Source organism: Tympanuchus pallidicinctus, unplaced genomic scaffold (genome assembly GCF_026119805.1).
Source record: "Tympanuchus pallidicinctus isolate F22 unplaced genomic scaffold, pur_lepc_1.0 scaffold11, whole genome shotgun sequence".
NCBI lineage: Eukaryota > Metazoa > Chordata > Aves > Galliformes > Phasianidae > Tympanuchus > Tympanuchus pallidicinctus.
In genome coordinates, this window is record NW_026294627.1 from 21,898,465 (window position 1) to 21,970,553 (window position 72,089).

At 37.7% G+C, this 72,089-nt stretch overlaps 1 protein-coding gene across 8 annotated transcripts; it reads right to left on the reverse strand.

Annotated features, from left to right (window-relative positions):
- Window positions 1-12,126: 12,126 nt before the first annotated feature.
- On the reverse strand, window positions 12,127-44,366 carry POSTN (periostin). Of its 8 annotated transcripts, XM_052671341.1 has the most exons (24): window positions 44,148-44,365; window positions 42,607-42,705; window positions 37,332-37,396; window positions 35,895-36,052; window positions 35,019-35,183; window positions 33,798-33,944; window positions 33,159-33,300; window positions 31,691-31,903; window positions 31,383-31,517; window positions 30,426-30,574; window positions 29,739-29,875; window positions 28,944-29,074; window positions 26,819-26,949; window positions 26,562-26,664; window positions 26,136-26,203; window positions 25,538-25,583; window positions 23,755-23,802; window positions 21,223-21,318; window positions 20,532-20,621; window positions 19,014-19,091; window positions 18,571-18,651; window positions 16,417-16,503; window positions 14,469-14,510; window positions 12,127-13,374 (listed from the first exon to the last, which is right to left on the reverse strand). In XM_052671341.1, exons 1-24 carry the CDS (start codon window positions 44,267-44,269, stop codon window positions 13,334-13,336), a joined length of 2,574 nt encoding a protein of 857 aa, XP_052527301.1. In that variant the 5' UTR covers window positions 44,270-44,365; the 3' UTR covers window positions 12,127-13,333. The 8 variants fall into 8 exon arrangements, with proteins under 8 accessions (XP_052527301.1, XP_052527302.1, XP_052527304.1 ...); XM_052671342.1 differs by lacking the exon at window positions 23,755-23,802; XM_052671344.1 differs by lacking the exon at window positions 16,417-16,503 and having other exon boundaries at window positions 44,148-44,363.
- Window positions 44,367-72,089: the final 27,723 nt, after the last annotated feature.

Sequence of the window (72,089 nt, forward strand, 5' to 3'; positions counted from 1 at the left end):
GCAAAAGGAGATCTGTGCTGGAATGGTAGCTGGGATGTTCTTACTGGTAGAGGAAGGGAAAATCTCAATTAGGTTTACTATACCTGCCCTGGAGACAACAATTCTGTTGGCAGAAGGAATAAATGAAATAAAGGAAAGCAACATCAAAAAGGCTATCTCAGAGTAATTAGTGTGAAAAATGAAGTATAGCTCTTGGTATGGCAAGAATATCTGCAAAACGAGATGTGTCTCTATTTAAGAAAAATTGTGTCATGTCAGCACTGAGACAGACAAAAGCAGTAACATGAGAATAAAGTGTATTTACAAAACCTATCTATAGACTGAGTCCTGCAAAAAACCTTGTAGACGGAAGAGAACAGATTGATGCAATAATGGAAAATGAGGCAGTCTGCTGGCTCCCAGCATAAGCATTAGACTCAAACAGGTTTCTTAGAAAATAAATGGGAACTAACCTATACAGATATGCCACATTTGGACTATGAGGATTTGTTGCTAAGGTAGTATAATAAGATGCAGATTTTAAGGGAAAAAAAACCAGCACATTTTTGAAACCAGTAGGTTTTTAAATCTCACAGCTGGCAGAAGGCTATTGGGAGGTAATTATCACATTAGACAGTTGATATTTCTATTAATGTGACTGCACAACTCATCTGAAGAAAGCACAGGGATAGGGGTGCTTTATGGAATGGTACACGTGGGGAATGGAAAAGGCAGGGAACATGAAAGAGGAGATGAGTGTCACTTGAATAATGGATTGTACAAACGAAACCTTACATTAGAAATTCTATATGTTAGTACATATTTGAGGACTGTGGTTCTCTGTGAAGTTTCCTAATTCTAAAGGTTAAAAAGAAAAGCATATGTTTATTATATGAAAAGAAACCTTTAGGCAGAAATGTTCTATCAAATCACAAGAGTAAAACTGCAAGAAATGTAGCGACAAAGTCTTTGTCTAAAATGCAGGACAAAAATAAAGCTGCAAAAAACCATTTTCTGTCAAATTTTTAATTTTATTTTTATTTTCCCCAGGGAAATAATGAAATAATCTTTTGGTTGAGAAACTCCCATGTTGGTCTCCCCTGGAAACTTAGTATAGATACCTAACACAACTGTCCTTCTGAGCCAAACAAAGTCAGGAACCATCACAATGCATCACAACAGGACTCAACTGTCCGTTAGCATATTTTACTACTGCTTGCTGCTTCCTCAACTGAGAAACTCATTGTTACAGGAATACTTTATGTAGCTAATTCTGCCTGCTGCAGAATTTACTATTTTCTGCGCTGCTTGGGTCAGGGCAATCACAAGCACAAATACAGGTTGATTGAAGAATGGACTGAAAACAGGCCTGAGGAGAAGGACTTGAGGTTGTCGATTAATGAGAAACTCATTATGAGCTGACAGTGTATGTTTACAAGACAGAAAGTCAACCATATCCTGAGCTGCATCAAAAGAAGAGGGGAATAATTATTTCTCTTTACTGTACTGTCCTAACACCCCACCTCCAGTCCTGTGTTCAGCTCTGGGACCCCAGCATAAAAAGGATATAGACCTGATGGAATGGATCCAGAGAAGGCCATGAAGATGATCAGAGGGCTGAAATACCTCTCCTATGAAGACAGACTGACACAGCTGGGGCTGTTCAGCCTTAAAAAGAGAAGACTTCCAGAAGACCTCATTATGGCCTTCCAGTACTTTAAGGGGACCTACAGGAAAGATGCAAAGGAATTCTTTACCAGGGAGTTTGATGATAGGACAAGGGACAATAATTTTAAATGGAGAGTAGACTTAGATTATACAGTCAGAAAAACTCTTTCCTCAGAGGGTGATAAGGTGCTGGCACAGGCTGCTTAGAGAGGTTGTGGATGTCCTATCCCTGGAGATGTTCAAGGCCAGTTTGAATGGGGCTCTGAGTAACTTGTTCTAGTGAGAAGAGTCCCAGCCCACTGCAGGGGGTTTTAAGGTACCTTTTAGCTCAAGCCATTCTATGGTTCTATGATTCCATGATGCCATGATCCTGTGATTCCACTTAAAGGAAGTGTGTCTTTGGAATCACCAGATATCTTCGCATCAGTCCTATCCAGTCCTTCAGTTATATTCAAGTGGCCTTTTGTCCCTTGGAAACTTCTATGATTCTATGATTTTTATCCATTATGTGCAGATAATGCAGTTTTATCAATGACTTCCACAGTCTATGAGGCCATAAGTATTTATTATATTTCTTTTCTCTTAATTATTACATTGAAGACAGTAGTTCTTACCAGAAACAATCCTTTCTCCAGTATTACTTATGTGTATAGGATTTGCTGACTAGTTTTTCTTTATGTAATTTCAGATTGTGAACACCCCTTCAAACATTTTTACAGCAAGATAAAAACTGAGCCTAAATGTTTTAGAAATGAAGTCTAAATACTAGAGATTAAATCTGTCATTAGATACCTTAAAAGACTTGAAGAAGATATCTGAATACTGCACACTTTGTGCATCATACTTACGTTCATTACAATGTCTCTTCCTTTTTGGGTGAAGGACACTCACTCAAGCCAAGTGAGAGAAAACAAATTCCCAATTTAGAAACATGAAATATCATCTGGATAACTCAAGAGTTTTTGTTTACTGGAAAGGAGACTGAATTCATTATAGAGTGCCTCACACTCATGCAGACTTACCCATGGCAGAAAGCCCTACTAGCAAAGGTTAGTGAGGCAAAGTTTTCCTTCTGGGCCAGGCTGCCTGAATGTGCAGGCAGAGTACACATATGGTGATTACACTCACAGCTGCACTTTTGGTTCAGGCCCTGATCAATTAATTTCTCCAGCTCAGGCCATTCCTTCCCTGCCTTTGTGAGTAGAGATGGATTTTGACTGTGAGTGTTTCTCATACTCCTGATCCTCTAGTTGTTCAAGCTGGATTACCTGATACTGGACTTCCTTGCTTTCTTCATGCATACATTCCTGGCTTTCCTTTTACTGAAAAATTTGTGCATGTGAGGTGATGGTGTGTATTCAAGTTTTGCCCCAGTTTCAGTAACAGCATCCCAAATGTGCAATCGATTCTGGAAGTAGAAAATGGTCCCAAGGTTCTGCAATTCAGGTATATTTATGATATTATCTGAACCAAAATATTGCTTAATTTTAGCAGTATACAGAAGATCTAAAATAAGAGAAAAATATTAAAAATTAGCTGGATAAATGTCTATTGTATTGAAAGATGTAGTAAATAGCTTAGCCACTGTGAAAACAGTCTGTGGCTTCCTGTGACTGCCCAAACAGGCTTGTGCTGTTTTCTTATCAAGTCTGACCACATGTGTTCCCTTAGCCCGTAGCCTTCCTGACTATGTTGTTACCTACTATGAATGAATCAGCTTCAGAGAGTGATTCCTCAATGCCATGCTATAAGAGGGCAGTCTTTGTGCCCATGCTCTTCAGAGACTAATTCCTTTACAATGTTTTATTCATACAGTGCACAAAGCTTAGCCTCCTCTCAATACTGCAATTATTTGGCTTGTGTCTCTCAGTCCAGAGTGTCAAAAACAAAGTAAAATCTGTATTGCAACACAGCAGAATGACGTCATGAAACTGAGGGCAGGTGTGAAATGTTTTGGGACAACATATGAGTCCATGTAAGAGGGTCTGAGAACGGAAAGGCTACTGCCTTGTACAGCTGTCTTAAGAGTACCCATGAATTGAGGCCACAGAGTGAGCTATCTACTGGCTGTTGATAACCAATTTCCGTTCTACAGGGAGCTTCAGAGAAACTCAAGTAGACAAGCACTTCTATATAATGGACAACCAAGCAAACCAGAGGGATCTGCTAAGTCTTTGATGGCACAGACTTACAAAGTGATCAGTCCATAGTCTCCTAACCAGTGGCTCTACAATTGTTCTGTATATGTCTTACACATATATTTGCTGGAGAATGGTTTATCCTGAAGTACTTGCTTTCTTATTTGTTTTCAGTTATAGTATAACCCACATAACTCTAACATAAAAAACCCTTAATTGGGTTGCACCCAATATTCCACATCTGTCACGTCACGTGACTGAAATCTGATAATATCATCTTAACCTCTTAAGAGTACTTTTGAAAACATAGAAGTGGCATACTGCCAAGCTTCTAAGCATATCAGTTGTGATGAAAAGAATTATTTGACTAGGGACTAGGGGACTAGAAAATAAACCCCAAGAGTGAATTATCTGGGTCTGTTTCAGGGAACTCTGGAATGCATTTATTCAAAATGGAGATTTTTTCTTCCTTGGAAGCAACATCAACAAGTCAGTATATCAGATTTCCCAGTTTTAGCGCTCTTTTAGGAAATTCAGAAACTTGTTCCTTTGAAAAAGAACCAAATATGAGAAATTTACATTGAGCTGTGTTTTGACTAACCATACCTTAGGCCATAACCCAGGTTCTCATGCTAGCACTATAACATCAGTCACTTCTGTGACTTCATGTAGGTGATAGTCATAAGTGCAGACCTTACTTTTTCCTGGATTCTATGAGACTGAAGATCCATAATCTGTATACTATAGGACACAAGATAGTCTTAGATATCTGTCAGTTTGTAAGACCGAGAGAATTATATGGATACAAACTACCCACCTTTCAGGATCTCCCACTCACAACCCATATGTTGCAGTTAGCAAGTACTGGCATCAAGACTATCAGATATTTCAACCAACTGACACCATGTGTTTAAAAGCTTCATTCAGATTCAGAATCACAGTTAGCGAGGTTTGCCTCCTCCTTAGGAAGCGCAATAAATTAAGATTTGAGAGAGTGTTAAAAGAAAGGAAAAATACTGTGATGTAATCCAGCCTCCACTAATTAATGACAAAACTCCCACTGATGTCTGTAGAGATAGGGTTTCTCCACTCAGATGTTACCCACCTACTGTAAGGAAACAGCTGGTAAAATCTTTGTCCCAGGCACATACTTCCTATCTTCCAAATTAAGCTCATGAAGTGACTTATCTTTCTAGAGCTGTGTGACTCAGTTAATAAATACTTCCACTTCAATCCTGACAAATGTTTACTGTATCCGAAATTTTGTCTGTTAATTGTAGTTATAGCCTTTGCTCAAACAAAAATCTCTTGCTTTCTTGTAGATCCTTGAATGTGACAACTAAAATAGATTATCAAAGCAATAATGGTATCACAGTGGGAAACCTAAATAATGAAATTACAGAAAGAAAGTTTACTACATTGAATTCTGCAGAGAAATGAATATAGGTGAATATCTGTTGTATTTAGGAAGGAAATCTGTTAACTTGATCACAATATTCTACACATGAGTACTTATGAAGAGCTGAGGTTGTGTATACCATGACATCATCCCTACACTGGGGTGAGCTTGTGTCATACAGGGATTTCCCCTTCATGCTGAGGTTTCCCTGCAGGGGATGTAGTGACCAGCAGAAAGACAGAGCCAGGTCAGCTTCTGGTAGTGCCTCATCACCCATGAATGAATAAAAGAACATCCAAGAATAGACGAGATGTAAAAATCTGGCTTCCATCTTCAACATGGTAATTTTCCAGTGAAAATATACTTTTAATAGCATTCACACAGAAACCGCAGAGTTAGATCATAACCTCACAATCTCATTAGATGGCAGTGTGTCAGCAGGACTGGAAGGAGAGTCACCAGCATCACCAGCTGAGCCCTATCTTGATCCCTTGTTTTAGCTTAGGATTTTGATTAGAGAGAGAAAAAAAAAAGAAAAAGAAAAAAAAAGATCCAAAGAAATGTTTAGCTCTGTTTCTAAGTGCTGAGGTTACATTATTGTCAGTGTAGTGTATTTTAATGTATAAAGCAGAACCTAACATTCAGAACTAGATGATCATTGAACAGAGGGTGGACAATACAAGACAAATGGCTTAGTTGGGCTTTCCAGCATTTCTAATCCATGATCACATTGGCAAAGACAGGCATTGCTTTTTTAATATAAAATTTAGAGGAGTCTTAACACTTAAGAGTAACTGGCTGTTGTCAGGCTCATTTGAGATAGACTGCAGAGCTGCGCTGTAAATTCTGATATTTGCAGAACACACAGTTATAAAATGCATTAAAAATGTTTACGTGTCTTTATATATAGTCTGTATGGACTGATGAGATAAATTTTTTTGGTGAAAAATCAATAGATGCATTTACTTTGTATGCAGATATACTTTGTAAGTGTCACATGAAATCAGTAACACTTTTCAGCAACTGTAGAATTTAAGGAAGAGAAACAGTCCACTCCATCTATGCAAATCCAGATACAAAAGAAACTTAAAGTTCCTGTCTGTGACTTTCCCTACACAAGGGCTAGTTCATGCTGAAGAGTTTTGGACATCTATGTTTGCTCTGAAATATCTCCACATATTCCTCTTCCATAAAGAGTTATCTATATTGTGTAGCAAAGTAAGTGGACAATCTCTAAATGTTCATTACAAAATGCTTAGAGAACTTCTAAATGACATCTACATAAAGGAAACTTTCCCTTCAGAAAAAGCAGTGATAGAACTGCTGACTTGATTTAATTGTCTAGTGATTAGAGGTCTTGTCCAGGAATGGAAAATCTGAGGCTTTGCCTCAATCTGAAGTATTTCAGTCTCTGTTATGCAGCTGTTGCTACAGGGACAGATCTGAGCAAGGATTGGAAGGGGTTCTTCCTCTGTCAAATGTCAGACAGTGAATATTCAAAAAGATGCACAGAAAAGAGGATACTATCAGCTATGGCTGGTGTAAACACACAGAATTTTTGTCACAGAGTTAACTAGATCAATCTATGCCTGTGACAGGGGGGCAGTAGACCCCTTGCCCCCCCCCTCTCCCCCCCTTTTGTTCCCCCCCCCAGCCCCACAAAATGGCAAGGAAAAGGGAAAAGGGGTAGGGAGATTGGAGCTGGGCTCAAGGGAGGAAAAGAACAGCGGCAACAATATCCTGAGATGGAGTCAAACCTGAAAAGCTTGGTACGGCTAGGAAAGCACCCTCCAACACCCACTGCAAGGCAGTAAGAGACCACCCCACCCAGAAGGGCCAGATCCCATGACTTCCACAATGTACAGGGACATGTACTTGGAATTGGAGCATTAACACTTTAACTCCTAGTGTATTACATGATGTTATGAAACCAAAAACCAAAAATCACAAAACCATGACAATTTTTTAATTTTAGATTCTACTTGTGGCAGATTGTAGTAAATGGATTCAAAGAGTAGCAATTGTGTAGAAAGTAGTCATTGGTGACAAAGCTCTGCTTCCTGTTCTAGCAAGCACTAATCATTATAACTCTGGAAAACTGTTCTTTGTTTCTACAGCTCCTCATCCTTGTGTGTGAAGAGCAGACAACTTCATTTTCTCTTACTTTCCACTTTACAAAATTAATTACGTTAAGATCTTGCTCTTTTTATCACAAAACAGGTTTTTCACTCCTTCAATCATTCAATCAATCCTGCACCTGCAGAGATGTAAACTCTGTGCGCTTGGGTAGCCAGATTTGCATGTTTTATCAGTGTTCTCAACAGTGGCATTAGTACCCCATTCTCTTGAGCACATCCTAAGACAGCAAATACACTTTATTGTCTCTCTGCGATCAGCAAATCCATCTTGATTTTCTTTTTATTTTGATTAGCTGAGCTTCTCTTCACAGGCAGTTCTGATTGTGAAATCAGGAGTTTAGGGGCTTTCTAGTCTTCGTGTCCCAGTGTCATGATGCCAAGAGCCAGATGACTTTGAAATGGGATTTTGGTTGCCAGATTCTCAGGGCAGCTCTGGTGTCCTTGCTGCCAGAGGATGAGGACTCCAGGACTTTCAGACAAGTGCATTTTTCAATGATGAAACTAATAATGCTGAATTTTATAGTCTGCCACACTTCTACTGCCATAATTCTACTTGATTTATGGGGAGCTCAAATGATTGCATGGAATAACTTCTCATTGCACTGGTATTTGAAAAGTACTTTTTATTATAGGAGAAGGAAAAATATTACATAGGGGCATTTCCAACTCTAACTCTAAGCATTTTTCAAGACTGTAGGTGGCCCAGCTTGAGTGGAGGGATTGGACCAGATGAACTCCAGAGATCCCTTTTGATCGCAACTATTCTGTGATACAGTGATATTGTGAACAATATATCCTAAATTTTTATGGCACATCTGAAACAAAAAAACAAGTCAAACCTATGAGGCCAAACAAACAAGTCAAACCTATGAGGCCATCCACAAATTAAAGTCATAGATTGTTCAGCACTATGATGGGTCTCAAATTGTGCAGATGTTTCAGGAAAGTATGAGCAAGTTTGTTACTGGAGTGAACAGGGATGCTCACACTTTTTATGGCTAAAACAGCTGTCCTTTCTAATGAAGGCATACTTAATGGAATATGTGTGCGTAGTCTGATGGCAGCTAAGCCAGGAAGGAGAGCAGAATATGGGAAAGTGACTCTGAGATGACTGTCAGAGAAAGACTGTGAGAGAGTACCACTTGTCTGGGCAAAACATTACTGACTGTAACAGTGGGGAACAATCCAGTCTTGGCTAGGAGATCGATAACGTGATCTTAATAATAAGACTTTTCCATCTGTAATGTCTCTGATCTACATCTGGAGAAATTATAAATACACATTAGATGTAAAGCTGTTTTCTTCCAGACTTGCTCCTGTTTGTATTTTGGCTCGACGTTTCTCTGGCTCATGTTTTCAGAGCCCTTGATGAGGACTGGAGATGTTACACAGTAAACACTCAAGTACTGTCTGTGTAGAGTTTGGGCATCATCGGGGCATACACCAGGACACGCAATCTTGGAAATGTTCCTGGGGCTTCTGCAGATTTACACAGTAGGAATGTGCCTTTCAGTGGTCCCATGATCTTTTTCCAAGGGCTCAGCACACTGCAGAATAAGCCTTCCCAGAGCCGTTGCAATCTTAGCTATACCTAAGTGAAAATGTGAAAGAAAAAAAGACACTAATATACACTTTATTTTCAAATACTCGTTTGCCAGGATTCCTGTTTAAAATTTGCACTCGTTGTATTTCCTACGTCTATCTGGCCAAGATCAAGAAATTAGTTGTCCTTCTGCCCTTTCTCGAACTAATGGTCTTCCCAGTTAAATCATAGCTGCTTCCTTCTAGGGCAGAGCACAGAGACTCAGCAGTCTCACTTGCCTGTATGTCTGCATCTTCCACTGCAATATGGGTTCTCTAATGAAAGCCTTCACAAAAGAGTGCTGCTAAATTCTTCAGAGGAATGGATTTATGTGTCTATCAAGGTGGATCTCTACTTGCTGCTGAGAATGAAGGATCTGGATTTGCCAAACTGTAATAGACCAATAGTGTCAGGCTGACAATGACAGGCGCCTGAGCTCTGGGAATTGCGAAATGGTGAGAACCTTAGGATGTCTCTTAGATATCATTTGCATTACAGTCAGCAGCTGCAAGGGCCAGGGATAAATTGCAAATCAGACCTTAATTCACTGCTGCCTGTATCCCTGAAAATTTCCCTATCTTTTGCCAGTAGTTTTTGCATTGATGTATTTTTCACACTTAATAAACATGCTGTTTTAATTTTGTTTAGTATGGCTTCATTGTGGCCCTGACTCAGGGCACATGTTTCGCTATGGAAAATAAAGCTGTTGAAAAAACTGTCAGATATTTTGCTGAGAGAAAAAAAAACAACAACAGCAACAAAACAGTGAGATAATTGGACTAGAAATTAAAGGGCTAACTGCCTGTGATTCAACCAGGCACGACTGAAACAATCCTGAAAAGTCGGCAGGAGTTATTATGAAGTGCATGATTATAAAGCAGGCATGGATTAAACAGCATTCCTCATACCTTAAACATCTGTCACACTATGATCAGGAGCATCTTTTGTTTAACAGTGAGTACCCCAACAGTCATTGTGGGGCCCAATATTATTTAGCAGCTACATTAACAGCTTGGGCAATGGAACAGAGTGCACCCTCCACCCTACAAGTTTGCAAAGATTACAAAACAAGCAGTGAATCATCATAGAGTTGTTCAGAAGAAAAATTGTCTGACGTAAACCTCATGAAGTTCAGCTAAGGGTAAAGCCATCCTGCCACAGGGGAAGAATTATCCTGTACAGGCTGTAGGCTAACTGGTTAACAGTTAACACAGGCAGCTCTGCAGAGAAGGACATTGGGTCCCAATGGGCAGAGCCAGGCTGTCCTAGGCTGCGTTGGGAAAAGCACTGACAGTGCATCAGCAAAGGGCCATAAAGATTGCGAAGGGACAGAAACATGTAGCAAATGAGGAGAGATAAAGAAGGAAACACAAAGTTTTTTGTCTTTTTTTTTTTGGTCGTCTTTTCTTTTTAATGAAAAACCTGAATAGTGTGGTTTTTTTTAGCTAAATATGATCACTTCTCATTCCTCACATGTGAGCCTCGTGGATTTCTTTCCACAGATGAGTTAATTATTGGAAATTAAAAGGAAAAAGAGCACTTGGTAGAAATGTGTCTGAAATTAGTAATTATTCATTTCTTTCCTTCCTTCTTTCCTTCTCTCTTCTTTCTTTATTTAGAATCATAGAATCATAAAGGTTGGAAAAGACCTCTAAGATCATCTAGTCCAATCATCTAGCTACCATCAATATTGTGCAGTACACCACATCACTTAATGCCACATCTACATGAACATCTCCAGGGACAGTGGCCCCACCACCTCCCTGGCCAGGCAGCCTGTGCCAGTGCTCAACCAGTCTTTTGGAGAAGTTTTTCCTAATATCCAACCTGAACCTTTCCTAGCACAACCTGAAGCCATTACCTCTCATCCTATAGCTAGTTACCTGGTAGAAGAGGGTGAAACCTGTCTCTCCACAACCTTCTTACAATTTGTCTTCCTTTCTTTCTTTCATTCTCTTTTTTTAAATCTCCTTCCCTCCTTCCTTTCTCCCTTCCTCCCTCCCTCCTTCCTTCCCTCCTTCCCCCTTCCTCCCTTCCTTCCTATATTATAGCACCTGATTTAGACCAGCTCAGCTGGAGTTAAATATTAGGTACATTATATAGAAGTGTGTCATAAAACACAATTTCAAGTACCCTAGTCCATACTTACATCTAAACTTTAAATAGGATATGAAAATTAAGTGAAGTATTGGACACATTAGTTTGCTGTTAAAGCGCTCCATAGCAAGATTTTGGCCCATACTTTTGTGCACATTTTGAGCCAATCCCATGCATTAAATTATGAAGAACATGTTCCAGAAAATGTTCCAACGGCATAGACAAGACTGCACAGATGTAGCTTTCTATCTTCCTCCAATCCTACCTCAGCTGGCTTTTCACTCTTGGTTAATTCCTGTACACTTTACCACAGTGCATACAATAGAAAAACTTCACTGTCAGGTAAAGACAGCATCCTCAAAGCATCATCTTATTTCACATACTCTATAACAGCAGGAAAATAAAGCCCCCCTCCCTCATGAAAATTAAATCACAGCAGACCAGGTGGTAAAAGAATCTGAAAATGCTGTGTAGGATGGATACAGAGTGCATGTGCCACTGTCCATAAGCATAAACCAAGTTTCTATATCTGTTTTTGTTGAGCATATCAGTTGGTATGAAATATCATATTGGTCTTTCATACACAATGAAAAAGAAGAAAAGCCAACACTGAAAATGCAGGGCTGAAATATGTCTTGATTTCAGGAAAAGATTGCGGAGAAGGGTGACAGTTTCAGTTCAACCTCTGAGCAGTACTGTGAGGTTTCAGTCTCACCTAAAAGCTCTAACACGGATTAGCAGCCATCCTTCCATTCTTCCTTTTGGAAGCAGCACTGATTGCAAAGCACTGTAACACCTTATAGACGTTTTATTGGTCACCGCATTAAAATACTCTATTAGCTCAATAGGTCTACAAAACATAACAGTACAATATTTAGGCAGATTTACCCCCTTGAAAAGAAATTAAGGGAGTAATGCTCGTGGTACATGATTATGGAATTAAGGGAGAAGTTAATTCTGTCTAAGGAGAGTCATGCAGTTAAAGGGCATTAATTTGTGCTAAATGAGGAAGTAAAGCATCTGCTTGTTTCTGTGAAGGCATGTTTTTATCTACAACTACACTGATAGCTTATGAATATATACAGTTTGCTTTATCATTAAAAAAAAATTATAAATACAACGAAATTTAGCCAAATTCTTTATTGAGTATTTCTTTCAAGACAGAAATATAAAAGCACATCAGATGTTTCCTCTTAAACTTTGGTTTGCAGAATTAAGGCACTTTGAAGGCATGTTTTTTCTTAGTCCATGAGTAATTGTTTTCCAGCTTTCATTAACAAAGTAAACAATTTTTATGAGTACAAAATTAGTTATGGAAATGATATAATTTACAGACAAGTCCACATTAATACCAGACATTAGCAAAGCATGATTTGATATAAAAAACTTTTAGACCTAATCTCGTCTTTGTGACACCATTTTCCATGCAGAGTTAATTGTTTGCATGCAGTTTATTTATCCACTTTAACACCAAAAGACATATTTAGGGAAAACTGGGAAAACACTTTAGAATCTCAGTATGTGTGTTGGTACATCATACCTTCAGCAAGAATTATTTTTCACATAAATAAAGTTCAATCTGGTCTCAAATACATTTTAGGAAGATCATAACACTATTTCCCCCCCCTTACTAAGAGCTTCCATTAGCCACATTTACCATATGACATTTGGATACGCAATGCAGAACAAAAAGAGATACACTGAATATAAGGCTTATTTCTTTGTTTAGAAAAGGTAATGTTATCCATTTCACTATGACATTAAAAACATGACAAAATCTGACTTATAAAGGACATACAATTCTACTGAACCAAAAGTGCTACGTAACACTCATATTTCCTTACAATACTCATTCTAAAAGTCACCTGAGGTGATTTTTTCTCTAGAAATGATCTGATTTCATTTATATTTCTTATTTAGTGGAAATAAAAATAATTAAAAAATATACATTCTGTATTGTTCCCTGCTGTTTTTGAATCCAATCCTGCAAACATTTACTAACCGATTTAAGAGGGAATCCTGGCTCTACAGAAGTTGGAGGAAGTTCTTCTTGTGTCTTCAGCAGTTCCAGGATTCCTCCTTGCATAAAGCCTACTGTTAAGAGCATTTATAGCACCTCCAATGGAATACCCCTAGTGAGCATTATGCTGTCAGTAAGCATCTGCATTTTCACATCTTTTTGTGGATTCATGGTTCAGTTTACATTGTTATACAAAACACATTTTTTTCTAATGTTCTTTTTTCTTTTCTTTTTTTTTTAAAAAAAAAACTTTTTTCTCTCAAAGACCACACTGTTTATTTGTAATTCTGTGGATTCTATCTTGAAAAGCTTTTAAGAATAAGCTAGTCTTGTCCTCCTTCTTGCTGATCCCCCTAGAGAAAAAAAGAAAAAGAAAATATAATGTAATTATATGTAATATGTTACTGCATATGTATACGTTACTGTGTTTACTGATGAAAAGAGGAAAAAATGAAGCTTGACACTCAATCTTTCCCTGCTATGCTGGCAGCTAGGGAATTATAGTTGTCTCAGTTTCTCAATCAACCCAGATAATGTGGAATCCCTGTGTTACAAATCCCACAGTGGGGAATGCCACAGTGTCACTGTCTTGGTTTCAGCTGGGACAGTTATTTTCTTCATAGTGTCTGGTATAATACTTTGGCTTTAGGAGAAAAACTGTTGATAACACACCTAGATTTTAGTTGTTGCTGAGACAAGGAAGATTCAGATTTCAGTTTCTCTTAGTGACCTGACACCAAGAAGTCTGGGAAACACAAGGAACTGGGAGGGGACAGAACTGGGACAGCTGATCTGGAGCTGGCCAAAGGGACATTTCATACTATATGATGTAATGCAAAAAAAAACAAACACGTATAAAACTGTGAGGAACTCGCCAGAGGGTGCACAGCCACTGCTTAGAGACTGGTTGGGCATCAGTTGGCGGGTGGCAAGAAATTGTGTTGAGCACCACTTCTTTTCTAAATCTATATAAGTAATTATCATTATTTCTATTATTTCTCTTCCTTTTATGTTTTAGTAAATAGTTTTTCTCTCAGCTGTACATTTTTTTTTTTTTTTTTCCCCTGATTATCTCCCCCACCTCACAGGGAGGTAGGAGTGAATTAACAGCTGCATGCTGAGCTGCCTTCTGGGTTAAAACACAACTGTCCTTTTCATAGTGCTAGACTCTAAACTTTGACAACTTTATTCTATTACAAAACAATACCTGACCAAAGCACATCATAGAAGTTCTTTCAGATAGAAAAACATATGTATATAAAGCATGCGTAAGTCATTTACCAAATTTTGCTAATTTTTCTTTTTCTTTTTTTTTTTTTTTAAGCAGAAATGCAACTCTTTCCTTTAGAACTCTGTTTTTTTAAGTTCCATCCTGTTTCACCTTAAACATAGCAGGGGAAAATACTTGAAATATGCTAAAAGTTTTTAACATATGTTTTGCTTTTACCTTGTGTCCTCTTGTTTGCTTGTACTTTCCGTACAGGTGCTTCTAGAAAATAGAAATGTTTCAGTCAGAAGTTATTTGTAAGAGGGATAATTCATTATAAATGTTGGAAACCCATTGTAAACTTGTAACATCTGCTCTAAATGTTTTTAACGAATTAAGGATTTTGTTAGATTGACTCAATCACCTGAAAGATGAACGCTAATAATAAATAGAGTTTACACATTTCCACCATTTGTATTCATGCATAGAATTCTATCAATATTTCAAATAGATTTTTAAATTTTAGCGCTACGAACTGATCCATTATTCACACTGATCTTGTGTGGACATTTGCATGACATGGACATTGGCCAGGACATTTTACTCAGGCAAAAGCTATCTGATGCCGACAGCGAGGTGTGAATTCATATTAGTGTACTGCCCAGAACTTGATCTCAACTTTTGGCAGAGGAAGTTCAGGTCTGCTTGCAGAGCACTGCAAGACATTTCTTTAGGAATTATGTATAAATGATACGGTTGAAATGCAGCTGTTGCAAAATGTTGTTCACATGTCCAGTTGCACTCAGATGTGTGATGTGTAGCTTCACCAAGAGCCCACAGCATCACTTCATATTTACGGGTCAGCTGATGTTCTCAGAGACTTCTACTTTAAAGGGTATGGTGGAACAAAGCCCAACGAGGTACCATTCTCACTAACAGATACATCTATTTTCCCAAAGACTGATTCAATTCTATGGAGAGTTTTCCCTTTTTCTCATGAAATATTTTTTAAAACCAGGTGTCTTCTCAACAGATGGAAAGACATTTCAGAAACTTAAGACAGCATGCTTCTATCACTGTCACAGGAATACGACTGTAGCAATTTTCCTTCTTTACATGAAGTACTTGTTTCTTCGTTTAACCAGCTGTTCTCTTTTCATCTTGAGGTACAAGGTTTGTAAATGTGTTGCCCTGAGATACAGGTTTTGCCTCTTTTAGCTGAGGCTAACTGGTGTGCATTTGTACCAAGTTCTTCAACATCCTGAAAATGAGAACGTGAAAATGAACGTGGCCTGCGTGAAGTAGTATGTTTTCAGGTAAGGTCCCATGGTCAAAAGTCATACTTTTCAGGCAATAGTTGATTTCCCTGCATGCCTTGTACTTCTCAACATTGAACATAACAAATAACTGGTGTACCTTCAGCATTTAGTGTAAACTTCAAATTTGTAAGAAGTATAAAACCGTATTATGTCTATGAGTTTGTAGTTCAAATACATTCTTACTCTGCATCATGAGAATTAGATTTAGAAAAGTACCTTCATACTAATCCAAAAGAAACACAAAGCAAAGTACTTTTTAATTAAAAAAAAAAAAAAAAAAAAAAAAAAGATTGTTAGACTTGAAGAATTAATTCTTGGCATATACCCAGGCTGAAGCCATTAGTTGGCTCCTCAGGTTGGACTCCAATTCCATTCAGCTTTTTAAAAATGATGAACTTCCCTCACTTAGCAATAGGATAAAATTGATATTTACACTCATACCCAGAGGTTGCAGTCCTTCCACCCCACTCTTTTACTAAGTTGAGAACCCAACAGATCATATTAACATTGACATGAAATATCTCGTGTTAAAAACAACTCACGTGGTCTTCTTCTGGATGTGCTGCTTAGAGAAAGGTGCATGTTCCTTCAAATGTTTTACCTATGCTTTGTGGTTTAGATATTTCCTCTTGTCTACTATGCCTGCCAAATCTTTTGGTTACTTTCAGACACAAGATAAGCCTCAACATTTTTCTCTGTAATGTTAAAGAATTATTTTTCCAAAACAAACATAAAATCTCTTTCAGCTAAAATACTGACTTCAGACCTAAGTAATTTTTATGAATAAATAAATACTATAATTCTGCACCTAGAATGATTACTTCAGACATAGGAGGCCTTAGTGATATTGGATTTTTAGACAAACTAACCTTCCAAATGGACTTTCTTGATTTCTCTCTCGATAATCTGTGGTTCTCCCTCAATTACTTTAGTAACCTTGGTGTACTCAGTTCCAGCTATGATAAGCATTAAAAAAAAGTTAAATCTGGGATAGGACAGAAAACTTCAGTGGAAAGAATGCCATTTTGGGAGTAGGTATATGCAGGCCACAGTAATCATGCTGTAAAGTCCTGCTGATATTCTTGGCCCTGATACAGGTGATTCCCTCTCTAGAGCTGGAAATCATTCATCACAATCTTGGCTTTTAGGATGTTCCAGCACAGACTGCCAATTATAATTAGCAGTACTGTACATCATACAAGTTGAATTAAAGCCCATCTTTTAATTTAGAGGGAATGCATCTACTTTTGTCTGGATTCAGATTTAAGTACTTTAGAAATTTTCAGTAAAACAATAAATTTGATGTAGACAAGAAAGTCATAAAGTATTACTGCTATTATCACCAACAGCCAGAAACTATTGTGTGCATCCACTTTTTTTTGGCTGAATGTATGGTAAGATATTGTCATGGTAGCTAAGGGCAGCTGACTGGACGGTAAATCATGGAAAAGATAGAAAAAAATCAGATTAAACAACAGCTTGAAATCTGCCTGTATGGTTCATTCTGCCAAGCAGGATGCTTATGCAATCTAACATATAATAGCAAGGAAAAATAGCAAGAATTCAAGAGACAGTATTGTCTTTACTAAATTTACTCCAGGTAAATTATTTGTCACTTTTCACATCTATGGGTCCCTGTAAGATATACAGATTCTGTGTATTTAGTTGTATACCTCTGTAGTGGAAGATTTTGCACGTTTCTGGGATAAATTTATACACGCTCTTCATAGACTGTTTGGGACCAATAGAACATAGTTTGATATACTTTTTCTCATTTTCAATTTTCACTTAAATAGTCACCACTGAAATAGGCATCTGCAGAGAATAACTCATAGTTGGAATGCTTAGGATAGGGTACAATGGAAATATCCTCAGGAATTTCATCTCTCTCTCCAATGACGGTTGACTAATCCTGGCTAGAGCAGTTAAACTAAGATTTGGCTCTTTAAAAGACCAAAGATTAATATAGTAATCAGTATTCATGATCATATCTTGGTTTGTCTATAGGACTAGTTGCATTATCAGCTAGCATGGTTTTGTTTGATGGAAAATTACTGTCTTTCAGCCATCACTAAATTTTTACCTGATGTTTAATTCAGGTACACAGAATGGTGCTTGCAAAGGGCTACTAGATTTACTTCTGTGAACACATAGCTGAACTGTCAGCTAATTCAGTGGTATACAAGTTACTAAATTATTATAAAGTGAACATAAAATTAATTGGATTCAGCTAATTTGTGCTAGGAGAAATATTTGTGAACATTGTTGAACGTCTCACCTTCACTAAAAACACAATACTTGAATTCTCTGTTTTATTCTCCATTGCTATTATAGATTGTTATTTTAGTCTATATATTAAGCAGAGAACATTCCCAATTGAATAGATAAGAATTAATTTCGTAAGCACAAGTTCTTTCATCAGTTTTCTACAGCTACTGGTTATATACTGCCAAGACTGTTAGAATCAGAAGAGCAAGAAGGAAAGAAAACCATTCCTTGGAATGCTATATTTGAAAAGAATTAAAGTTAATGCCTCCATATCCATCACCTGTAAGCACTGAAAGAGGGATGATCAACATGCCTTTGATTATTTACATGAGGGCAATGAACATTCATTTCTAGATAACTGATGAGGAAGATACATTTGGCCTATTACAATACTTTGGATTTCATAACCATTTTCCACATATTTAAATCTGCTGATCAAAAGAGTTCACAGCTAGTGGAATAAATCTTCATTGCTCTCCTCGGTTTTTATTAGACATCTTTTTAAAGACTGAGAAAACAAAGAAAAAATATTTTTGTGATTGATAACATATCAAAATAGTTTAATCAAAATTTGGCACTTTGTCAGATATCTGGCACTACATCACACAGCATTACACTTTTTCTTTTTTTTTCTTGTATTAAAATTTCACTTCCATTAGGTCAGTCTTTAAAAAATGTGGAGCTGAACGTATCTGAGAGAGGTTTCAGTTGTCATAACCTGTTGCAAAAAGGTTAGTTGTAATACACCGAATTACCTCCCTGCAGAAGTCTTTTGATTTCTTCATCTTCAAGTAAATGACCATCACCTTCAATAAATTTGGTCACCTTGGTAACCTCTGACAGGATACAGGTTATGGCAAAAAATTGATTGACAGAAAATACATGACAATCATACAACAGCACATAATCAAATGTATCATGTTACAGAATTCTGTTGAAGTACAAATGTCATCTGTGATGATATTAAGCTCCATGCAAAACACTGGAAACACCGTTTTTCATGACAAGGATAGCTTACTATATATTATAGGAGATCAGATTTGGACATTTCTTAGTTTCCGAGGCTTAATCTCTGATTTTGTTCTATCAGCACATTTGAAGAAAACAAAATACACATTCAGTTATTACTTAACTAATATCATGCTGGTTTTCTGTGTTCTATTTATTTACTTCTTTTAAAGAAGATAAGGATACTAACCTTCCTCAAGCAATCTCTTCAAATTTTCTTCATTGTCTGAACCACCTGCAGTAATTCTGGTATATTTTATTTCTGGACCTGAAACAAAGATGTATAAAACAGGGACTTTAATTGTAATGTGTAACAGAACTATCGTTGAAGATTTTTAATAAATATTAAAGCTTGTTTTTTTTTTTTTAATTTGTTTTTGTTTGTTTGTTTGTTTTTCTTATTTAAACCCCACTCTGTTTCTATCTTTAATGTGTTTTAATCTGCTTCTATGGTGGTTTTATCCTTCACTGTGTTCCAAACTGAAATGAAAGAGAGTTACAACTACAGTTTACAGCTATTCAGACAAATAGTTCAACAAATTTAGCATAGTAAACATCTGCTCACATTCTGGAAGAAAGGCACAATTTTAATCACACTGCTGTATAAGGTCGGTATTTCCTCAGTGAAAAATGGTCTGAGACCACTGTTGTAATGGAACAAGAAAATATGATTTTCTTTTCCAGAAATATTCTCTCTTGAGAAATAGGCATATTAAAAAATATCTTTTTTTTTTCATTTTTATTTTTGTTTAATTCCATTATATGTAAGTAGTTGCATTAGAATATCTTCTCCTATTTCCTCTTTCTCTCCTGCTTGAATGACATCTTAAATTGTCATACATAAACTCAATCTGAATACCTTCTGCTAAATCAATACGCTCCTTTTACACTGTCTTTCCCTTGCAGCTTTTCATGCAGACAGTATTTTTGCTATGGTGTTAAAACTGAATCTATCCAAGGGGATCAAATATGTTAGCAAATAATTTATACTATAGTTATACTATACTACATACTAATTTATACTATACACTATGCCTCACTCCACTCATTTCAATTTCTGTATAGATTCTAGAATTCCAAAACATAAAATCTGCACTGTAGATCAAATGTAACTGAAATTTGTAAAGGAAAGATTGAAATTTACAGTTGAAAAAGATCAAGGAAAAGATGCTCATCAGTTCTATTCTACATTAGCACTAAACAACTGTCTGCCTTGTAGGTAGTAGAAAAATATAGACTCCCCTCACACAGAAACAAAGGATTATTATAGTCATTATTTCTGAAATAAGTGTCAAGAAATCCTGAGATGAAATGCAAAAGCAAGCAAGGTCTAGTATTGACAAAATGAAGACTAGCTGGAGATATAAAAATAACTCGAAAATTCATATATATGAATACCCCAAAAATTAATCCTAAAATAAGATAGACTAAAAATAATTCAGAATAACAGTCTCATTCTGAAACAGTAGTTAGAATCCAAGAAAAATGAGAAAAGATGAGTTTCTGTGTTTTTGCACGCAAGATGTTGTAACTCTTTCTGTATATGTATATGTAGCAGACACAGAAAAAAATTGAGCATACACAGTGACAAATAGCAGGAATAACATTTCCTCTCCAGGAAATGCAATTTAGGCATTAGTACAGGACATAAGCAGTGTTATTTCAGTATGTAATAGAGAACTTCACTGAACAGCTCAGCATGAGTTACCTTGAATAATTCTTTCTTCTGTTACTTTTTTCTCTGTCACTTCCACAGGTCGCCCATCAATGATTTTGGTGTACGTTTTAATAATTGGTTCTACGAGGATTTTTAAAGTGAAGATATTAGTAAATTGATGAGCAGTGTTTGAAGTGCTGCTTTTGAGAAACTGAAACTTAATGAAGCACACTAGGAATTACAATCGAATTTTTTTTTTTTTTTTTTTTTTTTTTTTTTTTAAGTCAGATTGCTCACAGTAGACCAGAAACTAAGTTTCCCCCAGATGTAGAATGGCCACATGCTATTTTCTTTGACACACTCCTAGATATGAAATCCTCAAAGTCCCTAGCAAAGCAGGAAAAAAAACAGTCGATTTCTTTGTCTGACAAAACTGTCCTTCTATACAAGAATTACATCCTAAACAGTTCCTAACTTAAGCAGGTATCATGTCAGCATGCAGAGAGAGCATTTCTAACACTATCTTGGCTGTAAGAGTTACAGCTAGACAGATAAAAAGACAAAATACTTCTGAAATGCGTGAGAAGTGAGAATGAAATGATACAATCCAATACAGTAATTCTCCTTAAAAACTGGTCAGTTGTCCAACATGAATAATTTTCATCCAAACAAAAACTGATGGGGAACAGATAATGTTTCAAATTTCATCTAATACAAATTGAGTTGCTGAAAGCATACCAACCTCCATGAATCACTTTAGTTATTGTCTCTCCCTCCCTGACTATTTTGAACTCAGGTTCTCCTTCAATTATTTTAGTGAGCTGTGTAATAGATGGGTCTGTGACATAAGGAAAAAACAGCATGTTATGAATAGCCATAAAAATATGCACGGTATTCCCCAGGGCTGAGATTAAGTTATCATTACCATTCCTACCCAAAATAAGCCAGATGACCATAAAAGAGTCTTTTTAAAATCTGAGTAGGCATCTGCAGCTGTGGCTGCACAATCCTGCACTTCCTTCCATACTACCTCAAATTTAGACCTTACTGCACATTTTCTGCTTAGAAATATTTCTTACTTCTGTGCATTGGGCATTTTTAATATCTGACAAGACTTGGGCAAAAAGACTGTCAGCAGAAGAAGGAAAGCATACATATTGGTAAAATACCTACTCTGACACATTGCTAAAATCTTACAGCTATTGCTTTGATAATCATCACCATGTAAAGTATTGAAAACTTGGAAATGACTGAAGAGAAAAATGTTCATCGTGTTATTTCCTACTAACTCTACAGATACCCAAAAGGAAACTGGGTCTTTAAATTAATTCAGATTGTTTATTTATTATTTCTTTATTTACGAATGGCTAATTCCTTTTTTGTTGTGCTTATGTTTTTTAAAGCTAGCCAGACCTCAGCTGTGTCATACAGTGTAAAGAAAAATTAAGGTAAAATTCAGAGCTCAACCAGAGAGGCTGCAAAGGTATTTGTCAGCAAGACCAGCTACCATCCTCTGAGATTCATGGGAGATGTCATCTTGATATCAATGGCCAAAGCAAATAATTTGGTAAACTCTTATCTTGTGAAATCCCTGGAGACCACATTGCTAAAATGTGCCTCTGCATGACAGGATGCTGGGATTAATTTGTTAGGACTGGGTTTCAACAGATTTAACTCCTGAGATCTCTTTTAAACTTCCTTATGTAGAGACAATGACTCACACCACCTCCAGAAATCACTAAGATTGGAAGTGGCAAACAGCAAGCTGTAAAATGACTGATTTTTTTGTTGTTTGTTTTAATGAAATCTCCCTGCCATGATTTTCTGCTGGAACATACAGACATTATGTTGCAAAATATAACGTGCAACTTTTTACACAGACAATTGTAGGCATATGTGGTTCTGATGGGAGCTCCTACTCATTGCTGTTATTGCAAGCAAGCTAAAAAGGGCTTGAACCTACTCTCCTGGGACTACATCTGAGTCATCATTAGGCAGATTCTGTTGGCCAGAGATCATTCTTTGGATAGTATCCCAAAACAGGAATACTGTACTGGCAGTGGTAAGGAGTGACAGTTCAATGCTCATTAACATGTGAAAATATTTTATGCCTCTTTGGCGAATAGCACTTAGTTGTACATTTGCAGAGAAGTGCTCGGACATTTCATTTTTTTCCTTATTTTTTTCCTCATCTTTCAAACTATACTAAATTACCAAAACTATCTGCTCCACTTTCGGATTTAATATAGAAGAGCAGGTACCTCCAGAAGGTAATTCACCTTCATCTTATGAAGATCTCTAAAATATTTTGGTCAAATTACAATATATGGAATCAATTTCATGTTTCTTTTGCTCTGTAGCTCTGATTTCATAACAGAGACTAGGAAACAAGCGTTAGCATATACATATATAAATATATAAGAAAGTATCTAATGCTAGGTGGGACAAAACACAGAACAAAAAAAAACTCATCACTTCTGGTGGATGGGAGCCTTCACAGAAACAATGGCCAATCAGTTTGCATGAGCATTCTGCAAGGTATTCTGAATGCCTTTGTTCTCAGTTGAGCTCCACCAGATTCCTTTTGAGCGTTTACATTTCAGAAGGAAACTGGAGCAAATAAGCATGGTCACCAGTTTAGTGAAACTAAGGGATGTTTTATTTATGCTATGAATTACAAGTGTTTCTAATAGTTATGGCTCCACTTTTTGTTCTCTACAGTCACACCACTTATCTATTCTTTAAAACATGCTTTTGATTTGAGACAAACAGTTTGGCTGTCTTTTCCAGGCATTTGACAGATATTGGTATTTAGAACTGATTGAAATCTGAAATCTGGCTAGTTGGTTGCACTTCAATGTGTAACAAAGCTTTTAAAATAACTACTTCAATACAAAAACATGAAAAATGTTTCAATTGCAGAATCCAATTTTCTTTATACTTTAAGTATAGTAATACTTATATAAAGTAGAGTAACATTAAGGCGTTTAAAAGGCACGCTTTTAAAAAAATGTTGTATTAAACAATGTGTTTTTAAAATGCCCATGGGAAAAAAAAAGTCCATCTGGGGAGAATAACTGTGGGAAATCTTTTCATACAAAACATTTCAGCCAGTTCTAATCACAATATTTGTATCTTTGCTTTTCCAGCAAAGTACTGAACGACCTGGAGCTGTTAAGTACAAAATACATTCAGTTAAATAAATACAATATATATTCTGTATATATACATATTTGAACATATACAGATATATATATTGGAAGGCCCTGTTTACCTTCCTTTCTGATGATAGGCTGCACGTTGCTTTCAATTATGTTAATTTCTGAAAGTATAGAAAATGGAATATAAAACACATTCCATTCTTAATAATTCTTGATGGTCATAATTCACATCTGGTCATAAAGATGTGAATAACGTTACACATATTAACAGTAGGTAAACTAACTTGAAATGCCTCAGAGTATGGATCTCAGTTCTATTTACTAAATGGTGGTATATACTGTAGACAGTCTTCTAATGTGCTGTTTTCTTTTGTTTGTGTCTCATAAAACCCACCGGTCTTGAAATAACATAAGATAAATAATAATACTATCTCATACAATCCTCTTCATAAGAATTTATACTATTCCCCAGCATACCTTAACTTTGAATTCTTTGAATTTTGCCCATTTTTTTTCTTAAAGAGCTCAAGTAGTAAACAGAGGAGACCCTCTAACACTGAGAACTATTCTTGCATTTCACAAAAAATAGTGTGATACTCATAGGTATCAGTTTGCCCCTCTACAACTAAAACAGACATGTGTTTATAAAACATTGCTGATAGATCTGACTCACAGCCATTTCTACAAACCTTCACTTTAGAGGTCACAGCCATGTTGAACTAAATCAACAGTTATACAACTTTCTTAATGCTCGACATTGAAATTCCTTGCTCCAGCTCATAGACATGGCTTCTTGTGCTACTATCAATGGCTGTGAAATACATATTCCATTTTTGTTGTTGTTGTTCCAAGAGCCTTTAAAATTCAGTATATTCATCCTAGAGTTACAAATTCTCATGTGATGTTCTCCATTTCTACTGAGAAATGTGGGCAGTCCTGCAGAAATTTAATCTGCCTAACTTCACATTCTGATACAAACTGATGTGTATGAGGAACAGCTGAGCTTCCTGATTTGCTTAGCCCAGAGCAGAGGAGCTGAGAGGAGGCCTGACAGCAGCTGCAGCTCCTCACAGGGAGCAGAGGAGCAGCGCTGAGCTCTGTTCTGTGTGATAGCAACAGAGCGGAGGGCATGGAACAGCCTGCCCAGGGCTGCGGGCACAGCACCAAGCCTGACAAAGATCAGGAAGCATTTGGACAACGCTCTCAGACACAAGATTTGAATTTCAGGTGGTGCTGCGTATAGACCAGGACTCAATGCTCCTGTGTGGGTACCTTCCAACTTCAGATATTCTGTGATTTTATGGTTTTATAATGCTTTCTGTGCAGATAGTAAAAGCAAACCCTTAGAAAGTCTATGAGAGAGCAAGAAAGTTTCCTTTTTCATATTTATTCCTCATAGAGGAAATGTTTGAAGCAGCTGGTTCTATAAAGACTCATATTTGCATGTATGGAAAACAGGTGGAAAAGGTCCACTGTCTCACTGGAAGCATTTGTGAAAATGAAAGCATATCAAATGTAGAGTTGGTCAATGCGACATCTTTCAGAGCCTCTGAAGCCGTACGACTTCTGTGCAACAAGCACTGAACTTCAGCTAGAAAGTGGAAAAAAAAAATCTTTTCCATATGTGTCTTGTCTGCTCCAAGCAGTCTGAGCAGCTTAGTTTAGGGATTCTTCCCTGTCATCCTGAAAGGGATAAAAGTGTATACAAATACATGCAATAGCCAAAACCATTTGAGTCTTTCTTTTCCTGGGCTTCATTGGCCAACCTTATCTTGCCAGAAATTGCTTACTTATTGATTGAAAAAAAAAAAAAAAAAAAATCTACAATTCAGATTGAAACTGATAACATTAAAAAGCAATATCAAACCCATCTGTTAATATTTAAAATTAACTTACTGTAAAACGTCAGTGGAATCTCTTTGAAGGTACTGTCACGAACAAACTGTAAATACAGAAAAGTAAGTTTAAAAGAGCACTTGCATATCCATTTTCTAAAGATTGTACACAGAAATTGCTGGTTAACTGATCAGTCAGGCTACTCTATTTGACTATGTCCTCTCATTCATGACTGAAAGTGAACATAGCCTCAAGAGAATAAGACAGATCTCTATTTTTCTCCATAGGCTTTGAGGTTAATGAGTTGAACGAGTTACCTGCTTGATATTTCTCTCAAAGACAGGTTGCCTTAAGGACTTGGAATTTACCTATGCTGATGTAGTGATAAAGTGTACCTGAAGCAAACAGTAGATTTGGGCCAGTTCACACTGGAGTTGCCTATGTGCAAATATTCTGCAATTACTTGGTGATGAAAAACATAACTTCTAACTGTTGCATGCAATGTATCATTCAAGATTACACTTGGGAGACTGGGAGCAACTATTACGTGTTGCATTCTGAAGAAGCAAAGCCAAAGAACCATTTCTGAGTGATAATGCAAGTGATTTTGCAGATCCTGCCAAAAGGACAACGGGGACAGACATTATTATAAGAATACCTTGATTTGAATATACTTGATCAGCTTCTTCAGGATTGTGAGCAACTGATCATTTCCAACAGGCAGATCTGAAAAGAAGAAATAGGCATGTAAGAGGACACATGTGCACATGTTTTATTTCCATTTGGAGTAGTAAGGATATGTAAGGATTTTCATTAATTCATAAAAGCATGTATGTGTACATACACATTCTTCTGTATTGAGAGAGGGATAACACAAGACATCTTATCTTCCATATACTAGACTTTCATAACAGTTCAAAGAGTTGCCATGGTTTCAGACAACACATAGAATAAACAGTGATGTACACTTTTTGTTTTGTATTCCACATAGAAATTGTCTTTTTAAAGGAAGTAACTTTTTACAGTTACTGCACATAAGATACAAATTCAGAAATGCATGTAAATTCCATGAACTAATACTCACCTGCTGGATATAGGAGTTTATCAATAACATGAATTACACCATTGGTGGCCATGAGATCAGGTTCTCTTGACTTCAGTTCATTAACCAGAAGAGTATCATTCACCTGGTAAAGAACGGAAGTTATCAATGATATTAAAAAATGAAACCCTTAATGCTACATTCTGAGAAATATCACACAAAATATCAAAATATAGACATTGAATGTCAAATCTCCATTACAAGATTGTATTAGAAAGAGTTCTTTTTCATGACTTAACTGTTTTCAAGTACAGTTTTCCTCCTTGGATAGTTTTAAGGATGTTTGTCACACCAGGCTCAAAGCCACTTCCAATGAAAACTCCTTGTGTCAGGTGGTAAAGGAGAATGTTCCTGAGAGCATTTTTGTCTCCTATTTAAATTGAAAAATAAGAAATACAAGTAAGAGATTTTCTAATTATGCTCCACAAAAACATTAAATTCAGAAACACTAAGCAGTCTAAAGTATCAAGTATCGTCAAGATACTAGATAAACTGCTACTTTAACATCCTTGCAATTAAAGGGAACTATAGCTGACAGTGTTGGCAGTGAAATAAATGTAAATATTCTCTTAAGCAACACCCTTCCGGGATGAATGGGGATAACTCATAGCTCACTATACACACATTTTCTATCTTGGGCAGGACAAAGTTGCAGGCAGACTAGAAGAATGTCATGTGGAGTATGATCCTTTGCTGGTCTTACATACTGTGAGAGGGAGAGAAGTTGAGAAAAACAACCCCATTCTGGGAGTGATTTCCTTATTTCATAGGTTTCATTTCTATTTGGGAAGAAAAGAAAAAAGCCAACATTTCCAAGACTAACAAAGGAAATGGATTCTGGAGTCCAAGGTAGTATCATGACAGCCCTCTGGAGCTCCACATCTATGGAAACAAAGGATGAGCTGTAGGAATATCCACAGGACCAAGCAGGACAGATTTAAAACATAGTATTACATGGAATATTGTCTAATATTGATTATTCTTCCTAAAAGTTTCAGCTTCATTGAAACTGTGAGATTATAACTTTTCCTAGTTTCTTTTTCAGTGAGCATTTCCCTTTCTCTGCTTTTGCTGATTGCTGATACCACTGCAATTCACTTTACTGCTGAAGTTCAATTAAATGCTTCTTTTCTATCTTCTAAAATCAGTGCCAAATTTATGTGACTGAATCTTCAATAGATAGAATAAAATTGTATACAAAGCCTAAGCGTGGCCATTTGAAAGTTTGTTTCACTAGATTTCTTTTGCTCTTTGACACAATGGTCATTGAATAAAAATAATCTTTGTTCCGTATCTTTCTTACAGATAAATATTTTTATATTCCTTTAAAGAAAATTTATTTTAAAGTTTAAATTTTACATAAAAAGTAACATTGTATCTTTAAAAAAAGACAAGATGTAGTTCCAGAAATCAATCTGACTCTAAAAAATAGACTTTAAGCTGTAAAAACAAAAGGGTAAAACTAAAATTTTAACTGCAAATGATATTAAGTATAAACTACATCACAATGGTAGGAAAATCAGTACATAAAAGTCCTTGAAAAGCAGAATGGACACATGGTTTTCTGGATTGTCAAAATGATTCAAAAGAATGTAGGTCTGGGCTGCAACATGAAGTAGTTAGCTGTGACAAAATAGGCCTCCATTTCTTTTGTTTCTTTTGCAAGCATACCCAGTCTTAAAAATAGAACCATAGTGTTCATCTAGTTGGTTAAGTTCACAGCACTGAGACAAGCTTCTTTTGATTTTATGGCTCTTTAATGACATTCATTTAGGTTATCTGTTAGTTTATTGTTACTAAACACACACTACACCAGAAGGTAATTTATACCAGAGTCATAATTTTAAATTACTAAGAGGAAATTAAAATTTACAATGCCTCATTAGTGAGTTAATGGCTGCACAGAGCTGGGTTATACTAGGGCAGTTACTTATCAGTGCTCTAAGCTGGACTCTCAGATGTTATTAAGGATTCATGGGATTTTTTTTCAAGTCTTTGAACCTTGATTTGAAAAGTACAGGAGCAGAAAATGTGGCTGCTCTTCTGGATGTTGAATTCAGGGCAACTGCTATTCCCACACTAGTACAGCAAGCCAAATTCATATTCCCTCAAATAAAGTAAAAAGATAATATGTCAACAAATGAGGATAATTTTTAGTTAATGTTGAATGTTTTTTCCCTAAAAGATATTTTCTCCATCACTGAAGAAAGAATTAATTTAGAGAAGTCCCGTGGCTTGTTTATGCAAAAGATTATCTGCTTTATCAGACATTTAGGAAATCAGACATCTAAGAAATACACTATCCATTTTTCCCATTAATTTTTCCATAATTGCTTATACTTGTAGTTTTCTTCTGTTACTTACTTATCAATACAGCCTTATCATCATCGGTCAAACCTTTGAAGGCATCATTAGTTGGAACAAACAGAGTCCATGCTCCAGGCCGTGACAGAACATCATCTAAATCTGCAGCTTTCACCAGGCTGAGGAAAACACTGTTTAAAACAAACAAACAAACCACAAATACGTTATAACTATACTTAGGTCTGGGCACTTATTTCCTTCATTTCTTCTGAGAGACCATCAATTTTCAAACAATCCCACTATTTCCCAGGAATAAAGACAGTGGTGGACCAAAAAAAAAAAAAAAAAAGAGAATAAAAAGGCTGTCTTAAGAGTAGCAGACTGAGAAGAAAAAGAAAAAAAAAAGGCTGTGAAAAGTAAAAATATTGTCAGTATGGATCGGAGCAGAACTGAGGGAATAAAAAAATCTGCAGATCAAAGACATGAAGGGAGGATTAGAATTGCTCTCTGAAGGCAGTTCCTCTCTGGAGGATCAGGATATCTGAAGACAGGGGACAGGAAATATAGACTGGTGATGTATGAGTCTCTAATCATTCTGCACCAACATGGAATAATAGTCACTGGGTAACTAAACCTTCACACTCTGCTACATTTATAGCTCTCAATGTGTCATTTTACCCTCTTGCTCCTCTCTTGCCTATTTTGCAGTAAATAACTGTTTTTACGGAGTTCATTACCTCTTTCCTGCCCTCTTCTCACCCCACATATTCAGTAACCCATGGTTCACAATCATTTCTCAGTCCAGCTGTGCTACATTCTGTACCCAAACCTCAGCGCTGTCAAGATGCTACTCACCTAAAACGCTTATCATTTCTCAGCATTTCATGCAAAGATTTTTCTGCTGGCTTGATGATTTGTCTGAAGACGTGAATAAAGCCATTCCTTCCTTCTTTACTTCCTCTGACCATGCATGAATTTTCAACACATACAGCCTGATTAATAGAAAAATGATAGTGTCAGAGGTACCTACTCATAGAGCATTTATATATTAAATTAAAACATTTAAACATATTTCATAAATACAATGTTTGTATATTTCCCGACTGGCTGCTAAGATTAAAATTAGTTTTCATCTGGATTTTCAAATATCATACTGTATTGTCTTGCCAGGAAATCTGAGAAAGCAAAAGTAACGAAATCTGGAGTAAGTTAGCAGAGTAGAAATGTTTCCAAACTTAATTTTTTTTTGTTTCCTTTGAGGATTTTGTTACTTAGTTATAAAAATTAGTTTTATAAATTTATAACTGAATGCCAGATCCTGAATTTTGTTTCATTTTTCCAAAAGAGTCGTTTATACAAAATTCCCACGAAGACTGAATTCTCATTTTTTTTCCTAGTTTGAAAGCTTGATTTTTTTATTTCTTCATAGTGGTAATTGTAGATATTGTCATTTTCATTCAGCTTTTTTTTTTTTTTTTTTCTTTCATACGTTTTCCTTTTCGTAGTCAGGATGCATATTGCTAGAAAGTCCCATTCACTTACTGTGCGATACACGAAGACTCTTAGCAGCTTCCCGCCAATTGTCTCCAGCTCTTGTCCGTTGTACAGTTCATTGAGCCCAATTTTCACTTTTATAATGTGATTCTGCAGGATTGTTTTAAGAAGCCGTTGATCCATCTGTAAAGTGTCATCTACAATACCAATTAAGTAATAAATTATTTAAGTAGTGAACTTCCATCCAAGCAAGTTTGACTGTGGATATCTGCATCATCACCATGGAAATACTGAATCTTTACTTGAAATGCTTATAATATAAGACTTGGAAAGGTATGTGTAAATAGAAAAGAATTCTTAAACATTTTCTTTAAATTATCCTTTCTTAAATTTAGAAATAACATTTTGACATAGTTACTATTAACTACTGTAAACAAAATGGCTGATGATTTTGTGTGCCAGCTGAGTGAACTTATCCCAAATTTTGCTTTCTGAATGTGCACCTGAAATCCTTCCCAGATTTCTCTGAAGGAAGAGATAGGATGCTCATGTGGTCATTCCTGCAAATATGTAGACATGTTTTAAAGCACTTTTCTATCAGTTTCTCTGTGTTTTAATGGACTATAAAATACCAACCTCCTTTTATAAATTTCATGAGTATAAATAACTAATCTAATGTAAGAAATGCACAAGTTGAGAGTAATGTGCAAGTTCATTAATATCATTGCTTTCCTATTATATATCTATGCATGTTTTGTGTCTTAGAGATAATATTTCCATTAACAAATGCTACCACTGAAAATGCTGTGCAGCCTAATGGTTACATTTATTTTGTCTTTACGTATGGCGTTCATTCTGGAAGGCTAAAGTATCTCTAATTCTTAATTACTGTCTTTCTTTGGGATGTAGAACAAGTACTGGCAATTATTTGGAAGACTGCCAGAATATCATAAATCCTTCCTGCTTATTTCAATGTTCAGATAATAATCTTTGAAGGCTACTAACCTGAGAAAGCACGATTCTGTGGTACCAGAAGAGTGTATTGGCCTTCCGGTCTTAGAGAAGATGCTAGTCCTAGTTGTGTTACCAAGTCTGTAAAAGTAGTCTGCTGGGAACCTCCAAGCTCAATAACTTGTTTGGCTGCAAATAAAGGAGAAAGAAAAGACATATAAAAACATTCTTTTTTTTTTTTTTCCCTTAATTGCATTTTTCATGCTTTCATAACCTTATCAACAACAACACATGAGAAGGAATCTAGGTGGGATGAGAGGAAATGTCTTCAAGTTAATAAGCTTGTCATTTACATTACTAACCAGAATCAGGAATTAGCACTCTATCAATGAGGTGGATAACACCATTGCTCGTCACAATATCTTTGCGTTTCACCATCTTTACTCCATTCACAGTAAGAGTTTCACCATCACAGCCAACTTCAAGTGTGTTTCCTTCCAAGGTCTCATAGACAGCTCCACCCATGATCGCTTCAGAGCACTGAAGGGTATTTAAAATATGGAACTTCACAAGAGCTGTATGGAAAAGAAAAAGCTTAGTAAACAGATGTTTGGATATATAAATTCATATACCATAGAATGGCTTAGGTTGGAGGGAACCTTAAAGACCATCCTGTTCCAGCCCCTGTCATGGGCAGGATTGCCAGCCATCAGATCAGGCTGCCCAGGGCCCCGTTCAAACTGGCCTCAAGGGAACACCTCAAGGGAAGGGGCATCCACATTTCTCAGCAGCCTGTGCCAGCACCTCACAGCCCTCTGAATAATTTTTTCCCTAACATCTAACATAAATTTCCCATCTTTCAGTTGAAAGCCATTTCCCCTGGTTCTATCCCTATACAACCATGTAAAAAGCCAGTCCCCTCCTGCTTTTAGGCTCCCTTCACGTACTGGAAGGCTGCAGTGGGGTCTCCCTTGAGCCTTCTTTTCTCCAACCTAAACAAGTCCAAATCCCTCAACCTTTCTTCATAGAAGGTGCTCCAGCAATTTGATCTTTTTTGTAGCTCTCCTCTGGACCCACTCCAACATCCCTCCTGTACTGAGGGCCCAAGGCCTGGAAGCAGAACTCCAAATGGGACCTCACAAGAGCAGAATAGAGTGGTTACCTCTTTTATGATGCAGCCCAGGATACTGTAGGCTTTCTGGGCTACAAGAGCATGCTGTTGGCTCTTGTCCAGCTTTTCATTCACCAGGATCCCCAAGTCCTTCTCTGCAAGGTTACTCTCAAGGAGTCTGTACCTATATCTGTGATTGCCTCAACCCAAGTATAATAGTTTGCACGTGGCCTTGCTGAACTTCATTCTGTTCACATGGGCCCACTTTTCAAGCCTGCCTTGGTCCCCCTGGATGGCATCCCTTTCTTCTATTGTATCAGCTGCACCACTCACCCTCATGACATCTTCAAACTCTACCCCATTGTCTATGTCATTGATCAAGATGTTGAAGAGCACCAGTCCCAAGACAGATTCCTGGGGGATACCACTCATCACCAATCTCCACATGGATGTAGAGTTATTGACCATAACTCTTTGTCTGCAACCATCCAACCAAATTTTTATCCACCGAATTGCCTACTGTTCATATCTCTTCAATTTAGAGGAAAGGACGTAGTAAGGAACCGTGTCAAAGGCCTTGCACAAGTCCAAGTAGACGACATCAGTTGCAGCCTTTGTCCACCAATGTCATCGCTACATCCTAGAAGGCCATCAGATTTTTAAGGTGCACTAATTGCCATAAACCAAGTATTTATCTTCTGCAAGAAAAGCTTACATACCTTCAGAAGCCACCTTGTCACCCATGATTCTTTCTAAGACTCCTCTTGGAAGACGCTCGAAAGCTTCATTAGTAGGAGCAAAGAGTGTGTAATAACCAGGCCTTCCAAGAGTATCTAAGACATCTGATGTGATGGCAGCAGCCTGAAAAATAAAATTCGTTATTAATGCTGGTTATTTAAAGCATTTCCCAAATAGCTTAGCCATCTAGTCACAGGAAAACAGAATATTAACTAAAAGCTAAGATATTTTAACCCCTAGATTCTGAAGTAAAATCTTATTCTTCGAATGTTGAATTTACACTGAAAGCTGGAGTTGCTCATGAAAGTTCACGGACAGCATTTAGCACAAAATATCTCCTGTGCATTCACCTACTGACTAGGGGTCTTTAACGTGAGACTGTGCTCTGTGTCACAGAAATATGTGTTAAAAGTGAAATGACAAAAATGGAATACAAAATTAATGACGTGGGCAAAATATGCCTTGGTATGAAAAGTTACTTCCTTAATTTAGCACATAGTGAGTCATTTCATTTGATTTTGTGTTTGTCTTTTACAATTTAACTCTTCATACCTGCAGGCAAAATACACAAAGAAAGAAGAAACTACGAGACCAGAATGTTTCTAGTTTCGCACACTTACTCTGAGAGATGAAAGATCATCCTCAACTTCAATGAAATCTTGAATGGTATTTCCAACAGCAGTTAGGACACGGTCAATTACATGAACAACACCGTTGGTAGCAATCTGGTTGCCATGGATGATCCTGGCACAGTTAACAGTAACAACCTATGTACAAGGAATCAAGTAGTAAAAAATTAATGCTTTTTCATGTGATCATACGCCTGGAATCTGATTTTTGTGGAATAGCAGTCAATGTACTCTGAAAAATGTGTTTTTCCTTTCAGTCTTTCTAAAACATTAAGTAAAACCATGCAAGATTTAAAAGGCTGACTCAACTCTTTTGGAAAGCATTCAGCTACCAGTTGACTAATGCAGGCTACATTGATTTCCTATTCACGTTTTATTTGCCATTACGGTCCTTATTTCTTTTATTTGCTTACCATATCTGTTTATTACAGTGATTTTATATATATATTTTTTTAATTGATGTAAACCGTTGTCCAACATTAATATTTTCATGCATTTGAGGCAGGGGCAAGTGACATGACTGGGAGATTTCAGAATTTATGAAAAGAAAATTATTTCTAGAAAGTAATGGATGTCTGCACACTGCAACATTAAGTATTTCTACCATGCCCCCAGTTCAAACAAAAAATCTGATCTAATTAAAAGACGTGATTTAATAGTATTTTGTAAGTACATGAAGATTAATAGCAGGTTTTTGCTCTTTGATTTATTATGATGTCTAGGCTGGATGTGGCTCTGGGTGGCCTGGTCTGGTGGTTGGTAACCCTGCACGTAGCTGGGCAGTTGAAACAGGATGATCATTGTGGTCCTTTTCAACCCAAGCCCATTCTATGATTTTATGATGCTATATTTCGGCCACAAAAGGCTTGATTTTTAGCAGGAAGTTCATTCTCATTAGAACCTTGACATTTAAACAGCAAACTACATATTCATTAATTCTTGGTGATCAGCTGGGCAAAGAAAACTAAATTTGTTCAAGAATTATTTATTTTTTTTTAATCAGTGACAATTGAATTGCAAGCTACTAATCTTTCCATTATTTCATTCTACAGCAAAGCAAACTGATAGAATTTAGTTCCTCGCTTAGTTCCTTCATTTATTCTGAGACCATCAATTTTCAAACAATCCCACTATTCAAAGCAAATTGATAGAAGAAATATCAGTGGTTAAAATTACATTATTATATTAAGAAAGTCTTATCTATAGACTTACCCCATTAGGATAATGGTTGATAAGCAATTTCTGGTCATTATACATGGACACCAGTGTCATGCCATTCTTAAGATCTTTTGTCAGCATGCGCTTGTTTACCATGTGGTGGTGGAGAGCATTGTATAGTTCGATATTTACATTGTCAATTAAATTCCTGTGAATTTCCTGAAGAACAAAGGAAATTAATTAATTTGAAATGTCAGGAGCATTCTTCGGTTAGAAAGATGTACATATTGCTTTACCTTTACATATACTATGAGAACAATTGACAGATACTTCCAATTAGGAAATACATGATTTCCATACTTAGTTATCTGGCTTTGTTCAGATGCTGCTTTAGATTAATTTGATTACAAATTGAAGACAACAAATCTCATCATAGGCAAATCACTGAAGGTACTTTAGTTCAACATTTATTTTAACTAAAAGCATTACTAAAAGGAGGACATGTGAATCACTTACAAAACATGACTGTACTCTACATTATGCAATTGATGGAATTCCTGTTGGATGCCCTAAAATTATACGAAGGCTAGCAATATTAAAATTTGACATGCAAGTGCTTAAATAAGAAACATTGCCACTTAGCATTCCTAGAAAATAAATTCAAATTGTCTAGCTTCAGTAATGTACGATAAGCAGGTGCATTCTTATAATGTATCTTATAATCTTCATATATAATCATAATATATTATATATATCTTATAATCTTACAATAATAATAATAATAATAACTTGTCTAATGTCTGCTTATGCCTAAAATCTTATTACCGTTTGCCATCTAGGTTATAAATAAGCTAGTTATTGTTAGTTCATTAACTAAAATATTATCTGAAAGAGAAATACATACATACATAAATACACACAAATGCTTACCGAACTTAATTGCTCCCAGGCTTCATTACTTGGTGCAAAGAAAGTGAATGAACCCCTTCCCTCGATCTCTTCTCTCAGCTTTGACATGTCAGAATACTGCTGAGTGGAGGTAGCTCCCACAATACCAAGAGTTCCATATACATGATCAATAGGAGCAACTAAAATCAACATCAGACAGAAATACTGTAAATACTTCAGCCAGTTTCTCACAACTAAGTCCAATTTATTTCTTTTGTTTGGACAAGTGTATTGCCTTTATGAAACTGTTTAAATCAATATTAAAACAACATGCTTGAATTAAAATGCCACTATCAATGTATTCTGAATTCAACCAAACACATCTGCTTGTTATTTATTTTACGGTTTGTCTAATGAGCTGAAAAAAGCAGATCAAACAAAACCAGATATTATAATGTTTTCTTTATAAAAGATGCCTTGTTTTGTTCCAAGCCTCATATGGAATGGGAACCTATCCATTTGGGATGTTTGAGAGAGGATATGAGTCAATTTTATCTACAATCTCAAAAACTGCTGAAGCGGGTCACATTTGGGCACCATCAACCAGATTTATTCCTGTGAGGCCTCTTCCAGTGGTTGGCACGTGCAGAGATTGATTCAGAGAGCAACAATGACCATAATCTCACAATCAAAGCTCTGCTATATGAGAATAGGATGCAGATCTCCTAATTCTAGGAATCCACAGTTCAGGTACTGACACATGAGCTAGCTGCCTCAAGTTACTTTTACAGCTGTGGAGAAGACAGGATCTTTTGGAGTATGCCTGATCTCATTCTAATGTAAACATCTGAAGTGAAATGAATACACCCAAACAAGATGAACTCTGCCTTAAGATATGCTTAACAGAATGTAAAAGATGAGCTCAAATAGAGGGTTATAAATTGATGAAATATATGCCATCTCAAATTATCCTCTCTTGTTGCAATTAGGTTTATGCAAAAATAGGAGAAATTAATAGTCTCTGCCTTCCTTTTCACTCTTTAGTTTATCTAAAGCCTCTTAGTCAGCAAGATTCAAGTCTTCTCATGAAAATGAGTAAACAGAACTTTGATATACCACATTTCATGCCCTAGGTTTCTGATCTCTGGTGTGCTATTGGTTACTCTGGAGTGGGAGGGGAACAGAAATAGAGGTTCTCCTTCAGCTGTTTTGGAAATAGAGAACTCTATCACTTCTCTCCAATCCAGGAGCTGTAAGCAGTTGGGGAATTTAACTTAAACCGCAGGATCAAATTCAATGCAGGCTGATTTTCAACTGTACTGACAATGTATGAAAGGAACTTTGCAGTTTCAGTAATTTGTACAGTTGCAGTAATTTGTAAAAAGAGGCAATGTTTCCTCAAGCTGGCAACCTTTGAAAGTCTCGCTTTTTGTAGTGCTTCTCATATACTGACTCATCCATATGAAAATAAACTAGTACCTGCAGGACATCCTCTCATACCATCCATCTTCATATAGCCAGGACAGCACTCATACAAGACAGTTCTGTAGAACATACGAAAAACAGTTGTATACCAACTTTAGTTTGCAGCCCCATTTCTTTCATTATTTATTTTACATTGCGAAGTACACTTTCTCCTAATCTTTTTGCTCTTTTTATCATTCAACCTGTTCTGTATATATTACAAATTGATTGTTGTTTTACTAAATGTAGTCATTACACTTAACCGATTGAAAAACAAACAAACATAAAAGAGGTTGCAGAGTTATGAACAGAAGAAAATTAATTTGATGAGTATATTTTGAAAAGATTAGGTGGGACTGAGGGAAGGCAAAAATGAACACAGTGGAGATAGTGAGAGGAACTGGTACCACTAGTGTCCAAAGGGAAAAAAAAATTAAACAATGTAAATTTAATGACAAAACTACTTGAGGAAACCTACAGTCTGGATGTAGAAATTTAATGGATACTTTGGAGAAGGTCTTGGGGATTGTATGGTGAAATAAAATGGGAGCAGAGCCTCAGTGTACCAAGAAGACTTTGAAGAAGCTCAGGAATGAGGGACATAATTAAGTACAGATATAAAGCAGGTCATAGAAAACAGAGTCACTAAAGACAGGATAGTTGGACATGAGGTTCCTTGGTAAATATAGCAAGGATGAAAACCAGATTGCAACAAATCAAGCACAGAGTTAAAAGAGTATGTCATCAAAGCATATGTACAATTTAATAACAGAGCAGACCAGGAACTGTTAAATAAAGATGTCAGTAAAATACTCCCTTTCTTGAACATGCATTATCTATATGTAGCAGCAAACCAGGGCTAACTGGTAATTCAGTAGCATAACATTCAACTTTGTACTGAATGCCTAATGGAATATAATGCCCTTTTAATTAATATGACAGAAACAAAAGATCTACCATAGACTTTCTTGACAAATTCTCTTCTGAGTTAGTGCGAGCTTGCAAAAAAAAAAACCCACAGGGTTATGTGTTGTTTCTGGCCCTTCCATACAAGGAATGTCAATAAATTGTATAATCTTATCAAGATCTAAAGAGTGTTTTAAATTTGCAGACTTCAGATTTTTTTTTTTTCAAATTATGATCTGCTGTGGATGGCAATGAAGATCTTACTAATAGCATTATTTTTATACGCGTGGCTGATCTCAGCAGCTAAAGAGTTCTGAACAGGATTTCCTTGAAGATTTTTGCTGAGTCTTTAGCACAGTATTCCAGCTTTTAAACTGTAGATTCTTCAGTGGCAGGCTTCTCTCATTTTTCACAAGCTAGAGCTGGCAAACACTGATTGCAAACATATTAAACTGTACAACTTACTCAAATGGGAAGTTGTACTCAAAAGCATCACTATCTAATCTACTTAAAGAGATTTTTAAAAAAGGAAAGCAGACCGAAAGAGCAATAGTGTTACAAACCATGATTTATAAAGGTAGGATTGGAATTCCATGATTTACAACAGTCTGATACAGATGTTCAATATTTAAGATTTAAAAAAACAACAACAACAACAACAAAAAAAAACCACACAACACTTCTCACTCCTTCTGTGAGGCAATTTGCTGAATGGCTATTTCCTCAAAATGCAAGATGAACAGAGAGTTTAGGCTACAGATTTTCTAACTGATAGGGAAATTAAACTTATAACCTTTCACCTTCCCACCAGTTGTACCCTTGCCAGTAGGTAATAAAACAAGACATCTGACATGTGCAACAAAAGTCAGAATATTAGCCCAAATGTGTGAACTGCTTCATCGTGAGTAGTTCTTTATTTCCACAGGAAAAAAAATATGTACGTATCTCCCTCACTCTTTGAGCAAATATAAGAGGCTGCAATCTTAATTAGCTTTTGGAGAAAGGAAAAAAAGTTGAGTTGTAAGAATAGCATAAGGCATGGCAAGTTCAATGTTCTTACCATAACCAACAGTGACACAATGAAAAACAGAAAACTGAATGAAAAACTTAGTTAAGAAAGTTGTTTCTTCAGCCAAGCATTACAAGATCACTGCCTCTTTTACCATGTAGCTTGTTATGAAAAAAAGCACTTTTGCCAATCACTGAGAGTTACTCCAAGTTTTTTTTTTATTTTTTTTATTTTTTATTTTTTAAATATTAATATGCCCTTATGGTTGACCACAATTGTGCTCAAAATGTAACAAGAAGGATAGAATGAGAGAAAAGTGGTCCATAAAGAGGATCCAAAAATAACACTAGAATGCTATAAAACCTGATGCAAGATGCTATTTTTCAATACCACTCACTTACAGACACATGGAACGTTCCAACTCACACAGTAAAGTCATCACCAGCTGTATGACCCTGCTAGCATAAGATGTGTCTAAGAGAAGAAAGTTGAGTTTGGGAATTTTTTTTGCATGTATCTTTTAGTACTGAGGCAATGTATTCCCAAGGAAAAGAGAACTGATCTAGACTACCATATATTCTTGTTATTCTTCGTTAACAGAGAGGTATGCGACTTATTCAGATCAGCTCTGTGACTCATCTGTTTCTACTCTTTGCTGGCATGGAGATAAAATATTGTATAAAAACAGTGGAACACATTTGGACCAAAAGACCTTGATTTTAGCAAATCTTTAGCTTGTATCCCAACTGAAAATTTGCAGGAGTGTGTAGGAAATGTAAACATAAGAAACTTCCTTAAATTAACGTTTTATAGAAACTATATGCAAGTTATGAAGGACTTATTAACACAGATATTAACATGAGAAGAGCCATGTCCTTTGGATTAACATTCCTACTAAAATAACCTCTTTAGTAATGGATTCACATCATATTTCACACATTCATATTGTGCGAGTACAGAGAATATAACTCCCAATAAGAGCTAAGATTAAGTTTTAACAGATGCTCAGTTACAACCACAAAAAAGTCCATGACTGTTCTTAATCTCATATACACTGTTTTCTCCTCTAGCCTTTCTGTGTAAGTGCCTGTACAGTGGTAGGAGTGTTAAAAAAGAATGGAGATGTTTTTGTGTTTTTCAGTCAAATTCTACCTGCTGCTGCTCAGTCTCTGCTACTGGTTGGCTGTAGCGGGTTTCCTGCTTAGGGCCTAACAAAGACTCTCTAAAACATTCTTCAGCTTTGTCAGAAAAGGGAGTAAAGTCACGTATGATTTCATTGAGCCCAAACTGCCTATTGCTTCAAATTACTTTTCCTGACACATTAGAAGAAACACATTTCTCACTGAACAGCTCATTTTACTTCTGGAGCTTCACAAAGTAATGTGTTCCTTTTCAGATTTAAGCAGAAAGCAGAATTTTGCTCACAGGAACATGACAACTATCTAGGAATAAAACCACACAAGTAATTTGTTTTCCAAAACTGACTTGAGAATATCCAAATTTCATTTTCAGGAAATATCATTCTTCCTAATGTGTCTGTAGTGGAATAAAATGTAGTGCCAAAGAAGTTAGTGGTATGGCAGATTTTTCTCAAAAGGTGAAATATTTTGGATAACTTGTCGGATGACCACAGAAGAAAGAAGGAAGTCTGTATTATAACGCCACCTGGAGGAGCAGGAAGGATTCTGATAAAGACTATAAACCTATGAATACTAAAAATCTGAAGGCAGAGATGGGGCAAATGATCACGCACAATCTGGTTTGACTGGAAATCTATCACTATGATATCATCACCAATTGCCCAAACCTCCTCAATATTTAATATGAAAAAATGGCTTCTAACCTGTCTAGAATTACTTTTTTAAAAAAGAGTCAAAATAAAGGAGAGAGGGACTGAGTGAGATTCAAGACAGTAAGTTAAGTTCTGAACTTCTGGATATCTGGGAAAATCAGACTGCTTGTCTGTCTGGAAAGTTAATTATACTTTGTGCTATTTCCACTCTACTACAATGCCATTACTTCCTTCCATCTTCTTAAAGAAGTAAGTAATCACTAATCTGATAAATTCTACAATAGCAGAAAGCTTAGGGTGACAACTTGGATCATGACAATAATATTTTATTGAGCTCCGATAGGGACAAGGTATCATTCCTCACGTCTAGACTTTAGACTTTAGAATTCAGACTTCAAAGCCATGGCTGTACTTGAAAGGAAAGCCTGCGTGGTGGAATCTGTGCCTCACTGTATTGGATATTTAACTCTGTTCCATTAATTTATGGCATGCTGACAGAGCAATGAAAACATTTTCTCAGGATGAAAATAGGAGAAAACTTCCTCCCACTACCTCTTTCTTCATCCTTTTCCCTAAGGGTCCTTTCCAACACTGTGTTATGACGTATGATATCTTTTATGAATCTTAACAACACAAAGACTGTAACAGCCAAGAGAAGTAATGGAAACCACAATACAAGCCCTTTTCAGATCTTTGTCTGAATTCCGACTACAAATTCAAGAGTAATTTTAACAGTGCAAAAAATCATTAGTGAGGAAACCAATATTAATGGGGAAACAAGAACAGTGATTTCCTGTGACAGCTGCTAAGAATGTTATTCAACTCATTGTCTATTAACAGGAGAAAATGCGGTACAACTAAAAAAAAATACTAGTTCATTGTATTTGGTAAACATTGTTAAATCACTCCATTTTAAATATGACAATTGGGGCAGACCAATTTCTGGATTGGGGTTTTTGTATATATTCTTTCTCTGAAACCACTCGTGGCTGATACAGAGGTAGTGATTCTGATACTGTTGAAACTTTTTTCCCCTTACAGAAAAGGCAATGGCTTGTATTCTGGAAAAGCAGGACAACTGAAATACATACAGATTCCAAAAGATTGTGAAACTCATCCAGACTTGCTCTGTGCTCTTAATATTTTTTTTTTTTCTTCTCTTTGAGAAAATATGGTCTGAGCACATAGCTGCTAGTTGTCCAGTTCTTTTCACAAATGCCCTCAGGCTCCTCTGTGTTCCTGAGTAGGTCACATAACCTTGTATTTAGAATATAACCTTGTGTTTAGAATATACCTACATAAACTTAACTGAGAAAAATATTCCTGAAACTTATGCCTGGAAACCCATACAACTTTAAAAGCATTACATACCATGCTATCATTTTCACACATTTTGGGATTATTTTTGGCAGCAATTACTGAATCCAGGTGGTTTTAATTAAAGGAAAGCTGTAACACTAAAACTATGACATTAATTCTTCCTGCTTCTGCATTTGAAGCAAATATTTAGTTTCACACTGAGGAGAGGTTTCTAATTGAATGCTATCCTATTTCAGTGGGTGTTTTGAACAGCAGATACTTACGCTTTCTTTCCACAAATGGATCCCTGGTACCAGTTTCTGCAGGTGCTGAAGTATTTCTTTTTGGTTCCCATAACTTGCTGAAGGGCACAGACATTTGGGCTGTGGATGGAGTGAGAAACATAAAAAAAAAAAAAAGTCTTTACACATCTATAGGAGTGCTATATAACACAGCAGCATATACAGATTTTGTTAAGCAAGAATGAGAAGTGAACAACTGACTTTAGCTGCCAGGGCAGGCGTGCATTCAAGTAACCACAATGCAAGTTCCCAAGACTACCCAGCTGGGTTCCTTGGCAAGTCCACCATCCTGGTGGGGACAGATGATTCCCCTCCGCTCTGGTCTGACCCTCTGTCTCAATACGTCTTACGTTTCTTCCTTCCTCCAGGGAAGTGAATTAATTACCAGCCACCAGGGACTTAGCTGCTAATACCATCAGGCTTTTTTCATTAAAGCTTTTTTCTTGAACACATCTGTGCAGCGGAAGGTCACGGGGAGATGGGGAAGGGTAGTGACTGGCTCTTTATGTAGAAGGAAACCCTGTAAATCAATCAGCTGTTTTGATTACTATCCATTTGGAGGACCGCAGGCACCTAAGTAAACATTCTGGGAATTTCTGGGGACCAAAGGGTAAACTGGCACGTAAATAAAAGGCATTGCAGAATTCAAACAAGGAAAACTTTTTACTTAGCAAGGTAGTGTACAAAAGAGAAATTTTCTAAGAGCAAATTCCATGGAGCAAAGGCATTTTGTCACTAATTTCTGTAATTTCACAGTACAGAAGTTCATCAGTTCAAGAGTTAGAACATATGCTTTACAACAGTGGGAATGAGAGAGTGAGAGGGAAGAGAAGAGAGGGAGGGAGGGGGAGAGAGAATTCAATAAAGGAAGGCAGAAAGGATGGCAAACAATTCTTTTCACAGAACAGTTTTTACTAAAAAAGATTGAAGGGAGATATGATGTTGAGATACATCATTTCCCTGATACCAGCTGTTCAGATAAGTTCTGTCTCTCTGAACAGCCTGGCTTGTGAGTGTTGTCTCTGGGGTGCAAGTTGCCGCTACTCCAGTGGGAACAAAGTTCTACAAAGAGCTCCCAGTGTCAGACAGTATTAAAGAATAGTTCATGATTTATTCATTAGGACAGAAAAAAGCAAGTAAATGTTGTGGAATAAATGTCAGTTCTATCCAAACATTTGAAATGTGTATTAAACATATCCCAACCCCCATTATATTCATCATGAACTGTAATTAAGTTCAGTGATTCTAGAATGTATGCATTCTCTTCATCAAGAAGTGGGGATTTAATTTTTTCCAGGTTTTATGAAGTTTTACATTATTTAGTCTCCCTTTGAAACTCCTCAGAAAGCTTTGAATCTAGTTCTTATAAAACTAATTTAGAACAAAAGTAATTCTTGAATGATAGGAGAGTAAAAAAAAAAAAAAAAAAGTCACATTTAATATAACATGAGAAGAAAAAAAAAAAGAAGAGTAACTGTTTAGAGATTCCCTTTTAAAATGCAAATAAAGCCCCTCATACTTACCCCTGGTCCCGTGCCCTTATTCGACTGTGAGTTAAAATCTTGTCATAGTGAGCATATGCAGCTGCATGTTCAAAAGCAGACAAGAAAAACGTGGAAAAAGTGAATAATAAAAAGATCTTCATCTTTAGTCCTCAGATGCTTCTGGCAAGTCTAAAAGAGAGAACTGGCAGAGGCTCTGGAGGGCTGACAATTTATATACATGTTGGAAGGTGGTGGGAGGGAACCAAGGAATCAACCTGAAACTTTGTACCACCCTCCTTTGAGTAGCAGCTTTGGCTGCCAACTTCAGTAACCTAAATTAATATCATACATTAACTGTATGAGCAGTTCTTTTTTTATCCCTGATTGACTAATTTCTTCCTCATTACAGAAGGCTTAGCATTTTATTCTGCTGACAGAACAGCAGAAGTTTGGGAAGTTTAGACTTTGAGTTATGATTTGGTATTTATAGCACTAAAGCGTCCAGAGGTTGGGATCACTGTGTGGCTCTGTTCAAACCCAGATGAAGTTTCTTCCTGCTGCTTTCTTCTGTTTTCCGTGTCCTTGTAGTTATCAGCTCTGAATTGTTTAACTAGTGAAGTTGATGAAAGTTCCAATCAACAATCTGTTGTCAATACTCTTAACAAATGGCATTTATGCCCTCAGAAAAAAAAGGCTATGTTAACACACATACTGATTATAAAGCAGTTATACAATCAAACACACTATTTAAATATGTATTTTAATTCTAATAGTAACATTTATTATTGCAAAATGCTTTTAGTTGGAACATTACGTAGTCTCACAGAAACCAGAATAGCTGAAAATTTGAAGAAATGCTTACTTATACCCAATAGTTGATCATTGGGAGCCTCTAGTGAAACAGATGGAAAATGTAATGCTGAGCTGTAAATGAGGGTGATGAGGCAGGAAGATGAAATGCTGAAGACAGGCTGAAAAACCCAGTGACGGGGCAGTCTCAAGGGACAGTCAGTGTTTGGACTGCAGTCCATGAGTTTACAATTTTGATGTCGAGAAAAAAAAAATCTGCAATTGTATAAAAGGGTTCACATGTGAATTCAGTTTCAAGGTACAGTTTGTCATTTTGGATCTGTATGAAAAATGTCAGTTTTAATAACAGAACCTTGCTGTAGACTATTCCTGCAAAACAGGGAAAATAATAATATGAATAACTGGAAATGGATGCAGTTTTGGACTGACATAGCTGAGGGAACCTCTCATTACAGAACACAGATAAATGGAACAAAGAGCAGAGGCTGGAGACACTGGCTATTTACTGTGTACATAGGTAAATATTATTACAAGGCGTAATACATAGACATTTAGTGATCTAGGATATCACCATGGCACTTCATGTCTTCTAAAGTTAAGAACAGGTACATTTGGTTAAATGGTAAAAAGACTTTTTACTACTGCAGCCTATATCATCCTGCCTATAAATGACTCAAGTTGCTGAAGGCAGTATCAGCTGTGTGTGAATTCACAGTCTTGCTGAATCACCATCTTCAGATCAACTCACAGAGGTGACAGGTCAACATAGAATTACAAGTTGTAAGAGAATGTCACTGCTGTGCTACTTCTGTTCCTCTTAGAGCTCTTTATCTCTGGTCTGTGCAGCAAGAAATACTGTGAGAAATATCACCTCCTGGATGCCTAGCTCTGACATTTAGAGCTGGTAGTAGGCCTCAGTAGATTACTCATTGCAGTTCTTGTTCTACAGGTGAAAAGTTAGATGTTCTCTTAAAGTAATATGAGAAACTTTTGAAAGTCACAGCATTGTTCCTGTCACCCATCTTCTCTTCCCAAAAATGTCTACCTCTTGAGTCTATCACCTCTCAGCACAGCTCATATATGTCTCTTCCACATTCATCCATGTAGCATCAAAAATGAATAGAAACTAATGCTACGGCATGCACTGAGAATCATAGCTATCTCTGAAAGTAATGTCTCCTATTTATTCCGATGGAAATTACAACAAGAGCACAATAACACTCTTTGATAGGACACATTCTGAGCTACAAAATGTTATTTTTCATTAGTGGATTTGCAGAGATGAACTGATTTAAATGCTTTGCTTTTTGTAGTGTGACAACTGTGTATGGCCACCTGGAACGTGTCTTTTTTTTTCCAGTTTTTGTTTTTGTTTTTCCAGCTACCTCACATCCAGTGTTTGATCTTCATAAATGCTCAACAAGCATTGATGTGTATCATTGGGTACAATCTTTTCCACAGGGAGGGATTAAATGACACACATTGCTTCTGACACTTCCATGACAGATACCATTCTGTCAGAATGCCCCTCTGCTGCCATCTGTTGCATGGTAACAACATGTAACAGGATGTTGGTGGGAAGGTTTCACCTCTAATGCCATACCAGCACCATCCACCTGTGATATTGTGAGCTGACATAATAAAATAGGAGGTGTTACTCTTGGAGAAGCCCTCACATGAAGCTATGTGTGATTAAAGAGGGAACAATCTGAAGAGGACAAGTATTTCCAAAATATTCCAGCTTTCTGATTGGTGAACCAGTTTCATGTCACAGATAACACTACTTGTTAATGTAATTTTCTCTCTAAGGTTTAGAGTGAGTGCCCATGTAGATAAGGCTTTAATTCTTCAATTGGTAGTTATTAATATTATCGTCTCTGTTACCACTTTTCTTTGATTCAGATAGGAACTGGGCATAATGGCAGCAGACAGTAAACCTAAAACCATTAATGTTTCTATTTCCACATAAGGAATGCATATTAATATTAAAAAATATATATATGCTGTTTTCAATTTTGATGCTGTTTTCAATTTTGAAGTATGTAAGAAAGTCTGAGGGATTGCTACATGTCAAACCAAGTATCACACATGGTGGCAGAGGTGATAGGACAGCATAGAAAATGGTGAATAAGTGTGCAAATATTACCAGATTAAGGAGTAATCAGCATTAAGCCTTGTAGCAAACTTACTGACATCATTCTATTTAATGTAGCAGATATTAGCTAAAAAGGAGTTAATACAGACATGCAGTTCATGGAAATAAAATAGCATGAGGAGAAAAATAATAATAATTACCTATCTCAACTTACTGAAAAATCTGAATAACTTGTTGAGTGGCACAAAAAAATGCACAGTATCTGGAATGGAAAAATCTCATCTTCAGCTAGATATGAATATTTTGAAAATTCTCAAAGAAATGAAAGCTGCACAGTCTGATCAAATTTATGGGAAACAAAAAAAGTCAAGATAAAAAAAAAAAAAAAAAGTCCAACCACCTGAATGCTATTCTGTATCTATGTTTATGTTAGTCCAGATTTAAAATCGGAAATGATGCCTCTTTTTGCCTGTGAGATAACAGTTTGCTAGATAGCACACCAGAATAATTATTATCTAATTTGAAAGTTACTGGTGAGGCTTTTTTCGTGGTGCATGGCAATAGGACAAGGGGAAACGGACACAAACTGAAGCATAGGAATTTCTGCTCAAATGTGTAAGAACTTCACAGTGAGGGTGACGGAACACTGGACAGGATGCACAGGGAAGTTGTGGAGTCTTCTTTTCAGGAGATGTCCAAGAAACCTGTGCAGCCTGCTGTAGGGGGCCTGCTTTGCAGGGGGTCTCTTCCAACCCCATACAATCACTATCTGTGATTCTGTGATACTGTTCTGACTAACCAATTCCTTTCTTCACTTGTGATAATAACGTGTTGGGTTTTGTTTGTTTGTTTGTTTATTTGTTTTTTGCTCTCTAGTTAGAAAGATGGGTCCCACCAAGATTTCTCTTCCTTTAGCTACATACATTGTGCAATCACAGATAAAATCACAACATAAAATATTAAATCACAATATAGTACTTAACTAAGGGATATAATGCTGAACATCTGATTATAAAATGCTTTAAAACACCTAATGTATTCTAATGGCTATTGAAATGCTAGGACATTTTATTATCCACAGCAGAAATAAGGACAAATACATAGTAAGTATGGATTTTTATCTTCCACAAAATTTGAGCAGTATCAAGAAGAAAAGCGTAAAGTATCTGCTCATTTCTGAATATTGTTACTTGTATTTCTCTAGAGACCTCTAGTGGAGATAATTCTGTAATGGTCATATCCTCAAAACTGCTCTGAGCACTTATGACTTTTCAGGTGATGAAGATACTTATTTCACCATTCCTAAAGTTTCATTAAGCCACATGATATTTCCTTTTGAATATGTAGGGACTTGACAAAGTTTTACATTATTCTGAAGTAACTGGAACTTGTAGGTTTTAACCTATTGTAGATAATTCTATTGATGACTTGCAGAAATTTATCTAATAAGAATAGTAGGAAATGAAAAGTTTTTCTAATACTGTTTCCACAATTAAAACTTGAAGACACTCCAGATTATTTACAGTGCATGTTATAAGTATTTTGCTGCTGTATTTCATAGCCTTTTGTTGTGTTTATTTTGTGGTGCGTTCATGTGCACATTGGAAAAAAAAAGTGAGTTAAGTTTTAAGATAAAAAGAGAGGTATGCTGCATCCTGCAGTTGTTGTTTGCATTGTTCGATTGCCTTGGAAATTTTGACTCACCAAATTTGGGAGTTTTGCCATTAACTTCACTTAGATCAGAAATTTACGTCTGGAGTAACCCGCAGTTACTTCTTAAAAATTGGTTTACTGTTTGGAATGTCATAAATATGCACTGTAAGAACCCCCAAAATCCATTGTCCTTAGGGACAAACTAATAGTTGACTGTAACAGGTATGTAAGACATTTTCTGGTGACACACCTTAGGAAGTAAAGAGTTTAGATGCACAAGAGTACAGAGCAAGTCACAGCTGGGGCACATGGCTTCACTGCATATCTGCTTTACGTGAGCATTAAGGGAGCTGTAGTCAGGGAAAAGCTATTTAACACCTGATGATTTACTGCAGCACCACTTAGAAATCCTGTCAAGCATAGCTTGAAATAAGCGTGTAAGTAGTCTTTCTTTAAGACTATGCAGCAGATAACCAAAAGCATAATCTGTTTAATTCAGGACGAATTTGTGCTTTCTGGAGATTAAGGTCAGATAATTAAAAAAGACTATAAAAATGAGCAGAGCACAGTTAGCCTGGCTATCAAAACAAACTACCAAGAGACGAGAGGTCCCTGAATGTAGTGAAGGACCAAGCACTGTTTAGATTGGATACAGCTTGGTTTCCACACAAAGTTTTACTCTAGCCAGTGTTGTTAAATTTCAAACAGGGGAGAAGAAGTCTTGATTATGTGGACCCACAGAAATGCAGAGCTATCAAGTGCATAAATAAGGTTAGGGTGACTGACTACACTAGTTGTCTAAAATTTAGGCAGTCCAGAAACTTTAGAAGAACCCCTCTAATTGCATCCTCTCTTGGGTGGTTTGTTTTCGAGGAATACACTCTTAGGAACACAGTATGTTGGATAAGATTATTTCTTAGTACCATACCTTTTCTAGTGATTGAAGGGGTTATTAGCTTTATACTCTGCTGTTTCACGAAGTAATGACTAGCTCCACTGGGTCTTTTGCTGGCATTCTGCATTCAGTTTTATTAAGGTTATGCTATTAATCATAGTCACACCACATCTGGAGGAGCTAATTAATTTTTCTCCTTCTGTTGGGTTTATTTATTCAAATGGTTTCAGACTCTTCTTATAAATCTCATTGGGTTTCTCATTGCCAAGCAAATTACAATTAGAATCTTCTAATGTTTCCCCATTACCCAGCTCTTCCAATCATTATGTTGTCACTGTCTGAACTTAGCCTCCTTTGTCAAAATCTCTCAGTCAACGAGATGTAAGAAAGTTAAAACAAATCTCAACATAACAGAAGTATAGTCCAAAAGAAACCAGTACTAATTCTGGATACATTTTACTCTGTTAACTTACTGCAAGACTTAGACAAAAGACTGTTTCTGAATACAGCTTTTTTTTTTTTTTTAAACTTGAATTTCATTTGATACACCTTTGCAAATGACTTTTCTTTGCCCATTTCCACTATTTTCTATTCATATTTAATTCTTATTTTATGTGCTAGTTTGTACTCTAGAGCTGAATCAACATATTAAGCATGTTTAATGAAGTCATTTTGTATTATTCTTCTCCATTACTTCCACCAGTGTGTGCATGGCACAGTATATGCGTGTATATGGGAATTAAATCACTAAGACCATCGCTAGGTGAAGAAACACAAACTGTTTCACAAGCTGTAAGTCAACTGAATTTGGAATGGGAGAAAAGGACAAAGGAAGACTCAAAGTTGAAGTTACCATGAGTCAGAGTTGGAGATCTGATAGGACAAGGGGGAATGGCCTTAAACTGAGACAGGGGAGGTTTAGGTTAGATATTAGGAGGAAGTTTTTCACACAGAGGGTGGTGACGCACTGGAACAGGTTGCCCAAGGAGGTTGTGGATGCCCCATCCCTGGAGGCATTCAAGGCCAGGCTGGATGTGGCTTTGGGCAGCTTGGTCTGGAGGTTGGTGACCCTGCACATAGCAGGGGGTTGAAACTTGATGATCTTTGTGGTCCTTTTCAACCCAGGCCGTTCTATGAGATAGCAATACCTTTGCTTCCACAGTGTGTAAGGAAACAATTATCCCTGTAGATCCTTGGAAACTATAATTGTTTAATTATTAGGGAACATAAGAGAAGCCTTGAAATCAATCTGATCCCTGATGAAGTGACTTATATATATTTGGAAATTCTGCAGTCCGAAACATCAAAATATTCTGCTTTCTCTGAGTTTTTATTTACTGATGAAGTCATTTGTATATTGCATGGGCCATAGTACAAGATTCTGTGAGTTTTGTAATGTACCAAAGACTGTTACTGCATATACTGCATATCACTACCTTTTGCATATTTCAAATAGGCAGTCATATGTTGTTTGGATGAAGGTCAAAGTCATATGCTTTCAATTCATTTTTATATGACCTCACCTCTACATATGCAATTCTATTTCTATTTTAACTTTCCCAGACACAGAACTTAATCATGCAGAGCTGTTGTCACCCCATCTGACCACCTGCCATGACGATGAATATGCAGGAAATGTTGGACAAGTGCTGCCCTTTCAAGTTGAAGAAAGCCTTGACTGTGGCCTCCATAGTGGTTGATGATGCCCCTTGTTTTTACATGTCTTCTGGAGCTTCACTTGCAGCTTTTGAGACAATCTGGCTCTGCAGTCATAACAAACTAATGCCTTCTTTGTATATGGTCTGCTTGCTCAAACCATATCTGCATATTCAGCTGAGTTATCCTGAGTAATACTACAAGCATTTTGCCAGCTTCTCAGAAAGTGTTGATTCCTCATCCAACAGCAGGTGATGCTCTTGCCATAGGCAAACAATTCAGTTCTCACTCAGAAAAGTAGCACACCATACAATCAGGCAGCTTGAGATATGATTCACAGTATTAGTTCTTGTGCTTACAGACTGAGATAAAACTTGAGTGAACCAATCAATAGGAGTCAATAAGTGTTTCGAGCAGCAGTGGAGTGCAGCATATGGCCCTGAGGATGCAGCAAAAGCCTCCATCAAGAACGATTGTGCTCTCTTCTGCTAATATTTCAAGACTGCTCTGGGATTAAATGGTGTGACAGTGAAGCACACTGTGTTTCCGCTTGTTTCTTCTTTATTGCTTAAAAGAGAAAAAAAATAGACAAACAAAAAGAACACCCACTAGTAATCCAGGACCAGTTTATTTACATATTTAACACATTTCCCTTCAAATACTTCTTTTGGTAAAGGTTTCAGTAAAATTGACAGCAAATTGTCAGCAATATCCATTTCAAATCCCCAGTTAAATGCTCTTTTACTCTGTTGGAGAGGTTTTGTGGATTTCAAAGGTCACTTCCTACAGTCCGGTGCACATTAAAGTTATGTACTTCTACTTAACCAGGAGGTCATTCACTGTAATGTCTGCCCTATCAGGAAAAGCTAAAGAGAGGCTCCCAAAAAACACGCTACAAAACAGTAGCAATTACATATATTTGAACTTTGAGGCAGCTGTTCTCAACGTAAAAACCTGAGTTTCTTGTTGCTTATGGATTGCAGTCCTGACTGCTTTGACTTCTTCTGTTACAGCTTGCATCTCAAAATATGTAACTTCTAGGGCATTAAACAAAACCATAAGAAAGATACTGGAATAAATACGAAAGGTGAGAGTGTAGCCACTTAGAAAGCTCTGTAAAACAATTAAAAATGTAAAAAAAAAAAAAAAAAAAAGAAGAAGAAGAATCAGCTTTTATGTTGACCTATACCTTTCAAGTTTGGGCTTTACTCACATCAGTAAGGTTGCAACAATAAAATTACTGGTATTGCTTTGCATGAGTATAATGTGGCTACAAATGAAACAAATATTTTCAGCTTTTGTAAGGTGAATGTGAATAAACATGAATAAATGGCATTCTAGAAAAAGTGAAAATAAGGACTGCTAAAATAAAGTGAAACAAAAGTTTAACTTGCTGAATAGCGGTAGTGAAATGTATAGGATTTGATATTAAAAAGCAAGTTTGTTGATGACTTTTTTCTTAGGTTTCAAGCAATGTCAGAGCAAAATAAATGTGAATTATGGAGCACTGTGCACTGAATATGGGAAAAATGGTCTAGGCATCTAAAAGTGTTTTGGGTTTTTTTTGAGAAATATCTGATAGATTTACAAAGATTTGTAGGCTGCCCAGAGCCATACTGATGCTGAATGCAACTCTGGGTGGTTTGGTCCTGTGGTTGGCAACCCTGCCCATGGCAGCTTGTTGAAACTAAATGATCTTTGAGATCCTTTCCAACCCAGGGCATTCTATGATTCTATGATTTCAGGAAATAGAACTTTTAATATTGTTGCATAATCCAAATATACTTCCAGTTCCACTTGTAGATTTGAAGAAATGTACTTTGATTTCTGAAGTTAATGCACAATCTGAACACAAGTGATGACTGATAATGCAGTGATTAATGCTAAAAACAGCTTATATACAAATGTAGAACATATATAATTCTCAAATTAATGAAATTTAATATGATTCTTTTTACAAGGTGGAACTTTCTGTTTTGAAATTCAATATGCTGAACATGACTAGATACACTAATTTCCTTCTTTGCATTTATACATTCACATTCCTACGTAACCTGCTGGGGCCCTGAAACAGCTTAAGATTCCTATTTCTAGGAAACAAGACACCTTTTCTAGGAATTACAGTCAGAACTTAGGTTTTTGACTTTTAAAAGTGATGAGTTCACTCAATAAACCCTATAAACTGTCCTGATAGTGAGGACTCAGTTCAGAGGCATTGTTTCCTACCAGTAAGACCCTTCACTGAGTTTACATATATGTGCAAAAGAAAGGAGGACAGCAATAATCTGTTTGCAGTCTCTCTCTGCAGTGCTGCCATACAATGTGATAAGCTGGGTAAAAATATAAATAATTTCTGGCAAAATTCATGAGACTGTCTTCCATATGAATATCTTACAATACACAAATTGTCTTCTGAAGAGCTAAGTCAGTATGAAAACATCAGTACTGTCTCCTTTATGAAACAGATTGTGTTAACTAGCCTCAAGGATACCACACGTCTGTCTCTTATTCAAATTCTAATTAAATTCAGTAAAATACTTTTACAGAAAAAAAGAAAAAAGTAGTTTTCTCTTGGAAGATGAATATGAGTGTCAGATTTAGATTTCAATTCAGCATGTCACATAAGCAGGTTTACCATGCTGTAGACATTTCAGAGCATGCAGAGTCGCACTGGTTCATTACTACAATGTCCAGACGTAGTTCCTCGTTCACAGATCATTTTCATTTTCAGTCTTTCCCAGAACATGTGACTTTTTACATGAGGTGATATTTACTACAGCTTTTACTACATTTAGTTTGAAGGTCATGACTTTTAAGACAAAATTACAAAAATAAAATAATGCAGAATATAATCTACCTTGACAAATCAGTAGATTTAATAATGTGAGGTTAAAGAAAACCAGTTTTCTACTTGACATGGGGAAAGGGTTGTGAAAAAAATTAAATATATCAGTATGGCATTTTGGAGGGAAAATGGAATCTTTATGCATAATGTCAGATACATTATTATTATTTCAGTGGTTCAGTGGGTTACCATAGCAATACGACCCAGTGGGTTTTGAAATACTTTATTTAGATCAGCCACTGGGGGAGGGGTTATTGCATTCAAAATCAAGCTTAATCAAAATGACAATTGTATTTTTTTTCCATAATTACTCTGTGCAATCCATGGCTTCATCAAATTTGCCTCTTACTGATTAATTACAAATCCATTTTTGAAATCATCCTTGTACTCAATACTTAAGGCATCGGTATATTAAGGAAGACCCAGAGTAGGTTGCTCTAGGTTAGAAAGAGCAAAGCAAACATCAATAAATGATTATATGCATGGCTAATTAGAAATCATTCTTGAAAGTTCATGAACATAATAGTGCTGAGCCATAATGCTGATGAACAAAAGTGTCGTTCGATTCTTCTAGCTCTGAAAAATATAGTCTTGTAATTTCTCATGTTGCCTAAATAATGAAGTGGAAGCTCAAACAGGGCACTGTATTTCTTGGATGCCAGAGATATCTGCTACATTCTGAAGAGAGGTGCATTTATCTATTTATTTATTTGTTTGTTTATTTTGAGGGACGGTTTTTCCTTTTCAGTCATGCATAAAAGATTTACCAGATTGTTTAAGTGATTGGGTAAACTTCTACATATTGCAGTACAGATGATGCCTTTGTAGAGCTAAGAAGTGTACTACAGATGGCACAAATCTGTATGATCTTTAAGTAAATTTAAACTCCACTGGATATGCTGAATTTTAATGAATAGCTAACATACTATTAGACACATGGCAACCGCTTCTCTAAATATCCAGACTGTGACTTTCTCACTTTAGTGCTGATGGCTGCTGTGGAGCATTGATAACAGGAAGTCTATTATGTGACTGACTCTGAGACTATCCAAGCAAACAATCAGTACTTACAGTTCACATCAAACTTGGAAGTTTGATTGATTAGTGTAAAAAATGTACAAAGGATTAGCTACTTAGATGCTACCAACACAAGTAGGAGTAAGTTTATGAATCTTGTTTTAATAGATAAGGCAGAAAGTAAAACTGAATATTTTCCACTGAATTTCAATGGATGCCAGTTTTTTAAATCACAGAATCACAGACTGGCAAACTTTCTAATAGTTACTTACCAACTTAGGATTTGCATTCTCATGTGTGAAGAATTCCATCCACAATTCCATGGAACTTAAAATTGTATTAAAATTCTGTTTTCAAGGTATCTTCAAAAAGTTGACATTTGAAAGAGAGTGCTGCAGCTCCTATCTCTAGGCATGACAGAAGGGTCACTATCAGAGACTGCAAGAGAACTTATGAAATTCAGGATGTCCCAGTACTGGGTCAACCCTTTCTCCCAGTTAGTAAGCCATGTACACACTGCAGAAATAGCTCTTAAAAAAAAAAAAAAAGAAAGAAAGAAAGAAAAAGAAATGTCCTTTAAGAAGATGTTATCATAGTTTCAATTCAAAGGAACATTTCCAAGCATCAGTGAGGGGCTCACCATTTGTGTATTTTGCCCTCTCTTGTCCTGCATGCATGCTGTGTTCATATATTTACAGACAGAAAAGCTGAAAGGATAGTCTCCAGATCCATCAGAATTGCCTGGTGAGGTGCCTTGAGACTATCTCCGAGCTTTCTTCTGGTGCTCCAGGCATTGACACCACAGAGGCTCTGTAGCTGTTGCTTTCTGTTCCTCGCACTGCTATCATACCTCCTGCACTTCCTGAAGTCTCCTTCCCGAGCTCTGCTTAGGCTTGTCCCAGCAGCATGGCACACGCTCAGCTTAAGGCCCAGCTGGTCAGCCCATCATTGATGGTCGCACTCAGTGGCTCTCTTGGTTAGTATCTGCTTGCCACAGCAGATTGTTAGCTCCCACCTCCCACCTGTATCCTTGCTGCTTGTTCCATATCAGTGTGGGGACAAGGTGGGCATGACATGGCCCAAGTCTCAAATGCCTCAGCACCACACACCAGTGGGAGCCCTTGACTCACCAACCTAAGGAGTTCCTGGACTTTTTTTCAAAGTCTGATTGTGGGCTTTCTCTGAGAAGGACAAACAGGGAAGAAATCTGTGAGTTAATCTGAAGATATTCAAGGGGCAAAGAAGTGGGCAGCTGGGAAGGTAAAGACTTACAGAGACATGGGGAAATTTGTGCCAGAATAGAATCATGGAATCATAGGATCAGCTAGATTGGAAAAGACCTTTAAAATCATCATGTCCAACCATCAACCTGACCTACTGAGTGCCACCACTACACTGTGTCCCTTAGAACCTTGTCCACACATGTCTTAAATGACTCCATCAGTTTTGGGGCAGGCTATTCTATTGCTCGGATTATGCCATGGGAAAAAAATCTTGATATTTTCTCTCAGCTTCATGCTGCATTTCACAAATCCCAGGTGCTCCCGAGTGGCTCCAACATAAGCAGCAACCTCAGTCTGTAGTATGGATCTGGAGGATAAGACCTAGGAGCATCCAGATCCACACGTGTAGAGAAGGCCTCTGGGGTACTGAGCATGTCTCTGATGAGAGACAGCTGTGCTCTATCCATCACTGCTGTGTCTGTGGTGAGAGGAGTGTCATGCTGGGAAACAGAGCCAAACACAGCTTCCATTTCTGATATGTCTATGAACATGGATGCATTTCCCAGTTCTTTGGGCTGTACACATATGGGCTAGGATTGGTAGTCCTTGTGCATGATCTGCTGTGTCTCTGTCAACCCTGTATGCCCTGAATGAACAGAACCTGCTTGCTTTGTCCCATAGTGACAGCTTTTGGTGCCCTTCCAGAGCTAAAGGTAGGATGTGAAGGGCTCATTTATTCCTCAGCTGTGTTCTGGACTGGAAGACAACAGTCTTTGTCAGTGTTTCTCCTTACAGGCAAGCTGTCCACCTCAGCCTCACAACTTGTCCTGGAGGGTGACACTTAGGCCTTATGTAGAATATATGAGGACGGAGGGAGCCCTCTGGATTTATTTGCCCATGGGGAAAAAGCAATCCTATTACGTGATGGTGCCTCACAAGATGGTACCACACAACATGCCCTGTTTTAGGCATGCATAGCGCCATGAGGGCTGAATCCAGCTGTGCTGAGCCTGCAAAGGAGTTGTCTCCCCTTTACTTTGTTCTACAAAGTAAAAGGTTGCTGGCAGGTGAAGAGGGTGGAGATCAACACACAGGGATATTCCAGGTCTAAGGAACTCAAGTGCCTGAGGGAAGTGGACAAATAGTTGGAAAACTGATAGTGGATCACATCATTCCTAACAAGCATTGCCTAAATATGGGCAGCAAATACTATACATGATTACATTATTAAGGGACCATTTTCCATTCCTAATTTATGAATAAGACAGCAGTGTCTTCAAGAGATGGATCTGGATTTGAGAAATTCAATTTGAGTGACTATTCAACTCCCAGAGAATTTTTCATATTAATTGTGTTTCAGGACAGAGAAACTGGATAATCTACATCTGTTATTTTTTTTAGTTGATAACCATCTACTTGTCTAGGCAGTTACTGACAATATCTGAGACTTGTGGCTTTTTCAACTTAGAGCATCTGCATTGCTTTTATTTACTCAGCTGGTGAGTACAATCATAGCTGCTTTATGTGCAGAGACAGTGAAGGAAAACCTTAAATGACTGGTTAACTATAATGCAGACAGTAATTTTGTAGCTTCGGTTGCAAATATAAACTTTTGCTACTACTGATCAACTTTGGCTCCTTTCTGTATGTTTTCATATTTTCTGCTGGTAGATTTTGCCTCTTTTAAATATGTGTTTTGTTTTTCAACCAGTTGTTGTCAGCAACTGCGAGACCCCCCCACGGGATGTGATGCGATAGGCCCTCTCCCTGCTCTATGATTGATGTGTGGCACGTGCCCTTAGGGGCGCAGACGAAGCACATAGGTTATATAAGCTAGAGTTCACGTGTAATAAACGCCATTTTGCTGTTCATCATATTGGTGTGTGCGTGCAGTCATTTGGTCCTGGCCTGGTTTTAGGTCAGTCCCGTAGGAGGCAATGCAACATTGGTGCCCCGTGTGAGGAACCAGTGCGGAACCCACTTGTGAGGATCCCCCTTGCATGAGAAGCCAACTTGCGTTAAAGTCTCCTGCGAGCCTGCGGAATTTCCAATGCCGTAATGAGGTAATTACGGGTTGGCCGTGGAAGACCGTGGTGTTGCGGTATTCGCCTTAGGGCGTGCCTGCAGCAGCTGGCTGCTGTGGAAGTTCGAGGGTGGGGATAGCCTGTGGTTGGTGGCAGGTCGCTCTCGAATCGGGACATCAGTGCCGTGCTGGTGATGGATCAAGTTATTAAGTTGGTCCTTCAGTTCTGTAAGGACTATCACAGCAGGAATGCCCCTTCTAAGAAGGACATTTCAGTTGTACTTATTCACCTGGAAAAGGAGTGGAATCTTCCCTCCCCTCAGGACATTTTATATCCTGATAAATGGGATCAGTTTACATCCACGCTTGCGCAGCGTGCAATAGAGGAGCAAAAAGCAGCGGAGCTAAAAATCTGGGGGTTAATTCTTGGGGCTCTTAAAGCCGCTAGAGAAGAAGATAGAATTCCTGAGGCTGCGCATGTTATGATGGGTTTGGAATTTACTAATGCCAAGAGAAGTGGCGCGGGAAGCGTACTTTCTTGCAGGTCCCCTGGGGAAGAGAACGCCGCAAATATGCCCTCAACTATGGCGACTAACATCTCGTCTGCACCTTCGGCACCCCCCTTCGCTCCCCCCTCGGCTTCAGCTTCGCATAAACAAGTAGAAGAAGACTGCGCTAAACTGTCTGCACTTTTATCATGCAACACAGGCCAAGTGCAGGAATCCAAGGTCGTTGAAACTCCCCAGCCGTATCCACGACAACCGCTGTATCCTTCTCATTGTAATCTAATACCACCTGCGGGGGCAGGGAAAGAAGTTAGCTGGGATGGGACACTTGCTGTCTCCTCTGAGGAGGTGGAATGCAGTAACACCCATGGGGGTGGGGACTGCGGGCAAGGCTCGGGTACGGATTGGTCAAAAGTTAGAGAGGCGGTAGAAGAAAAAACAGCAGAGAGAAAGGGAAGCGATGTAACTTACAGGCGCTCGGATGATAACGTCCGGTCAGCACTGTCCACCCTGATCGCGCCTGAAGGAGTAGATGGCGTGTGGGCAGCGCTGTCGGCTCAGGTTGCACCCGTAGGAGAAAGACAAAATGACGAGAGTCTCCGGACCCACTCCCTACCACAGCATTCAGACCCACTGATTCGACCCACACATCCTTTTACAAGATTGAGTGCACATGCAACCAATCAGAAGTCTCTACAACAGTCAGTGCATGATCAAAGGGAGATGGGTCTGAGGGGAGGGGTGCGGAGCCCGCAGCTTCCAGCTTTGACTGAAAAAGATAGTGAAAGGAGAGAGGTGAATTTGCATTTAGGAGTTAAAAGAGATGCACTAACAGATTGTGGGAAGTTTAGATCTAGCCTGATAGAGGAAGGAAGAGTACTAGAGATCTTCCTGATAGTAGGGAACGATAACAGAGGCCCAGAAGGGGTACCCCTCAATCCGAAAGACATCACACACCTGATAGATTGTGCAGAGAAACAGGGATTGAAATCACTCCTTGCTCTAAATGCATTAGAAGTCCTGACAGCATCAGGTCTTCTCTTTCCTCATGATTCAACAAATCTGATGTGCATGGTTTTTAAGCCAGTGCAGTATACATTGTGGGCATCAGAATGGGTTCCCTTCAGAGACAGGTGGCCAGATTGAGGCCTAGAGAACAAGCAACAAGGATTTGCTTGTGAGAGCAATGCTCTCAAGGCTTGAGACATCTGCCTTGATATTGAACAAATGTTTGCCATTTGGAGGTACATTCCAGCAGGTACCTGGGACAATGTTGGTATACATTGGGAAAGGTTATGTTTGTATAAGGATCTTTGTAATTTCATACTCATAGATAGTGCCACTAGAGCTATCAGCAATCACTCTAATCAGTAATCTCTAATCTCTCTGTCTATGATTTTACCAGTACTGTAGGATGTGGCTTTAATTGTTTAGCGTTGGTGACATCACATCAATTATTGCAGGCCCATGGTCTATTCAAATCACAGCTCTAGTCGACTCAGGAGCTGATGTTACCATAATATCAAATAAAGATTGGCCCATTAGTTGGCCGTTGGGATCAACCCAAGTGATCAAAGGAATAGGGGAAGCCATACCAACAGGAAAGTCAGGAGGAGAAATAGAGATCCTAGCAGCCAATCGGGATGGTTCATTAGAAAAACCTGTCTTGCTCATCCCGCTTATAGCTGATGTCCCAGGAACACTTTTGGGCAGAGACTTTTTGACAAAACTGGGAGTACGTATCACAAATTTATGGTAAGGGCCACTGTCTACCAATTATCTGTTGCTTATGCCATTCCCTTGCGCTGGAAACGGGATGTTCATCCCGTTTGGGTAGATCAGTGGCCCCTTTCGGATAAAAAGCTTACGGCGCTTAGACAACTAGTTACTAGAGAACTCCAGTTAGGACATATTGAACCCTCACTTAGCCAGTGGAATACTCCGATTTTTGTCATTAAGAAACGTTCAGGAGCCTTTCGTCTGTTGCATGACCTGCGTGCCGTTAATACTCAGTTCGTTCCTTTTGGCTCAGTTCAACAAGGAGGTCCTGTCTTGTCAGCCATCCCACAAGGGTGGCCAATGGTAGTTATTGATTTAAAAGACTGTTTCTTCCCTATTCCTCTAGCAGAACAAGATAGAGAGGCATTTGCTTTTACAGTCCCAATGATTAACAACGAGGGGCCAGCAGAGAGGTTTCAATGGCGTGTCCTCCCCCAGGGAATGATGTGTTCCCCCACAATTTGCCAATTGGTGGTGGGAAGGATCCTGGAGGCAGTTAGAAGGGACTTCCCTCAGTATACAATTGCACACTATATGGATGATCTTTTGCTTGCAGCCCCTTGTTATTTAGGCTTGTATATGTTAGAAGATCGAGTAACAGAAGCCTTGACTGCGGCCGGGACCAGGAATTGAATATCTCGGGTATAAGTTTGGCCTGGAGATGGTACGACCAATTGGCCTTGATATTCGGCCCCATATTACCACCCTGTGGGATGTGCAGAAGTTAGTAGGGGCAATCCAGTGGATTCGAGGGGCTTTGGGAATCCCACTTCGGCTTATGAAACCCTTTCATGATCAGCTTAAGGGATCGAACCCAAGGGAGCCTAGGAAGCTTACTCCAGAAATGACTGCCGCATGGCATGAAATCCTACAGAATTGTATGAAAGCATTCCTAACGAGATGGGACCCTGATCGGGCTCTCAAGGTAGCAGTAACGAGATGTGAGGCGGGTGCAACTGCAGTGATAGGTCATTCCCTTGATGCTAAGCCCCGACCTCTATGGTGGCTGTTTTCCGTACAGCCCACACGAGCCCATACTTCCTGGCTTGAGATTCTAGCAATGTTGCTTAAGAATCTCGATTGCTGTCATTGCGAGCCTTTGCAAAAGAACCTGATGCAATATATCTACAGAGCTCATTTCGTGATACACAACCACTTCCAGATATCCTTCTTACAATTCTACAAGGATATGGAGGTGCAATTGAATATACTGACTCTCTGCCTATCTTTGAGCTAGCAAAACCCCTCCATGTTTCCCTCCGATGCAGTGTTCGAACTTCCCCTCTCGAAGGGCCTACCTTGTTCACAGATGCCTCCTCATCTACTGGACAAGGGGCTGTAGTGTGGCAAATCTCAGACAATAAGTGGAGCTTGGCTGTTTTTTGTGATCGGACAGTTAGCGTACAAATATTGGAAGTTATGGCAGTAGCAATAGCACTTCGTCTTTGGGAAGAAATCCCATGCAATATAGTTACTGACTCTGCTTTTGCAGCTAAGCTGCTTGCACGCATGGGTCAAGAAGGACATCCGAGTACTACAGCAGCCGGACTATTAGAAGAAGCGTTGACCTCTCGCTCAGCTCCAGTGGCTATACTACATGTCCGCAGTCATTCAGAGGTTCCAGGGTTTTTTACAATGGGTAATGCAGTTGCTGACAAGGTCGCAGGCACGTCATGCTTCACTGTCAGAACTGCGCATGATCTTCATGCATCTCTTCATATAGGTGCCAAGGCTTTGGCATGGACCTGTTCTATTCCCTTGCCAACAGCTCGTAATGTAGTTCAGGCATGTCCATATTGCAACTCTGCCCCAACTATTGGTGCGGGTGTTAACCCCCGTGGCTTAAAGCCATTACAGATCTGGCAGACAGACTTCACATGGGAACCCCGTATGGCCCCTCGTCCATGGCTCGCTGTTACTGTAGATACAGCTTCTTCTATGATATCAGTTACTCAACATACAAAGTGCAATTCGACTGCAGCACAGGGTCATTGGGCCACTGCAATAGCCGCTATGGGATTGCCCAGCCAGATAAAAACAGATAATGGGTCTTGCTTCATCTCAAAGTCTACCCAGGAATGGCTAACAGCCTGGGGGATATCTCATTCCACAGGAATCCCTGGCAACTCTCAGGGACAAGCAATTGTAGAACGTGCCAATCGCCTCCTCAAGAAAAAGTAACACGTCCTGGGTGAGGGAGAAGGGTATCAGAGTGCAATTCCGGTTAAAAGACAAGCAGAGATTCTATCTAAAGCCATTTACTCATTGAATCACTTTGAACGTGGAGATTGCAGTACAGAAACATTGGCAGCCCAAAGTTTTGAGTGAAGGGCCTCCAGTAAAAATAAAAGCAGATAGTGGAGAATGGGAGGCGGGCTGGATGATTCTGGTATGGGGAAGAGGCTATGCAGCAGTAAAACATTGCAAAACGGGAAAAATAGTATGGATACCGTCGCGAAAAATTAGACCAGACATCAGCAAGGAACTAACTGGAACATAAGTCTTCCCATTTACAGCACTGATTCCTGGGAAGGCCCAGACAACAGACAAGATCGCGGAAAGAACAAGAGGAGTCGCTCCTGAACAGCTTACAGAATCACACAGAATCACACAGAATCACCCGGGTTGGGAGGGACCTCAAGGATCATGTAGTTCCAACCCCCCTGCCTAGCAGGGCCACCAAACATACACATTCAGATCAGGTTGCCCAGGACCCCGTCCAACCTGGCCTTAAACACATCCAAGGACGGGGCATCCACAACCTCCCTGGGCAGCCCGTTCCAGGGCCTAACCACTCTCCATGTAAAGAACTTCCCCCTAACATCCAACCTAAATCTTCCCTCCTTCAACTTGGATCCATTTCCCCTAGTCCTGCTGTTGTCAGCCCTTTTGAAGAGTTTACTCCCCTCCTGGGTGTAGGTTCCCTTCAGGTATTGATAGGCTGCAATGAGGTCACCCCGCAGCCTTCTCTTCTCCAGGCTGAACAAGCCCAACTCCCTCAGCCTGTCCTCATAGGGGAGGTGCTCCAGCCCCCTGACCCTTACCCACAAAAGAAAGGTGTTCGTGCTAACGAGGTACCAACTGCTAAAACACATCAGAGGCAGTGGACAGAAAGCCTTCATTGCTTTTCACCACGACACAAGAGAGAGAGACATCACGTCTTAGAGAGAGCAAAGAAGGATGGAGAACACCACTGATGGGAAGTGCTTCTGGGATGGTTCATCAATGCGACGGGAATGTTTAACTCTGTTTAATTCTATTCTATATTCAATTACAGTTGCATTAGGTCTAACATTAATACGCTTAGTGTTTATAGTCATATTATACATATAGGCATATAGGTATATAAGTATATAGTCACATTAGGTATATAGGTATATAACACATATATTAGTGTATGCTGAGACAAATGACTCGTATGGCAAATGCTAAGACGAACAAATCAGCATCATCTAAGAATGCAATATATAGTTTCATGTAGAACTCACGTTTAAGACATTAGGATTATTAAGTTAATAGGTTGTCATTAGGTTAATAGGTTATAGGGTTATTAGGGTAGGATTATTCTGCGAATCGGGATGTGACGGGGCAAGGCTTAACCGAGAGGACAATGGCATGTATAGGCGCAATGCGGGGATTTCGGGGTGTACGCGGTTAGGGTCCTCTCGAGTTGTAGTAGACTTTGTTGAGCTTGGAGAGGGGGAGATGTTGTCAGCAACTGCGAGACCCCCCACGGGATGTGATGCGATAGGCCCTCTCCCTGCTCTATGATTGATGTGTGGCACGTGCCCTTAGGGGCGTAGACGAAGCACATAGGTTATATAAGCTAGAGTTCACGTGTAATAAACGCCATTTTGCTGTTCATCATATTGGTGTGTGCGTGCAGTCATTTGGTCCTGGCCTGGTTTTAGGTCAGTCCCGTAGGAGGCAATGCAACAACCAGTTGGGTGTATCAGTATCAGGAAAACATGCCTGGTTGAAGAAGTGCAAAGAGATACAAATAAAACTTCAACACTAATGGCTCAAACCTTCTGAATTCTTTATTATGGAAGTGGATAGTTAAATCATTATTCTACACTTCAAAATGTCTTCTTTGTGGGTTTTTGTTTTTTTTTTTTCCCCATCAAACGTAAGAAGGAAAATCCAACAAAGATTTTGAAATATATTATTTCTGAATCAACATATTAAAGGTTCTAGTCTGAATGTGATGATTTTACCTGTCATAAAAATATTTAAAATGTTAAATGGAAAAGTGCTTTACCAGTGAAGAGGTGGAAATGATGAGCAGATAAGACAAGGACATAAAATAATTGCTATTTAGAACAGCAATGATGGACTATTGTGACAGTCTGGATAAAATAATACAGAACAAGAAAATACATTTTTTTTGAAACTATGAAAATTTATGGCAGATAAACATGTACCTTTTATACTCAATAATAAAATGAGTAATGGTGAGAATGCTGAATGGAAAACATAGGAAAATGTTATTATAAAGATTGAGAAGATGTACTTTATAGGACCTCTGAAAACGAGATTTTGGAATCATGAAAAAAAAATAGTACAGTAAGAAAACTTGATTTTTTTTTTTTTTGCCTTGAACTCTTGCTAAGTTAGGGAAGAAAGGAAGAATTAATGGTGCTGTGGTCTTGTTCATTGCAGCCAGCCAAGAGATTGTTTATACATCCCCTATAATAATTCAAATGTTTTTTAATGGGTATCAAATAATGAATTTCATACCATTTTATACCACAAATTTCATATATTGCAAGGTAAACAGTATAAAATGTACCCTTTGCGAGATGTAAAATTGCAGGATTTTTTTGTTGTCTTTAAACTAGCAGAAAATAGTAGTTCTGAGTTTAATGCCTGATCTGATTCTTATTCAAAATAACTGAAATAATGCCCAGTCAATATTATGTTTTATATTATTTCTAACTGCATAATACTCACTAGCGCTAGTTTGAGTGATAATTCCAGCATGAATTATTATCAATTCAATTTTCAGTATGAGGTTGTGTCTAAATTAATGTAGAGTTTCTTCCAGTGTTCTGCTTACATAGGCCTTAATTTGAGTATGAGCATCCTCCCATCCTTAGTTATAACCCTGATTTAATTAGGATGAAGATCAAAACTGGGGGAAGTCCTGAGAATATTAAGAGTGATTTTGGTTTATAACAGAAAACGTAACCATAGAAGCTAATAATGAAAAATGTAATGCTCTGCTATGTCATTTTCAGCAGCACTTTCAAATTCATTGCTTTTTGTCGCACCATTGTTTAAAATCATGTAAGAGCTCATCTCCTGTATTTCACATGCTTCCTTTGATAGGAAAAATATGGCTGAAGCAGAAAAGAAATAGACCTGAGTGCACTGTAAGGCTTTAAGGAATTCTAGTGTAAAGTAAAATGGAAGATAAAAGGAAAAGAGACTGACAAAATAAATTATAGTCAGTCCAAACTATGTAAGGTTCACATCAGAATTTTAAACTCACTGTTAACATTTGAAGAGAGATGTAACTATGTGAACTTTGTGTAATGGCAGAATAATATCACATTTATGCTGAGGACATGCTCAGACCTTTTTTAAAGCTGCAATTGTTACCTTCAAAGATAAAGAAAAAAACTTTGAACCTCTGGGCTTTTGAATTAAGTCAAAGCCACCAAAGGGCAGGACCCAGTCAGATTCATACAGAGTTTAGGAAACTCCCCTTTGCTTAAGGTGCCATCATAAATGGCAGCCTGGCTTTGTTTTGGTTCTCTGTAGTTCAAACATAAGACCACTAAACGACATTATGCAGCCAAGGCTGCAAGTCTCTCTGTATCAAGAGTGAACTTGAAAATTTGGTCAACCATGTTTTAGTTGCTTGCTCAGAATCCATCAATTGGTTAATGGCCATGAGGATGCTCTGAGTGTTATGTAGCCATACAACTGGAATTGCATTGCTGTCTGTATCTGGCTTAGTTAGTATAAAGGCAGGTCAGGAGTATCTTCAACAATAGCAAGATCTGCAGTTCATATGGACAATGGTAGTCAAGTATTTAAGAACCTCATTGAGTCACTCAGGTGAAGCAAAAATGCAAAAAGGAAAAAAATCTTAACTCCATTAGGATTCTTGGGTTGTCCTGTTCTAGATCCTGATGGGCAGACAAGAGTTTGTCATGGAAATATGTTAAAACCTTTGCTTCCTCCCTGGTTATGTGTCTTGTGGCAATGAGGGATAAAGTTTACTGAGAGTGTGTATTCATCCTTACAGACCTGAGAGCAAAAATACTGTTCATAATGGATGCATGTTCAGACAGTCCTTAAACGTCTGTTTTTCAAGATATGGGGTGGGATGTGTTGGGCATCCATTTGTCTTCTTTAAGTAATCATGGTATACTGTAAAATTCTCTCACTCAAGATATGCGTAGCACTACTTATCTCAAGAAATGATATTTTGTTCTGTAAGAAGGATCTGAAGCTCCCAATAATTTTTTTTGCCTATGTTTTTTAATAATTTGAAAACAGGACTGCGTTTGTTTGTATTTAAATCTCAGGATATCTTGAGGGCTTTTTCTCTCCATGAGACTTGGATTAATTTGACTTTCTCAGCATGGAGATTATCACCAGGTATCTTTTCAGAGTTACCCTGAAGCTGCATGGTTTATGAAATGAAAAATTAAATGTATGCATGCATTTCATCAAAGAAATCTATCAACTTACAGTTTATATTTACTTTTCAAGTACTGTTTTACTTATTTTCAATTGAACACTTACACTTGCCAATAATAGGTCCTGAATATTTAAAGATAAAAGTTTTGTGCCCCAGCTGTGACTGTTTTTTCAGACAGCTCCTTTGCAGAAGTAGCTTGTAGAAACAGCAAGTGCTAATTAGCTGAATTTCAAAAAATGATTATAGAAAGTAAATTTGGTAGAAAACATCCTATAAATATGACTGAGCCAGTGAACTTTGTACAGGTCCTGAGCTGTGAAGATAATGTGACACCTATTGCAGAGGTGGGAGGTGGGGCTTAGTTCTCATGTTCAAAACAAAGAGTAGTTTTCTGCAGCTGCACGGTGAAGCTTTTTAATTCTTGCATCACAGTTCAAACTTTCAGATTTGTAATTTCTCCTTTCTATCATCCAATGGCAACAAGTTGAACCAGGGGAAATTTAGGTTGGACCACCAAAAGAGTGGTCAGGCACTGGAATGGACTGCACAGGGAGGTGATGGAGTCACATTCCAGGAGGTGTTCAAGAAATGTTTAGATGTTGTATTGAGGGACATGGTTTAGTGGTAAATATTGGTGACAGGTGGATGGTTGGATTGGATTGTCTTAGGTTTTTTTTCCGATCCTAGTGATTCTATGATGCAGTGATTTATTGGTCATCAGAAATGGAGGTTGTGACATAGGAAGGACATGGATTGATTTGATGTCCTTTTAAAACAACTTGCAAACATAAGGAATTGCATGGCATTTCTTTTTCTAAGAGAGATTTGTCACATTGAACTGCTATCATATGGTCAGACCAGTATGAAGCCTCTGTCCTGGAATGACATCTGTGAAGGTGGAATTTTCATTATGCTTAATTCAGGACGGGCGTTTGAAGCGCTTCACAAAAGTATTTGAAAGACACTGCTTCTAAGCAGTAGATATTCCAGGTATTATTCTAAACACTAGGAATTCTTTTCAATTAAAAAGCAGGGTCGCATCATTTAAATATTAAATTGGATAAAAAGTTTATTATCTGTTTTATTACTACTCCCTAACACTTACATGTTACTCCCATAGATCAGAATGGACACTTTGAACTGCATCTTTTAAAGGATTTAGGCATCTTACAGCATTTGCACTTGGTTCCCTGAGGGGGTCCAAACCTCAGCTCTTAGTATTGATGCTGCATATACAGTTGATGGGACATTATAGTGATATAAAACACCCACACCACGATGAACAGATATTTTCTTGAATCATGATATGAAAATCACCAGAAGGACATGTACGTGGAAGGTTTTTCTTTCTATTTCCTAGCTGGAGCTCATTTCTATCTGAGGTGTTTGGGAGACACTTTATTTATGGTGATTCACTCACTATAATTTATTTATTTTTTGAAAGTTAATAATTTTGAAGATACTTCCAAAGAACTTAGCCAAAATTATCTGTTTTTCAACAGTCGAATATAGACAACAGACACATCAGTACCCATCCTTCCTGTAAGAGCCTAAGCGTGACATTTAGTTAGAATTCAGTTTCCTCTGAAGTCTAAAAGGTCTAAATTCACAGATCTTGCTCCACAGAGTGACAAACATTAAAGCTAAGCTAATAATCTAGCAAATAGCATATTCATGAATAGAGCATAGGCATAAATTCAGTTGAAGTACTCAGCTATGTGGTTTCTTAACATCACTAGGCTCAAGTCCAACTGTTTTCCACTGTTGTGACAATATATGTAGAATACAGAGGACGTGCTTTGTGCATAAGATTCATATAAACAGTGTAAAAATCCTGTAATGACCTACCTAGAATAGGTAAGAGCTGTAGGTTACATACGCACAGTAAATTATTAGGAAGCAGCTTTGGTGGGAAGCTCTCCACAGATGGGATCTACGTAGCCCTCTGCGGGAAAATTCAGTTGTGGCCTATCCAGTGCTGCAGGAAAGTGGCATTCCCAAAACCTGAAGAGGCATATGATTTACTCACTAGTTATGTTACTCTTTTTAGTCCATCTTCTTGAAATGGCTACCTTATAACACACCTGTTTTTTACTTACTTTGCCCACAGATGTTGTGGATGCCCCATCCCTGCCAGTGTTCAAGGCTGGAGTGGATCAGACAACCTGGTTTTCAAGCAACATGGGCTAGTGGAAACTGTCCCTTCCTATGGCAGGAGGGTTGGAACTACATGATTTCTAACAGAAATCATTCTATCCTCACAGTGAGGATTTATTTTTCCTATGTTTAAATGGAATTTTCTCTGTCCCAGTTTTTGCTCATCGCAGCTTGTCCATTCACTAGATAACTCTGAGAAGAATCTGGCTCTGCTGTCTTTACATCCTGCTGTCAGGTATATGCTTTTTTTTTCAATATCAGGTACGTGTGAGTTCTTTTCTAAAATATCTGTACAGCATCATTTAACCCTCTTGGAGAGCAGGATGTGATTTTTCTTTTATTCTGTGAACTGATGAACTAGGACATAGAATTTCAGAGATCATTTTACTATCAAGCAAATAACAACAGAATCCAGGAGATCTGAATGTGAAAACTTATCTTCACGAAAGTATATCTACCATTATTCTTGGTGCTTGGCAGATTTAAGCTCAATGCCATGTTTCTGTAAACACTGTAATGTAGCTTTTATTCCCCCTTCCAGGTGTAGGAAAGAGTCCCTCACACTACCTTCAAATTCAGGAGCTGAAAACCTAAACTTTCAGCTAGGATAATTGTTCCTATTATGGTACAATTTCAAGTGTTTTAGTTTGCCTTTTTGCTATTTCAGAATTCAGCTTCTTACATACAGTACTTCTGAATGTGATTAATACATCTTCATACTATGAGCAGTGGACAAAAATAAAAATGTGTTTTATGGAAATTTAATTTTACATGGATTATTTTTTTGTTACTTCTGCATGACTCTTCTCTAAATCCAAAGAGCAAGTATGAATCTTAAGCTAATTTAAATACTTTTCAATGAATAATAGATTTTTGAATGAATAGATTTTTGTGGACACTTAAAAAACGAAAAGCACACACACACAAAAATAAAAGCCCACAAACCTGGAATCAATTTGTTTTCTGGTGAAATATTTAAAGCACACTCACTAAAAATACTTTGTAGGTGTGAGCAAACTTTAAATGCTGCTTAAAACACTGACTTCTTCAGGAAAGCTTAAAAAGGATCAGCCAGTGTGAGCCCTGACTCATCAGAGCCAGTCAATACCAGACAGCTTGGTCTTGGGTATTGAATGTACTGAAGAAAATGCTTATATATGAACTACAGACCAAAATATGTTCGTGAGATGAATAACTGGGATTTAAATAAGCTAACAGGAAATGTATGGCCTGAGCAACAAAGAAAATAGTAATGTTATTCTGTTGTTAATTATAATGACCAGGTAAATTAATCCACAAAAGCTGCATGTAAACTAGTAAAAGTTCAGATCATCATGTGGATTCATCTAAATCTGTCTTTTTTCTTAACTCGGGGCTTTCAGAGTGTACTTATTTAAATCACGATCTCACCTGCTCTGGATTTCTGGGGCGTAACACTCTCTAATACTTTTATCAATTCAGATGTTGCCTGATGGAAGAAAATAATATCTTAATTACATCATTCAGAAGCATTATGGAGTCCTTTTCCTTGCTACAGTCACACAAGGGAATGGATAATTTATAGTTCTATGTAAAATAAATTCCCCAAATCTCATTTTACAGTTCTTGAATGAAGAATGTTTTACACACTTACACTATATAATGCATGGTGTGAAACCATTATTGTAATAATGTCGTTTTGCTCTTTGATAAACTCTGACTCAATTCCTGTAAGAGAATTTGTACTGTCCATGTTTTTCTCTTCTCCCCATTTTAACAGTAGAAGGTGTTATCAATTTATATCAATTTTAAAATATATTTGTTAGTCACAGGGTTTTACTTACTTCTCTACTTTCAATGAGAACCAGATATCATTTAGAATGTGGAGCTTAAATCCTTAATATTATCCCAAGGACTGGTGTCCCACGTAATTCTCCTATAAGCTGAGGGAAAAGTATTGACAGAGAAGGAAATGGATTGAAAAAACAGTGCTGTCAAAATCTGAAATATCAGTGTGTTGAGAACACAGCATGGCACAGGGAATTCATGCTGCAGATATTGCTTCTGATGTACAGCATGATCTAAAGCTGGATTTTCAGCATGAGCTGCGAATGGATCTTCTTGTATTACAATAGCTATCTTTGAGCAGGCCCTGAGGAAAGAGCAGAATTCTGTGCAATGGAACATAAACAAAATGTGCCCTGATTACTGTTGCTGGCCTCCTCTATGTCCATAGAGATGTGAGAGCAATTTTGAGGGATTTCATTATAAAGGTAGAAATAAGTCTTCCTGGTAGTCTGAAGGTACACATAGAGCAGCACTTAGGTTTTTTCTGTCTTTTCTATTGGGAGGGCACTTATTTCATATTCCTGGCTTACTTCAGAGGCTTGAGGTCCAATTTGTGCTGAAGGAAAATAACTTTCAAAATTGCCAGGACAGAATATTCAGTACAAATCCAGGAGGGCCTCTGTGTGCCACAGTAGAAAGCTGCAGCTCTCTATCAAAACCCTGGACAATTTCTGAGGGAAAATACTCCCTTTGAGTTGCAGAGAGCAAGGTACTTTTGAGATTTTAATTATGCTGTGTTTGATTACATGAGGCTATATTAATTGTTCTTTTGAAATGAGAAACTGGTATTAATTTACTGTCCTTTTCCTGAAAATTCCAGTAGTTTTAAAACAAACACCT

What these genes read in the sequence shown, in the direction of transcription:
- POSTN (XM_052671341.1), bottom strand. Translation starts at nt 44,269, where the DNA reads ATGAAGATCTTTTTATTATTCACTTTTTCCACGTTTTTCTTGTCTGCT. An exon ending in CCTGGGAGCAATTAAGTTCG is followed by an intron (nt 35,184 to 35,894) that starts GTAAGCATTTGT and finishes TTTGTTCTTCAG; the next exon opens with GAAATTCACAGGAATTTAAT. An exon ending in GAAAACTGTACTTGAAAACA is followed by an intron (nt 26,665 to 26,818) that starts GTTAAGTCATGA and finishes GTTCTTTACCAG; the next exon opens with GTGAATGATACTCTTCTGGT.